This window comes from Bombyx mandarina, chromosome 22 (genome assembly GCF_030267445.1).
Source record: "Bombyx mandarina strain Sakado chromosome 22, ASM3026744v2".
NCBI classification, from domain to species: domain Eukaryota; kingdom Metazoa; phylum Arthropoda; class Insecta; order Lepidoptera; family Bombycidae; genus Bombyx; species Bombyx mandarina.
The window spans coordinates 8007971-8065469 of record NC_143228.1 but is presented as its reverse complement, the minus strand read 5'-3'; the positions used below and the strand labels follow the sequence as shown (position 1 = coordinate 8065469).

Genomic DNA, 57499 nt, shown 5'->3' with positions numbered 1-57499 from the left:
ATTTTTATCAGAATTCATGTTACATTTTATAAGTGAGGGTACACCATAAAAAATAATTAATTTATAATAACTAAGAAAAAATTATATTAAAGGAATATAAAACTACTTACCAACACCGAGACACATAAACTAAACTAAATAAATAAATGTTAAACACTCACAAATAAGGAAATATTTACAAATAACATGCAAAAATGATATTTAATAGACCGCGATGACAAACACGTGATATTCGCACTAGAACTGCACACGCAAGCTCAAAAACAGCATTTATAGTTTAAGATAATGAATTTTAAAATGGAATAGGTAGTTCTTAATGCACCCGTTTAAAATATAACATTTATTTAAATAATAGTTCATCGAAATGTTGATCAAAGGAGACCTCAAGAAAAAGATAAAAAGGTGCACACGAATCACATACATACTTATATTTGCAACTAGTAGGTTAATCTATATTATTCTGTGAACGAGATATTGATTTTAACGATAGATGTAAAATCGATGATTGACAAAATACATTTGTTATCTACATTGTATCTCATTTCTGCAGTTTGAAACGTTGTAAGAACGGTTAGAACCTTGACTGCAATATGTTGTCACGGGTCACAACTCACAAGTGGCCTCACAATGTTATGAAGTTACGGTATGCAGCCACAACGTACGACGACAGTGACAAAGTATCATTTTATCCATAGACATTAACAACTATTTATATTTCCTTTCAAATTACCTAAGTCGCGTTTATTTTTTACTTAATACATTATTATTAATTTATATATATGTATGTACGTATTTATAAACATTATTTCAGTCATTTGCATAAATATGTTGCAAAAAATATAGGTAAAAAAACATACAAAGCTTTAATAGCGAGTCAAACTAAAACTTTTTATCCATGTCATCCCAGGTTCCCAAGAAAAAGTAATAAAGTTAAATATTATATGGTCTTCGTCTTTGATACGTGTACAAATGTTCAAATTATTCGGATGATCTAAAGTTTCTAAAGCAAATTACGTTGACAGATTTCGTTACAAAAAGTAGGTATAGCAGCATTGATTTGTTTTGAAAATTACTAATATCCCAATTAACAGAATATCGTCAGAGCTTCGTCAGCACTATGTAGTTCTTAAATTATTCAATGTTTTACTTAGTTTACTAGGTTGCTCACCGGCATTTCAAAACACTGACTGGGCCTTGCTGATATCGATGAGCAAAGACGACCACTCAGCCTAAGGTGAGCCGCGTCTGCCCTCTAAAATCACAAAAAACACTTTTCGTCGGCGCCACGACCACCAGCCCTCTCGGCAGGCTATCCGGAGCCCGCCTAGATGGCGCCGGTTAGAATGGATTATCCTACGGAATACCCCGCTGGGTTACAACCAGCGTGAGTCGAAGATAGCCGGCCTTCCATCACCAGGACGCTCTTGCGTAAAACGCGTGCAAAGCAACTTGCACGTCGTTTTATTAGGTCGCCGGTCCCCAGACCGACACGTGAGGGGGACCCGAAACAATTAGAGGACCAGGGCTTGGGCGATATCCGCCTCCCTGGCCCCCGCTCGACGGCGGCGGGCTTGTGCGTCTCCGCCTACTTCTGCGAGATGGTGCACTCGCAGAAGTCGAGCATCGCCTTCCACGACTCGTCGTCGCCGAGTATCGATGCCACAACCCTCGGCAACAACAAGTCGTTTCCCATTTTTGCGACGAGGATACGGCGCCACCCCTCCCATGCGGGGCAGGCGACGAGCGTATGCTCTGCCGTGTCCAAGTCGTAACATAATGGTGGCACTCTACCATCGGCTCGGCTCTGATCCGGTGCAGGAACTCACCGAAGCAACCATGCCCAGTGAGCACCTGCGTGAGCCGGAAAGTGAGACGTCGTCTGTCGATTCACACCATTCACACGATCCACAAGGACCGGGCGAATCGCCTCGACGGTCCTACGACCAGCCGAAGGATCGGACAGCCGTATGGACCGTGACTCCAGCACGGACCGCCGAGATTGGGCCCTCCGCGCTCTGACCACACTGGGGCTGGGACGCGCTACGCCCCGGGCACGAAGGTCAGCCCGCCACTGATAGTCAGCGGCGAACGCATCCGCTTCCAGAACCCAAGGTGGCGTCCCAGCCAGTACACACGCCGCCTCGAAGGAGATGGTGCGATAGCCACGGATGACCCTGACCGCGATGGTGCGTTGCGGCCGTTACAGCAGCATCACTAAGGTGTTAGCTTTTTTTTTTAAATTAACTAAATCGTCGAGATACATAAATCATATAATCTTAGAATAGGCAAATTATTTTTATTAGACATTTTAGTTTCGTTCGGGAGTGTGAAATTCGTCGAGAGTCGTTGCGATTTGGATGGGCGAAGGATTTGTTGTGAAAGTATACAAGATGTTTGTGATAGATAAATAATATTCATGTTCCAGCAGAGGGACTAAAACGTTTGCATTGAGGTTGGATGTTTTTTGTTGGTGTGGAGGTATTGCTGTTGGCCCTATGCCTGGCATCTATATTCCTCATATGCCATACCTCAGTACTTAAGAAATCAGGTGTTGGATTGTTTTTGCAGCCTGTGTAGATATGAACCGTGTCAGCGAACACCGTACATACGAATGCTAGTTTTGTAAAATGCCACATCACTGCGAAGGGACAGTTTACTTCGTTTGTAGAACATAAAGCCCTGCGTATCGTGATCACGGACAGGATTTACATGAAGCGGGAAGACACTGGTTATTCAGGATTATTTGACCTTCCTGGCTGCGAGTGTTAGAGATTGAGATGCGTGGAAGGCAATTATTTCGACGTTTATAAACCATTGGCATAAAACATTGAGAACTTATTAAATGTTCCCATGTTATAAGTCACTAGAAGATGACCGAGCTTTGCTCGGCATTTTCTTTTTTGATAAATTCTGTTTTTTAGAAATTATATTTAAATGCGAATTACATATTGATAAAATGATGAAATATTGTGTCTTTAAAGTAGTTAGTTGCTCTCAATTAAGAAAAATAGTATTATTATTTGCCAATAGATGTCGACAAGAGTCATAAAGTTGATTATCGATAGAGTTCATTATTGAAAACACGAATAAAACAACATTTTCTGAAAATAAATCGTACCTAGATCGATTTAACGCCCCCGAAATCCCCTGTATACAAAATTTTATGAAAATCGTTGGAGCCGTTTTCGAGATTCAGATTATATAAGTATATACAATAATTGCTCGTTTAAAGGTATAAGATATTAGTAGGAGAGCTGGCACCAATTTTTGTGTAGGTATTTGAGGCAAGCTGAAAACTTGTCACATACCTCTCCTATTATATTCCAACACGGAATTGCAGACCTGGCTGGTGAGTAGCAGGGCTAAATCAACCCCTACATTTTTTAAAATATTAATTTTTTTTCCTCAAAAATATATTTGAGGCAATACGCAATTTATATATGTTGCAGTGTAATACTTAATAAATACGAAAAAAAATAAGCCAGACAATTTAATCGGGGGTGTAACATGAACAGACGCGTGCTAAAAATGTTAGCAAAAAATTTAAAAAATTTGCCAATTTTAACAATTTTTGTCCCAAAAATGTTTGTACAGAATTCATACTGTTGCCCCTACATTCAAAACTAAAAATTGTTTTTTTTTCTCTGACAGTATTCCAAGTCAAAATTTATACGGAAATTTAAAACTTTTTCATCTTAAAATTAATAAGGGTTACGTATTAAAAAAAACCAATGATTAAAATATAAAATCGCAAAACTAGATTTATAAAAATATAATATTTCTTCATTGGTACAATTATTTTAAGTATAAAAAAATTAGAAATAAATAAAAGTCGTTTCACGTCAGATATAAATTATCATTCTTCGTCTGTGGATTCTTCATCAGAACTACTACAGCTTGTCTATAGCAGTACAGGCCCGTACCCATCCATTATTTGTTTGATCACCTGGCAGGTAGAAAGCCCTACCGAAATTATCTGTCTTTTTGGGAATCTTATTTTTTAGCTATAAATAACACTCCATTAAAATTTCAAGCTGCCTCAAAAACATTTTTTATAATTTTTTGCAAACATTTGCAACTGCAATTCCGTGTTGGAATATAATAGGAGGGGTATGTGACAAGTTTTCAGCTTGCCTCAAATACCTACCCAAAAATTGGTACCAGCTCTCGGACTATAAGTGTAAAACCGTCTTCTAAAAAGGGCTTGCAGCTGTCAAAAGTGCTTATAATGATTAGCATAAACATGGAATGATGTTTGGAATACTTTCATATAACAATAATTATAATATAGTAATACTTCATACACAGACGGTGATAAGATTATAAAGATTACCTTACATAGCTGTGTATGTAATGTGGAAATGTATTCACCCATAGTATGAATGTATCCTTATAACGGATAAATCGGACACAACGAAACTTGTACCTACTGTGTAATTGTAAGAAATTATTTGGTATTTTATTTTTCTTATCGCTACATGGTCATTGTTACCTCAGCCTTGCTAGATATGTTCTTTCTTACCCTTCCCCAATTTCTACATTGTCAATACAGCGAATTCTCATAAATAAAATAAATATCGTCAAAGGTGAAGAGCGCATTTTTATTAATCAACGCCTATAATGTTTTGGAAGAAGCATGTTTATATATATTTACTTACAGTAGTTCCAGGGATTTCGTCACTACAAAAGGCTTGGTTTTGTCTAGTTGGCTATCAACGCGATCAACGTAGGTCGTAGTAGTACCTAACTATAATCACCTGCAATTTGATTAAAAATACAGTGAGACTAAAAAGAATAGCCCTCATTTTCAATGTAGGAAATAATACAATTTACATAAACAATGGTGGCTTATGTGGGAATCACAAACTCATTAGTAGTCTCTTGATAACAATTATGTTACCTTACTAAAATTGTGCGTCATACATTTAAAGAAGGACGCTGACTAAAAACGAACATATTACCTCCCCAATGACCATTGTCAATTATAAGACAAAAACTCCCACGGTTTATAAGGTCTTTGCGTATGTTCTCGCTCGCAGAGCGCATCTCCGCTCAAGACATACTACATGTGTCTGTGATAAACCATTATCTTCAATTTTCAAAACTGCAACATAAATGTGAGTAAAAGTATTTTTAAGCGAAAATAATAATAATAACGGGAACCAAATTGCTGTGCTATCCTACTGGCCTAGTTTTAATAAAAAAATTGAGAAAACATTTTTTGCTGGTTTACTAGGTTTGAACTAGGAGATTATTATAAATAATTTTAGTCTTTTTTTTTTGGTTTGCTGACAATATTTAAATGTTGTATTGTTTAACAAGTATTATAAATCCAGTATAACGGATTAGAATTTTTTTTTTTTTATTGCGTTGATGAGTGGACGAGCTCACAGCCCACCTGTTGTTAAGTGGTTACTGGAGCCCATAGACATCTACAACGTAAATGCGCCACCCACCTTGAGATATAAGTTCTAAGGTCTCAATTATAGTTACAACGACTGCCCCACCTTCAAACCGAAACGCATTACTGCTTCACGGCAGAAATAGGCAGGGTGGTGGTACCTACCCGTGCGGACTCACAAGAGGTCATACCACCAGTAAAAATCTTGAAACAATGTCAATCTAACACCCATTATGAAACTTAGTACCTAATCTTTCATTCTTTTGCGATTAGTGCTTTACACTGAAGAAGTTTTGAACTTAACAAAGTTCAAAGTTCAAACCAAAGTTCAAAAATAAGTTCAAAACTTGACGGTACTGGCATGTTTTCAGTTTTCTCTTATTCATAATATGTATGTCATATAATATCCGTTTTTTTTGTTCCTAAGATGGACGGACGGCTTTTGAACTCACGGCTCACCTGATGGTTGGTGGTTACCGGAGTCTATAGACATCAACAAGGTACCGCCACCTACCTTGAAACATGAGTTCTAAGTCTCAGTTTTATAGTAAAATGGCTGCCCCGCCCTGTAAACAAAACAGCACTACTGCTTTACGATAGTAATATGCGGGGTGGTGGTACCTGCTCGTACGGGCGCACACGACGCCCTACCATCAGTATAAATAACTAAAACCACTAAAACCTCCGAAGCACTATACTTGCTAGGATTAGTGTTAGAAAATACGCCAGGCTGAGCCCCGCGAGCTGGCCTACTCAAACAAAGACCACTATTAAATGAAAATGATGGCTTTTGAGGTACTTTATTACCTATAAGTTTTTTCGTGTGGACAAAATATAGTACTACTATAAAGTGTTACTACTACAAATATTTTTTTCTAATTAACATCAATTAGATTTAAGCGAGTCATAATTTGGGCAAATATGCAGAGTATTTTAAATGTTAAGAGATTTAAAAAATAAACAACACCGTAAAACTTTATTAACACTCTTTATTCGAATACTAGCGACCCGCCCTCGCTTCGCTTCGGAAACATTAAAACACACATGAAACCAAAAAAAATAATAAAAAAAAAAAAAAAAAAAGTAGCCTATGTTCATCAGGGACAATGTCGGCTTCTAATGGAAAAAGAATTTTTTCAAATCGGTCCAGTAGTTTCGGAGCCTATTCGAAACAAACAAACAAATCTTTCCTCTTTATAATATTTATTCGATTATTCGAATATAAATATCATCAGTGCAAATTATAATTATTTATTAAAACAATAATATCCGGTGTACATTTATAACGTCAATCATTAACATCAAAGAAAGGTAATTAGTAAATAATAGACACGTACGTTGCGTTCACCGTTTATTGACACACTGAAGTGAATACTTACTTACAAACATAACACCTCCACCCTTATTTACTACACATTATAAGCACAATTAATATATATATATATCTTAACTAAGCGTACATAACAAACTAAAGTAAAAAAAACAAAGAGAGGTTATAACTATAAACTTAATCTATTTCCTCGAATCCATATCTAACTGGTGGCTTGCGTATTCTTACAGGACGTTCACGTTTGGGTGTCACATTTTCATTGATACTCTTACCACCAGTACTACATGCTGCCTTGTCTATCGGCACAGCGGGTCTCATAGGGCTGCCACGAATAGGCGATACAGCATCCTGTGCCGGTGTGCTATTTTTTGGTGGTGAACTACTCTTCCCCGAATCGTTGACCACCGCCACTGGTTCCTCGCCACTTGTCATGGGAAATGATAGCGACTTACGTGATTGTGTTCTTAAGTCTAAATTTTGCGCGATCAGTTCGGGACTTATATTTTTACGAATCGACGCAAAGGTATCAACTTTATCTATATTTTTTGTAACCCTTAATTTTAGCTGATCGACGTGCCTATGATTCTCGGTTCCAAAACTAGATCGTACACAGTAATCACGACTACCTAATTGCTTGAGGATCGTCCCAGGTACCCATTTATCCAGACCTCGATAATCCCGATACCACACCTTAGTGCCCGGCTCGAGTTGTCGCTGCACACCCCCTGCGTTTTGCTCGCTCCGCTCTTGTTGCGCGATAACTCGAGATTGCCTTTCTGGTTTTAAATTATCTAATCTCATACGGAGACTTCGACCCTGTAATATATTGGCTGGACTATCGCCGGTAGTTGCATGTTCTGTATTTCTGTAGGCTAATAAAAATCTACACAGAGCTGTATCTACGTTTAAATTCTGTTTTAATGCCTTTTTAATCGCACGTTTACAAATTTTAACTGCATTTTCAGCGGCCCCATTAGAGGCGGGATGATAGGGAGCTGAATAAATATGTTTTATGCCATTATGAATCAGAAACTTCTGAAAATCAGAGCTCGAGAAAGGCGGTCCATTGTCACTGACCGTTTGCTTTGGCAGGCCGAATTTTGACCACAAGTCCCGCAGTACCGATATAACCGCTTGTGCCGTTGTCCTCTGCATTTTAATTGCCTCTATCCATTTGGAGCATGAATCCACTACAACTAGATAAGTGACTCCACCTATGGGGCCTAAGAAGTCTAAGTGTAACCTGGACCAGGGGCGTGAGGGCCAGGGCCACGAGCGGAGCGCGTGTGTAGAAGGTGCGTCTGCGACGGCAGCACACACGGTGCAAGCGCGACATTCCGTCTCGAGCGCTTCGTCGATTCCCGGCCACCAAACGTAACTACGTGCTAGCGATTTTGTTTTCACTATGCCCATATGCGGATCATGAAGCTCCGTTATTATTTTGTTTCTGCATGAAGAGGGTATAACCACACGATGACCCCACATTATACATCCTAATTCAATATAAAGTTCGTTTTTCCTATTATAATATGGTTTTAATTCATTAATTTCTATGTCTAAGGGCCATCCGTCCCTTATATAACTTAACACGCGACTTAAGATTGGATCACTACTAGTTTGTTTTTTAAGAACATTATAATCTATTAACAGAGCTTCTGTTGAGAAGTGTAAGTAGGTTTGCTCGGGTAAGTCTGTTTCCTCGGAAGCTACGTCATTTTTTTGAGACTCGATTAACCGTGAAAGTGCATCGGCTACATTTTTATCTGTCCTAACGTACTCGATTTCAAAGTCATATGCTGATAGTTTGATAGCCCAGCGCTGCAAGCGGCTAGCTGCCGCGCTCGGGATACCTATGTTAGGCCCGAAAATGCTCACCAGAGGTTTGTGGTCGGTCCGTAGTATGAACTTTCTCCCATATAAGTATTGATGGAATTTTTCCACCGCGAAAACAATCGCCAATGCTTCCTTATGAATCTGACTGTAATGTAATTCATGAGTGGTGAGTGCGCGTGAAGCGTATGCAACGACGCGCTCCTGACATCCTGGCCCGCGCTGCGCCAACACGGCACCCAGACCACGCGCGCTCGCATCCACAGTCAACACCGACTCCAAAGACATATCAAAATGTGCGAGTGCTTTTGTACTACACAAAAACTTTTTAACATTCAGGAAAGCAGCATTCTGTTCATTTCCCCACATCCAGTGCTTACCTTTTTTTAAAAGGGCATATAAAGGTGATAAATGTGCACTCAAATCTTGTATGAACTTCGAATAGAAGTTTACCATACCGATGAAAGATTTTAATTCTGTCACGTTATTTGGGTGTGGCATTGTTGCTATTGATTTGACTTTCTCTGGGTCTACACGAACCCCATTTTGATCTATTATGAACCCTAAATACCTCACTTCTGTTACCATGAACTCGCACTTACTCCTTTTAATTTTTAAGCCATACCTTTCTAATATATCTACTACTTTTTTTATAGACTTTAAATGACTGTCTAGGTCCTGATTTCTAATCAATATGTCATCATAGAAAACTACTACATTTGGGACATTTTTAAACATATTTACCATTAGTTTTTGAAAAATGCCTGGGCTCGAAGCTAACCCGTAGACGAGGCGGGAATATTTAAATAATCCTCTATGTGTATTGATAACCGTGTACTCGCTAGAATGTTCTGATAAGACTATTTGATTATAAGCTTGAGATAAATCAAGCTTAGTAAAAAATTTATTTCCGCTGAGATTACTGAATAAGTCCTCCATTTTTGGAACCGGAAATCTGTCGATTGCTAATACTTTGTTAAGGGTTACCTTATAGTCCGCACATATTCTCAGACCGCCGTCCGCTTTGCGTACTACGACAAGTGGCGTGGCCCAGTCGGAGTGGTCCACCGGTTTGATGACGCCGGCGGCCAGCATCGCGTCGAGCTCGGCATCGACGCGCTCGCGCAGCGCATACGGCAGCGGTCGCGCGCGGCAGTAGATAGGCACCGCATCCGGCCGCACGATTAACTCTGCTGTGCCCCCCGTATATTTACCCAATGTGCCGTCGAACAAGGATTTATGTCTAGAAACAATTTCATTAATTAATTTATTATAGTCTCGTGCGTGTTCGGTTACAAAGTTACTGTGTTGTATTTTAAAACTCGTAGGTTTTGATATTTTTATAGGAATATTCAATTCAGCTAACCATTGTCGGCCCAATAGATTAGTCGTTCCTTTGTCTATGACATACAAGTCTAACATTTTTGAAACACCTTGGTACTTCACTATAGTGTTTATAAACCCTAAAGGCCGAATGATTGAGCCATCGTAAAATTTTAAATTTAATAAGCATGCCTGTAACTTCTCCTTAGAAAAATATTTATCATAAACATTCTTGCTAATACAAGATAACGCCGATCCAGTATCGACCTCCATCTTGAGCAAGCAATTTTGGACTTTAACTTTAATACACACCGGTTTATAATTACTCAATGTCATTTGGTACATAGGCTCATTTTCTTCTCCACACCCGTCCTGTTCATTATTGAAGTTGTTGTATGTGTCATCGTTGTTTTGATCGTATAATAAGTGCAAAGGAGCCCGCTCTCGGCCTCCTCGTCCCGCACCGCGCTGCCCGCGCCACGATCGCCTGTTGCCGCCTGCACCCCGGTTCCCCCGGCGCCCGGTGCATGGTGAACCCCCGGCTGCCTCCGCCTGGTTCTTAAGTCCTTTTTTGGGGCACATTCTTCGTAGATGGCCGGTTTCATGACATGAACTGCACACGTAGTCTTTGTATATGCAATCCTTTGCTTGGTGTCTCCTGTCTCCACATCTTGAACATTCATTGAAGTTAATTTTGTTAACCTCCTCAATTGGCGTACGTTCCACTGCAATCGCATCCCTCTCCGCAGCTTCTAAAGACAAAGCTAACGTAACTGCACGCTTATATTCTAATTTCTCCTCGGCAAATAACCTTTGCCGTATGATTTCGCTCTTTAATCCACAAACCATTTGATCACGCAGATTTTCATCCAGCGACGAGCCGAACTCACAATTTTTTGATAATTTTTTTAATTCTGTGACGTAGTCAGCTATTGACTCATTCAGCTGCCGACGTTGTCGAAACTTGTATCTTTCCGCCAAGATTGAGGGCTTCGGTTGCAGGTGAGCTGCCAACATCGCCACGGCATTAGCATAAGTTAACTGTGACGGCTTCGAAGGGCTGGCTAATGTCGATAATAAATCGTACGCTTTCTCACCCATAACGGAAATTAATGTGGGTAATTTTAAATCGTCAGTCACTTTATTCACCAAAAAGTACATTTCTAATCTCTCAACATATGAGGACCAATTTCCACTGTTTACCGCGAATTCTTTCAACTGCCCGACCGACATTATGTTCATATAATTTTAATTAGTTCAAACAAGAAACAAACAAGCCACAAATTGATTTTTTTTCCGCGTTCGCCACTAGTAAATAATAGACACGTACGTTGCGTTCACCGTTTATTGACACACTGAAGTGAATACTTACTTACAAACATAACAGTAATAAACATAGAAATTGGGAAACCTGAAATATATAATATAATAACCCGCACATCTCCGGAACTACTTTGTTTCATTAAAATAAGACGTTGTAATTAAGCTATAGTCAAAGAAAATTTGAATTTACTTTTATGCTGTTAAAAGTTACAAGTTACCTACCAAAGTCGTCGAAGTCGTCGTGACCTAAAGGTTAAGACCTCCGGTGCATTTATATGTAGCGATGCATCGGTGCTAGAATCCCGCAGGCGGGTACCAATTTTTCTAATGAAATACGTACTTAATAAACGTTCACGATTGACTTCCACGGTGAAGGAACGATGTTATCGTGTAATAAAAATCAAAACCCGCAAAAATTATAATTTGCGTAATTACTGGTGGTAGGGCCTCTTGTGAGTCCGCACGGGTAAGTACCACCGCCCTGCCTATTTCTGCCGTGAAGCAGTAATGCGTTTCGGTTTGAAAGGTGGGGCAGCCGTTGTAACTTTACTTTTTTATGATTGAATGATTACTGTTGGCCCAGAGGCCTTTCCAGTTTCACCAGGATAGGTGGGCGAGCAAAGGCTCAGCCAGATGTAACTACTGACCTGATACTGAGACCTTAGAACTTATATCACAAGGTGGGAGGCGCATTTACGTTATAGATGTCTATGGGCTCCAGTAACCACTTAACACCAGGTGGGCTGTGAGCTCGTCCACCCATCTAAGCAATAAAAAAGGTAGCACTGTCTCTCTGTTACATTTTAATACTCACACCATTGTATCAATATTATCTAAACTTAGTACAGATCTGTATAATTTGAACTCTGGAGAAGAATATAAGCAAACTTTCATCCTACGGCTGATCTCCGAGATATAAAGTCGAGTACACACGGTTGAAAGTAGGAGCGGAAAGCTAGTATATTAAATATAATATATTTTTGGATCTATCGACGACTATCGAAGGAAAAGAAAATTCTGCATATTTAAATTTATCTCAACCAAAATACTATTATTCTGTACTAGGTACAAACTTACCATTCAAACAAAATTCTTGTCTTGAAGAATTTAAATTGTTCTTGAAATACGATAATCAATCACTCATTAACCACCGACCAAACCGTGCGAAAAATACATACAAGCCGTTACTGTTTGAGGTTTTGATGGCCGAATAGAAAATTACCTACCTATAATAAAATATATACGCAGCCATATTTTCTATTTTTGGTAAACTTCATAAATCAGCTTTCCTACGATTCCGTAAATGAGTGAATGTGCTAAAACTATACGTCTCAAATTGAAAATATGCTTCATACTTTATTAGTCTCTTAATAGGCATGATTGTTCCAGATGAATTTAAAAATTCCAATTATATTCCTTTTCGGATGTACCTTCGCCGCACTTAAAACAGAAGCAGCGCTGCATGAAAACCTTCTCGCAGACGAAACAAATACATTTGAAGAAACGGACGATCTCAAAACTGCAGCCAATGCGTGGTGTAAGTACTTATACCGACATTATCTTCCATAACATTCTCGAACGAACTGCTTCAAAGAGGTTTTATTTTAGTTTCATTTTAATCCTCTCAACGTATCGAAAGGCCTTAGTTTATTATTTTTTTACTAAAATTTACTCAGCATTTTTATGATTCCCAATAGAACAAGCAAACAGAAAATCTGAAATTAAGTTAAATGTACAAAAACATGCATATTTACTACCATATAATGGTAGATATAATTTATTGTTAAAAAAATTCTAATTTCAGACATTTACTCTAACTTTGATAGAAACTACCCTGACGGTTCTAGCAGCGTATACAGACAAGGATTCGTAACTGGGTTCGAAAATTATCCAAGTGGAAATAACTACGGCAGATATTCAGGTTACAGCAGTAACGTCGGTAACGGAGGCTACGGAGGATACAGCGGCAATGGTGGTCTCGCATCTTACTACGGTTACAAAAACCCCTATTATGAAGCAGCTAATCATTTAGGCTACGGATACTACAAGAAACCTGGTTACGGAAACATTTATAACAATGGCATCACCCCTAGTTTGGTAACAGGATACAGAGGATATTCATAGTGATCAAAATACACCTTCAATTTGTAAAATAATTATTACCAAAGTTTTCCCAAAAAACCGTTGTACCGAATAATTTAATTTATTTATTATTTTCAATATTGAATTTACATTTAAGGAATGTCCAAACTTCATGAAAAACCTACCGACAGAAGAGTTAATGTTACCGTTTGGTAAATCCGTTGAAGCATACAAGTAAATAATTTACTTTATTACCATTGAATTAAAAATAGCATAATCCTACTTAATAGTGAACAATCACCATCACCGGGCAACAGCAATGTCAGAAGCACAGCCAAGTTACCAACATTGTTCACTCGTTTGAAAGGCACGTCATAGAACTCAAGAAGCCGAAGTGTCCGTGAAGAGAACGCTCTCGTAAATACTGTAATAACGCTCACGATACAGTCCGGTGGCGGAAGATGCAACTATATAAAATATGAAATCTTCTTAAATGTTCAATTCCTTAGAGCAGAGCTCACGACCATGCGGCCGATGACTTTAATGTAAGGCGTTGTAATATGAGCATTAGCAAACTATGTTTTGGAAATTATATTTATTAAATTAAATATAGAGGAATTTTGTATATTTCATTTTTATTAATATTTTATATTCATTTATCTATATCACGCTATTGTCATATATGAGATTTTAAATTATGTAATTTGATTGAATTAGGATGTTATTATCGCATCATTACAATTGAAAATTACCTATTTTAAATTCATAATTCCGAAGCGAACCTAGGTCATTCATTACCTACCTGAGGAACTTTATAGGCCAAATAAGCCGGGCCTTCCATCAGCCATTTACTCTGTAAACGGAAGAGAAGAGAAAAATGTATGCAGTCAAGATTGGAAAGAATCGTGACTCGATAGAAACGGGTTGATGCGCAAAAGAACCCTCTGTCAGGCCCCTCCATCTACTTCTGCAAGATTGTAACCTAGCGAGATAGGAGCAATATTTACGGTTTCTATTTTTTTACAAATCTTAATAAATGGCTAGTATTTGATCCTGATGGACTGATAAATCAAGGAATACAAGGACAAGGGACTACATGGCTACAAAGTTTAGAGAGTTTTATAGCAATAAGAATTCGGTGACGGTACAAACACAACACACCAATTAGATAGTATTTTAGTCTTTATCCCCCAATCATGTTACCAAGGTCAAAAGAGATATGAATATAAATTACCGCAAGTGGCTTGCAAAGGTTAGGTGCAAGGGATAGTTAATTTGGGATTAAAAATTAGATGCTCTAATGTATTTACATATATTATATTAAATAAATAAAACGAATTCGTATTATTTTATTTATTATTACTAACAATATGAAATATATGTTAATTAAAATCGTTTCAGCAAATTCATTAAAATATTTTAATAACATGCTGTACGTTCAATGAAATTTTACTTAGAAGTCAAATAGAAAAAAAACCGAACACTAATCGGATCCAGAAACACTAGTTTGTTTCTTCATCGACTTCAATGCTCTCTCTCTCAGTTTCTTCTCCAAATCTTCGTTATTAACTTTTCCTTCTTCCTCTTCTTCCTCGGCTTCATCGCTATCAGAAGAATCCTCTTTTTTCTTTGATGATTTCTTATGCTTCTTGTGTTTCTTATGCTTTTTAGAATGCTTCTTATGTTTCTTATTTTTCTTGGATTTCTTAGGTTCATCACTGTCTGAATCTGACTCTGAGTCTGTTACCTTCTTCCTTGCTTTCTTCTTTGACACCTGGTCACTTTCAGAAGAGGACTCTTCCTTTTCCCTCTTTTTAGGTTTTTTCTCGTTTTCGTCACGAGATTTAGGTTTAGCATCGTCTACTTTCACTTTTGCTGGTTTATCCTCTACTTTCTTTAATTTAGCAACTTCTGGTGATAAGGCTTTTTCCTTAATAGAGTCAGTTTTTTTACCGCGTTTTGGGTCTTTTTCTGAACTAGAAGTATCACGTTTAGTGTTTTTCTTCTTAGATTTTGCATCAGTATCCGAACTATCATCTTGGGAATCCTCAGAATCGACTTTTTTGGACTTGAGCTTGTTTTCAACTTTCTCAGACCTTGACCTTTCGCTACTCGCATCCTTGGCGCGTTTTTTAGACTTCTTATCAACATCAGATTCGTCGACGACATTTTTTTGTTTTGTCTTTGAAGCCTTGTGTTTAACTTCTTCTTCCGAACTGGAGTCGGAGCTCGACGAGCGAGCTCTTTTCTTTCTTGATTTCTTGGCCAACTTCTTTTTAGCATTCTTTTTGCTTTTCTTCTTCCTATCTTCTTCAGATTCACTAGAAGAAGATTCCTCAGAATCGCTATCGCTAGAAGAGCTCTCTTTTTTGAGTTTCTTATTTCTCTTAGATGTACCTTTCTCCTTACGCTTGATTTTGGACTTACTTTTGGATTTCGATAGCTCCTCGCTACTCGCACTTTCAGAATCAGATTGATGGGCTTTACGTTTAGCTCTTTTGGATTCCTTGGTTTTTATTTCGTCCTCATTCTGCTCTTTTCCCGAAACTTCATCAGATTTCTTGTTTTTGTCAATTTCATGTCTTCGCAAGAACGGTGATGGAGTGCGTGAAAGACTTTTTGAGTATTCACGCAGGTTTGGAATATTTACAATATCTTCTTTCTCTTCGTCGTCAGTGTGGTCTGACTGGGTTTTTCCGTCATTAAAAGGTTCTGGTGGGGGTTTTTCAACAGCTACTGATGATTCTCGGCTTGTGCTAGATATAATGCGCTCTTTAGATTGCTCACGCGGAATAGGCAGGTGCTCAGGCTTTTTGGGTAATTTGTCATTATTTTCTATAAAAAAATGAATTAAATTAATATATTATGAACATTTCTTATTTTAAGTAATAAATGTTATTTGGGTTTATCGCTATATCTAAAATAACATATATATTACCTTTTCTCGGAATCGAGACAGATTTCTCTAAACGCTCCTTGATAATATCGCTAGACCTTCTATCGCGAGATTTCCTGTCCCTGGATCTCCTGGAGCGATCGCGCGATTTTCGCTCTCTGTAGAAAAAGCAAATAAAATTAGTTCAACCTTTTTTGATACTTTACAGGAAGTTCATTCAAGTAATTTGTTAGAATTTAAAATGAAGGTATTGCGACTAAAATTAGGAATAGTTTACCTGGACTTATCTCGTGAGCGGCGGTCTTTGGAGCGGCGATCACGTGAGCGTCGGTCGCGTGACCTGCGTCCTGAGCGACGCCTCGACCGCGACCTGCGACGTGAACGGGAGCGGCGACGGTCTCGAGACCTGTAATAGTTCCGTACTCGCATTCAATCATACGGAATCGTTAAGCACGATGCCTTACAAATTTAAAACAGATTATCTACATATAAATACGGTTTCTAATCAAAATACATTCATTGGTTCGTATGCTACAAAAAAAACTGTTTTTCAATTCATTTGTAACATAAGCACTTCAATAAAAGGTTAAATTTCATAAATTTAAATATTCATCAATGTCGTCGATTTATATTATTTAAGTGGTTAAAAATTATTTTCCGAAACTGAGACCCCACTTGCAATTATAAGAAAACTTTACTGTCAGTTCTAGTGAAGAAGTATCTTTGTATTTTATTACAACATAGGACGTGTAGCCTAGTCATACATACGCCACTCCCAAATAAACTATTTCTTTATTTGTATTTTTTTTTTTTTTTGTGTCTTAATTTTTATCATTTGGTTGCCTTATAAACACAATAAATTGTTTAACCGTTTCTTACCCGATTTTCAGTTTTAATATCTATGTAATGAATACCTTTTATGATACGATTACTTTGCTTACTTACCTATACCAGTACAGCATTCGTTTAAGAAATAGTAAAACAGTGCACGTTTTTTTTTACAAATTATTGCTTCTTTAATATGTTTTCTTCTTTCATAATCTAAATATAACCTTAATATTAACAGTTTATGAAAAACATAACAAATTTTAATACCTTATTTAAATTTTGAGGCCTCAGTGACTATGGTCAAGTTTCAATCCTTGGGCAAACATTAGTAATAATCAAAATCGTGTGAACATAAATTTTAATGCTGATCATAAGGAATTGCGTGTTACATTGATGGATATTTCATTTAGACTCATCCTTTTTTATTGTTATTTATAAATAGAAACTTAAAATGTTATTAGTAGCATTGTGTAAGGTTATTGTAAAATCAATTTTAAAGCGAATGCTTGTGATGAAAACATATTCAAAGTAAATTATACCTGTCTCTTGAACGTCGTCGAGAGCGTGAACGCGACCGTCTGCGTCTTTCAAGCGATCGTCGACGTTCTCTCGACCTACATTAATTTAGAAATCATTATATAAATACCCTTTAGGTGCAATTTTATCACAAACATAAAAAATGCAATGTATTATGAATGAATCTTTTATTGTAAAAAACTATTGAATTTTTAAATATAGGTATAAAACAGCTGCATTTATAACTAAAACTATCTAATTTATTCTGCCCTAATCAATAAGCAATTACTAACTACCTATACAGAAAATATTTCAAATGAAAATTCATCATTTAATCAAAGCAATTGTATCCTCACAGATATATTACTTAAAATTTGTTTACATATCCTGAATTTTCAGCAAAACATATTCTGTATTTGCAACATTGTTGCATTTAATCAGTATAAAGACTTTTTGGCGGATATGCGAGGAGTTAAGTTTTGTGATTTGTTCTATTTTGTCTATTTAGTGTTTCTTCAGGTTTAAATGTGTAATAACGGTGGTTTATTAAATATCTTTGAAAGTGCACAAATGTGGGAAAATGAAACAAAGCCGCTGGACGTAACTTCTCGGGATCCTCCCAAAAAGTCTACTGAAAAAATCTCAATAAATGACCACAATTTTACTGAGATTATATTTCATCCCATATCATCTCATTTTATTTCATCTCAGCTGATTAATGTCTCAAATTAATCATATTCATTTCATTACAATCCATATTATAATTTTTCATAAAAATAACAATATATATTAAAATAAGACATAAAAGTCTTAGATACCAGTTCATAAAATCCCTTAAAAAACAGAATAAAAAATACCCTATTATTTTGTTTGGTGATGGGTGGTTTGGTAGTTGAGTGATTTTGTTGTTCTCTTTTATATTAATTTCTTATGTTAATTGTAAAATGCCTAATATAAACGAACTTAGACTAGAACTAAGTGTGCAGTTGCAGCTTCAGCATGTGCGAGTTACCAGTAGAAATCTCTAGTTTCGTGAAATTTTCACAATCTGAGTAAAAACGCAACAAAATGTGTGGACCGTTGATTACTAGTAGGGTCGTTAAATTTGACCAACAACTTCTTCACAGCCCACTGCCTAGTTTTCACTAGAAATTTGGAGACTAATATGGGCTTGTATCATTCGTAAAACATTTCATGAAGTTGGGTATGTGAACTATGTAAATCTAAGTAGTCATGATATAAAGGTTCTGTGTGGATAGGTGCTGAAATATCCATGTTCCCTTAAAGAGATTGACTATAGTAGAATTATTTTGTCCGTGCAGTTTGGGTCATAAAAAGTCGGAGCGGTAAAGCGAGTATTTCGCTCTCTCTTCCACTCACGAGCCTTATGGACGGGCATAGTGATGCGCATTATTGTTGTCAATAAGCGTTATCGATAGTGTATTTAGTTTAACACTTACACCACATATCCGAGCAGCAAGTCAACGAAAACGGCAGAAATTAACACTTTGTAACTTTTCGGGATCTATTCTTATTTCAATGAAAATTGTTAACACATTGTTGCACGTGCAAATATTAATTTGAATAAATTCTGCCGTTTTGATACACAATAAAGGAGTAGCCATTATATCACTAAAGAAATTCAGAGAACCAATGCATAAAAACACATTTCTCTTCGACATAATGTACTATAATTTGCAGGTAAGTACAAATGACTCTTAACATAACAATGTCTCACCCCCTTTCGTGTACCGCCCCGCCACCGTGTATCTGCCTTCGATACCTCATTTGTTTTTATCGATAATGGCGTTGCGCCCGCGCAACATGCCTACCGCCCTAGCCGGGCTATGTTTTATGACCCAAACTGCACGGACAAAATAATTCTACTATAGTCAATTATCAATCATGTGATCATCAGACAATTCAATTTCTAGTCTCATTATTTCGCTGTTTTAGGTTAGCCAAATAGAAGAAGAATAGAGTGCAAATGTGTGAAAAAACCGAAGATCACACAGCAGACAGCACCAAAATCTGGGATTGCATGACCTGACTCTGGAGTTTACGAACTGTTCATATATTGTAGTTAAGTGTTCTTTGAAGTACAAAAGCCTCTCAAAGTATTCGTTCGTAGACTCAAAACGTCTCCAGAAGCTTACACATTGCCTGTGTCAATTATGTGATTTAAAATATTTTGAGCAGTTTTTGGGGATGCAAATAAGGATTACGTAAAATTCAAACTTTAACGATGCGCTTTGTCATAAATATGCCCCGCACTATGAGATATATGGTTTCTAGAAAACCCTAGGGAGCAATTATGGCATTAATCGAAATGTAGTATCATCGGGTATAAAATAAGGACCTAACAAGAAGATTGTTATCTTATTAATTAATAAATTTTATAGAAAAATACTAAATAAATAAATATAAACAAAATACAAATAATAATAATATTGAAATCTGTTTAAATTGTTTCATTTTATTTCAATATTAGAATATATTGACCGTCATATGGTATTTTTTTTTCTTAAGATATTTGTTATCAATAAGAAAATGGAAATACATAGTTTCTTGTTTTTCAAAAATTCAGTAACAAAAGTAAAATATATATACATACAAATATAATTCTTCTAAATCTAAATCTTCAGATGTTGTAATTATTGTGGATTTCAGATAATTAAATAAACACTAGTAATTATAAACAAATCTATACCTCTCACGCCGTTCTCGTTCACGGCGTCGTCGCTCTCTTTCACGTTCGCGTTCTCTTTCTCTCTCCCGTTCTCTTTCCCTCTCACGACGATCTAACGACCTACGTCGGCTGCTCCTACGGCGAGATTTACTCCTACAAAAAAAAATTTAATTTCAATACTTATGAATCGATTTTAAAGCCCAGGTACGAAATTTTCATAGATAGACAATCCATGTGTAAATAGAAAAAAAAATGTTTATTCAAATAGAATAATTTCATTCAAGACCATTCCTTAACATCAAAGTATTTTATATTAAATAATCAGGCTTAGTTTAATTTTAGTTTGGTGTAATGTATATAAGTTGTCTGTTGGGAAACTTTTGCACAAGTGGCTGCTATTGAATACATCGCATAAATACGGTGTTACATTTAGTTAGATTTTAATTAGATTTAGTTACATTAGTGAATAATGTTACCTTTCTCTTCGGGAGCTGCGCCTAGGGCTAACACTTGTAGAAGAATCACGATTCGAACGGTATTGTCGTTTTTTATGTGACGATCTTTTCTTCACACTGCCACCTAATAATCATAAAAGTGTACTCATTATTTTACTGTAAGCCAAATGGAATAATTAAAATTTTCTGAAATTTATTAATTCCCGCAAAAAAAATCGATCAAATTTGACCTTTTTAATTTCCGTTTAACAACATTAGGCGCAAATCACGATTGCGTTCGTTAAATTTGAAAAGAAAATCATTGACTTCATTGTTTTAAAATAAATTAATAATAACCTATCTTAAGCATTGAGTTTAACAAAAATACAATCCATTAAATTAAATTAATCCATCTTCAATTATAATTCAATTTTAAAAAAACCAGAAGGCTAAGTTAACGGCCATTGGAACCTGTACCCATCAGTGGTATGTTTAGTTCATTCGGTCGAGGCCTCACCTTCGGACAGAAAATAAGTTTATGACAACACAAGCGCTGCCCTACCACTAAATTTCCCAACCGCTTACATTCCGTTTTGCTTTGCAGCAGAAACACGACGTCACATAGCGTATCATTTTTTTTTTAAGTCGGGAATTATGAGAAGAGCGGTATTGATGCTATAATCATTATATTATCATCTAATAACCGCTTTATTTGTTATAAATAATCGCTTTAGTTGTTGGCTTTTACTTATTACACAGATTTAATGAAATAAAATTAGTTAATCTCTAAAAAACAAGTGTATAAGAAATGTATGTCATAGGAGATGTGGAAGCTACCATTGCAAGTAGAAGAGATAAAATATATTGAAATTTGAAATAGAATTCTGAACATCTGAAGTAATTTTGAATAATTCCTGAATTATTACGCTTACTAAGTAAAATACAATCAAAGAAATGTATAAACAAATAGGTTCAAATGAATGTACTTACGGGATGAAGCTGAAGACGAGCGTCTTTCGCTAGATGATCGGCGCGACTTATCAGCAGGTTTCTCATCATTGGTTTTCTCTTTCTCGTCCGTTGACCTTATATTAAAAAATAATTAGCTGCGCACACACATATACATATAGCGTAAAATATATGATAAGTAGTCGACAAGCAAACCGAAAAACTGAACACTGATGCTTTGCAAATATGTAGTAAAACGGATCTAGTATCTATGTAGCCTACGGTAGATACGTTTTTTGTAGCTTAGATTAACAAGCTCATTATCCACCTCAGATTATTTTTCCCAGGCCCTATCTTATTCTGGAATGAGCTCCCCTTCACAGAGTTTCCCGGATGCTTATGACATATACATCAAATTATGATCGAAAGAAGTTAAGAGGCAAAGATTTTTTATTTTACCCCTGGCATTGCTCATTTCCATGTACTATTAGGTGAGTAGCCATCAGAGTTAACAGTAAATGCATCAAGTCTAGTCAGCTAGCTAGTGCAACAAAAATAAGTATGTAATCTCAATTTCTTCATTATTGATGGCCACTCTATGCTTCTATCAAATAAGCGAGAATGTTTGCAGCATAAATAAGCAATAATAGTATGAACTGACACCATATTTGTGTTGAGTTTTGATATTAATGTATGATTATAGTATATGAAATTTTTGACAGGTAAACTTACTTAGCAGGTGACACAGATCTAGATTTCTGACCTTCAACTTCAGATTTCTCTTCAACGTTCTGTGTTATGGTTGGTTCCTTGTTTTCATCATTGACAGGTTCATTGACAGTTGGAGAATTATTCTGAACTGGTTCTTCTTTAACCTCTTCATCATTCTTTTCTGGTGACTTACCGTTCTCTGCTACACTTGGAGCTAAAATTATTATTATTTTAACATTAATTGAGTAGAATCGCACAACAGTTGCAAGGCTGAATGTAAATGGGGAATGTTTATTAACGAAAAAAATTTTTTCATGTCAGACATCATACCACTAGTTGTTGTATACATCCTATAGTAGAATTATTTTGTCCGTGCAGTTTGGGTCATAAAACATCGGAGCGGTGAAGCGAGTATTTCGCTCTTTCTTCCACTCACGAGCCTTATGGACGGGCATAGTAATGCGCAATATTGTTGTCGATAAGCGTTATCGATGGTGTATTTGGTTTTGACATTTTGTGGGTTAGTGATAAAAATGAAAGAGAAAATCACTAATGGAACACTTACACCACATATCCGAGCAGCAAGTTAACGAAAACGGCAGAAATTAACACTTTGTAACTTTTCGGGATCTATTCTTATTTCAGTGAAAATCTTTAACACATTGTTGATAACAACACGTTCAAATATTATTTTGAATAAATTCTGCCGTTTTGATACAAAACAAAGGAGTAGCCATTGTGTCATTCAAGAAATTCCTAGAACCAATGAATAAAAAACACATTTCTCTTCGACATAATGTACTATAATTTGCAGGTAAGTACAAATGACTCTTAACATAACAATATCTCACCACCCTTCGTATACCACCCCGCCGCCGTGTACCTGCCTTCGATGACTCATTTGTTTTTATCGATAATGGCGTTGCGCCGCGCTACATGCTCACCGCCCTAGCCGGGCTATGTTTTATAACCCAAACTGCACGGACAAAATAATTCGACTATAGTGTCTATTTCTTGCCATAATTAAAAGCTTAACATCGAAGTGAAAACTACTCGTAACAAGGAAGGGGTATACAGTAAAACTTTTTAGCGACCCACTGCAAGCAATATCATAAAATGATTGTCGCGAGTCACGTTTTCGTTTAATGAGATTTCACTATTTATTAACTGTATAAATGGGTTAATAAAACGTGTACCAGAGTTCGTAGACATCAGAACGTGAATGCCACCACTTACTCTGAGACATAAGGATAAGTCTCAATTTTGTTATAATATATGAACACAGTAAATATGAGTCGCCACGAGTAATTGCATTGTATAACATCAATCCAACCCTTCAAACTGAAACGCAGGACTAGTTTGCCGCACAAATACACCGAATGGTGGTATCTACCCGTGCGGGCTTACAATACGCGCCATAACCAGTTAACAAAAGATAATGTAGACATTTTACTTCGCAACGATAACAGAAGCAACATCTTACAATACAACCATCTTTAAGTGAAAACAACACACCAACAATTTTATTATAAAGTTAACATTATCACTATCATTGTATTTTTATTTACGTCTACATTAACAGTACCTTTGGTTTCCGGTTCAGTTTTCGCAGGGCTGACCTTGTCTCTGATCGGGCTGCTGCGCCGTCTCGATCGACGCGGACTTCCGCCGTTACGATGCCTAGAGTAATTTTAATGGTCATTATTTTATATCTAACTAGCTATCATCCTCAGCTACACGCTCCACATTTCGTACCTTTTTTTTCCTGTCTAAGCTGATGACCTTCAGAGACCAGCGTAACCTTAACAATTAGGTGAGCTCACGGGGTCTCAACCTAACCCTAATAAGAGCAGTGCTTCGCAGAAACTATCACCGGATCGGAAACGCGACCCGCTGAGAAGATTCGGCGAGAAACCCAGTGAGCTGTGTCTATGGGTTAATTTACTCGCCGAGCCCTTCGTCGCAAGCGACGGGTTAGACGATGACAGGTGCTTGAAGTACCTAAAAGCTCCGTAAGTAGAACGGGATGATCCGACATGACGTGTTTTGAGCGACGATTTTGTACCACGTTGGGGGTGGTGACTCATACTCAGCAATGAGATCAATGATAGCTCTTTAACCATTTCCCAGGTTAAAACTAAAATTTTGACTTTGACAGTTTTTTTTCTTATTAAATTATACATACGAATATATTTTGCTATTTAACAATTAACAGTACAAGAACACAATTTAAAAAATCTTTGTAATTATCGTAACTAATTAGCAACACACAATTTTAATAAAACAATATATACTACTACTACTCCTAATTAATCAGTTGACTGGCGATAAATAAATGTAATTCCGAATGTGCACAACCAACAGAAAATAGTCACATGGTGATTCTATTGCTCTTCAATAGTAACCCCTTTTATATTCTATTTTACTCGATGAATAGACTAACTCGAATTTTACTAATTTAATAATGTATGACAGACAACCTTTACATTCTCAAAAATATATTCCAAATGTTTACTCCTTATCACTATGTGGGCATAGTGATAAACGGCGACTGTTACTCTGTTAATGATTTTAAGCGTTTAATTTCAGAGGATCCGCTATTCAACTAAGCACACTATTGTTTTCTATACTAATATTATAAAGAGGAAAGATTTGTTTGTTTGTTTGTTTCGAATAGGCTCCGAAACTACTGGACCGATTTGAAAAATTCTTTTTCCATTAGAAGCCGACATTGTCCCTGATGAACATAGGCTACTTTTTTAACTTTTTTTTTTTTTTTTTTTCATGTATGTTTTAATGTTTCCGAAGCGAAGCGAGGGCGGGTCGCTAGTGTATAATTAAATTGGCAGCATAGTATTAAGTATCCATGTGCAATCCACCCCTACTACCACCAGCAATGGATGCTGCTACCTGGAAAATATGTCTACTACTAACTTTCTGTCACTGGAACGATCACGAGAACGAGTTCGCGAGCGCCGCCGGTCGCGAGAGCGGCGCCGGGAACGCGACCGGGACCTCGATCTCCGTCGCTCCTTGTCTTTGTCCTTGTTCTGCTGCTCCTCCTATTTCACGTAATGTGTTTTCATTTTACAACCAAAGTATTAATTTTCTTACTTATTCTCATAATGGTAAAGTGGTGGATGTTATACATTTTGATCATCCAAAAGTACATGACTGTCTGTATTGGATTATATGCTCAAATAAATATTTACTATATGGGACAATTAATAAAATTTATGAAAGGACAATGCCCAAAAGTGTGCCAACTTTATGTCAAAACTATTTGTACTTGAAAAACTATGCCTTATTTTTTCACGTTGTTTAGTTTATGTATCAACATTTCTTTCAACCTGGCATTGTTTTCCTAAAAAATAAATTACTTAATTGATAACATCCCAAAACTATCCATGCCAGTTTTTAAATTCGCCAATAGGCAAAGGGCTTAGCCCATACAGCCTTATAGCAAACCTGTATGCTGTCAAACGAAAGAGTTGTTTGTGACTTGAACAACAAATTAAAAAAAAATAGATAATGCTTATAATTCACAGGCTTCTTAGTTTATTTTTGTTCAATTCATTATTTATTGTAATAATAATTATTACTTAAAACCATGAATTATTTAATATTTTTAGAAATTAATGATTCCATTAGTAAAAATATTAATGGCCTACCATTACTCTATTCTTATTATATATGATCAGAGAGTTTTGGCAGCAACCCGAGTGAAGCGTCACTTGAATTTTTATTTTTATGTTTTTTTAATAGTTTATTGTGTAATTTGTATTATTTGTATTTGTGTACAATTGTGTATAAAAGGTCTGCGTAAGCTCATGCTCAGTCAATGTGGTATACGTCGAGTTGACGTCAAAACTCCCAAAAAGCAATAAAAAGAGATACACCGGCTTTTTATTGACAAAAAAAATATATAACTTCGACAGACTAGGCTGTATAGGCTACGCTCTTTGCCTGCTTATTGGTGAATTTAAAAACAACAACAACAATACCATTGCCGGCTTCCGGATTTTCATTTCATTTTATTATTATTATGAGGATATAATAATAATAAAATGTACGTAAGGGCTTATTTCTAGCAACATTAACCACAATTAACTTATTTAATACTGTAAATAATGATGAGAGCGATTATTGATTTCGAAGAAAACAATTAACAACTTAATTTTAGCTGCAGAAAAAAACAGATTTCTCTTAAACCTGGGTGAGAATATAAAAATCGTTTTCTGAATATGAAACGATATTTCTTTGTCTATCACATTAAGTTAAAACCATCATGACAGGACAACTTTTTTTAGGGGCCCAAACGCCCATACAAAATGGGCATTGTCCTTTGCTACTTCAATGTTAGTCAATATTGAAGTTAATGCATACCATTCTCTTCTTTATTTCTTCTTTCTTCTGCTGAGTAAATGATTCGGGTATACCGTTTTCACTGGCCTGCGCGCTCAGCAACAGCTCCCATAACTCTCCCATGAAAAGGCGTGCGTTCTTTCCATTTAGGAATCCAGTCAAGTTGATCTGCATTTTCTTTGGGCATGGGAACTAGGATCCAACATAGATGGGATCAGGAAAAGAAAAAATTCGTATTAAAATCGCAAACACCTAAACCCCGATGTACATAACGACGACGTCGATTACTGGGCAGGATTTGTACCATGTTGTACTCAGTATAATTCATCATCATTTTAATGTTCAAGATTCTTTCACTTCATGATGTGTTTAAAACGATTTTTTTTAATGGGTATATCTGGAATAAGATACTAAAGCCATTAAGAGTTTAAACTTATAAATATGCAAATAAGTGTAACAGATATGACTCAGGTAAGGAAGCAACATGAATATACATAATATGAAATGTTTCATGTTTTTTAGAAGTCTTCATAGCGTGTCGAGTGGCGACGATGCAGAGATGATGAGGGCGCAGCGAAGTTGTAGACCGATGTGATGCTCTGCATATGACGCCCCGCGCCAACACTCACCGGACACTCGCCCTCTTCAAAACTTGCATCTGTAAGGGTGTTGCGATAACAACCACATTATGCTGAACGCAAAGCCTAACGACAAAACTTCCTTGCACTGAGTCAAATCACCTCTTAATGGCTTTGGGGAACTAATACTCTAATTTTGTATTTTAGTTATTTTCCTTTTCTGAAAACTCTTCTTCATTTAATTATGAGTTATCTTGTAATTATTTAATTTTCCCCGTAAATACCGCAGATATGCTAAGGGCCTCCGAAAGAGCGTAGCTAGCAGGCAGCGTCGGGGAGCTGGCAGCACCTTGCGGGGATGACTTCGACGGCGCGCTAACCGATGGGGACCATAAAAATATCCATACGCAATCAATTACATATGACATTTATTTTTCAATTGCAGTTTCTTTTATTTGAAATTATTGAAGATGACTATGATATTTTCAAAGATGAATATATCTATATGCATTCCATAAAAAGAAACTGCAATGATTACATTTTCCTATTGACATGTATAAAACAGTAAACCAGAAGCACAATAGGTTACTCACCTTTTCTTCAAGCTGGTTTGTGACATATTCAATGACAACATCATCTTCCATGTTTAGAATTTCTGTTATCTTTTGAGTGATCCACGGCTTCAGCACGTCGAGCTTCACTTTTGACATGTCAACCTAAAAATGACTTCCTATATACTATATGAATGTCTCTTTTATTGCTATAGATAGGCAGTTAAACCAACCCTTATGTGTACACACAGTTTAACTGGTATCTCCTAAAATAACCATGCATGAAGTCTATTTTATTGCAATAATTACCTTTATGCACCTTCAATCTCAATGTAAGATTTATTTAAAACTATCTAGCTGCAAAATACTAGTGCATAGTGCTAAGTCGATACCAGAATTACTTATGTTAGATGAATCTTATAATAATAAAATGTAAAAATGTATATTTGGCATTCTAAAACCTAGAAAGGGCTATACAATTATTTTAGAAAGAAAATGTATTTTAAAAGGATGTAGTTAGGGTCATTAGGCATAAATAACTGTTACTCAGTTTTTTATAATATTGTATAAGAATGCTCAAGTTATCGAACCTGCTGAGTGAGGCAATCTCCAAACTTCATTTGCTTCATCAGCTTCTTCTCCTTGTCACTGAAGCGGGTGTCCTGCTCTGTACTAGTTCCCTGCACAAATGTTATTAGAATTTTTTTGTTTGTTTATTTGTTACAATTTTCAGCATATGTCTAGAAAACTACTACTGTAAAATACAAAAGAGACATTATACCAATGATAAAGTATAATGCCAGTTAAAGCTGCAAAATGTTTCGTTTCAAAGACAATTGAAAAGATTTAACAATTTTGAGCACATTGTATTTTTTACCGATATTTGGTAACTATCGATGTTTTCCGCAAACTTTACATATCCACATAGTTTGTTTTTCGGCAGAAAACTACATGGACTTAAAATAGTTTGTAGCTTTAAGGTTATAATTGAAACAAATTTCATTAAAGTAGGTAATTAATGTACCATTAGATATGTAGTCGCATAGATTCCATAAATGGCGGTCACGATTTTTCAAATGAAGTAGTTGAAAATTAAACCTATGTCATGTGCAATATCAGTAGATTTGCACAAACCCTTGAGCTGGTTGGTTAATTTCTTAACCGCTGATAACCAAAAATTACACGCTACTAACATATTAACTCATAATACGTCCCTATTCTATTGACCAATATACGAAGTACATACCTCCTAGAAGTTTGTTAACTTCTAATTTTAAACATATAAATTTGAAATCTAAATTGGTGATTACTATAATTTAACACTTTTACTTACCGTATACATCATCATCTTGCTAACGGAGAAATCAATACTTCTTCCGGTGTAAATTTGTGGGGTTATAAGGCCCCGTTGTTAGGCGTGAGGACGCCAATGATAAGTCAAATTGGTTACACACTAAAGAAAACAATATGCAATGATTAATTAAAAGTGTAATGTTAAAAGCATGTTTTAAAAATACAAAATACTCAAGTAATAGAATTACCAATATAAAATAAATCAGCTACGCAGTTAACGTACAACTATGCCGTCGCCATTGCTAATTCACATTTGTTCGCCATTACGTACAGCATTTTTCTTTAAATAATTTACGGTCCGGTAACGAGACCTTTAAGCCTTTTTTTCCTACCTGTGCTCGTAGCCTCGAGGCCAGCTTCACCCTGCGAGTAGGTGAGCTCACGGGGCTCTAATCGGATGAATTATTTAACACTAGCCCTACCAAGAGCAGTGCTCCGGACTTACAAGCGGAAAAATTATTGGGTAAAATAACAATCCTAGATGATGCTATAAAGGATCTCAATATCCAAATGGAGCCTTTACTGCCAGATGATGCCAAAGCGAACGAGGAATCGACTTCAAAAAAGAAAGTGGGTAGTATGAGAGCATTTTAATTATTATTAATAAATCCTTGTTCAAAGGTTTTTAAATGGTGTTTCAATAAAAAATGTTACTGAAGTTCGTTTTTTGATTCTTACAAATCCTTTTTTTTTTCCTTTGACTAGTAGGGCTAAAATAGCCTCTTAGTTTAAGGGGCTATTTCAGCTACGTCCAGACGGGTACGTGACCTCACGAGCAAAACCTGAAATAATTTGCTAACACTAGCCCTAGCAATAGCAGTACTTCGCAGAATCTACCAGTACATCGAATACGCGACCCACTGAGAAAATCCTACGAGTAACTCAGTGGGCTGTGTCTGGGTTAATTTTCTCGCAGAACCATTCGTCGAAACGGATTCGTCGAGAATGGTGACCGATGCTTTAGGTACGGTATCTAAAAGCACCGATAGTGGATTGCGAGAATCCGAAAAGACGTGTTTAGACTAGCTTAGAGTGACGGCAGTTGTATACGGTTATTTTTTTTATTTATTTAATTTACTTCAGATTTTACATCCATATTACACGTTTTCATTACATTGCATTAACATTTCATTTATACTAAAATTAAATAAAAATAATAACTAATCTCGGACTAAAACAAAAACAATAATAATAATAATAAAAACAAAAAAACAAATAATAATAATAATAATAAAACAAAAACTCTAAATTAACATGAAAACTACCTTAACCTAAAGGCTGGTTTGGATCCAGAGTGCTCAAAATGCACACGTGTCCAGTGTTGCATTATTGGGCAGTCCAGATCCATCCGTGAAGCGACCAGCCGTAGGTAGCGGTTGCGACTGACCCGCACACGGCGAATCAGGGAAGCAATTCGCTTGCGAATGATTGCTGCGAAGCTATCTATTCGCGCATCCGCAAACATCCCTGACGCACCGCAGTGACGCGGCAGCCACATCAGCGCTCTGAAAGCGTTATTATACTGGACACGCAGGGTGTTGTAGGATTTCTTAGGTTATGCTTAGTACGAGTTTTTAACCTTCAGATAACGTAAAAATTAACTCAAATTTAGCAGTTAGAACAACGCCCTTACGTCAGACATATATATATATATATATCTATATATCTATATATATAAAAATGAAACCCGTTTTCCGTTGTCACGACATAACATGAAAACGGCTTGACCGATTTGGCTAATTTTGGTCTTGAATTATTTGTGTAAGTCCAGAGAAGGTTTAAAAGGTATAAAAATATGAAATTTCTCGGAATTAAATAAAATTAACAATTTTGTTTTCCCTTTGACGTGTCCCCGTCGGACGGATTCCTTTTGTTTGTTTTAAGTTTATTCTATATAAAAGTTTAGGTCTTTTATTTATCGATTGAGGCACTACGAAGTCTGCCGGGTCAGCTAGTTATTATATAAAAATGAATCCCTATTTCCCTTGGTCACGACATCACGCGCGAACGGCTGGACCGATTGTGCTAATTATTTTTTGGTTGTGTTTGTGACTGCCAGGAGAAGGTTCTTAAGAAAGAAAAAAATAAGAAAATTGCGCTGAAATTAGAAAAGCCAAGAAAACTTAATCACCATATTTTTTCTAATGTAACCGTTTACATAGCATTGACAGAATGTGTGCTGCAAATATCGTCAAAGAGGATGAAAAAAAACTGAATATCGTTTATAACGAATGCTTCGATCGAAGTTAAATTGATAAAATGCAAGGATGTAAAAAAACTGAATTTCACAGTTCACGACAAACCGTTGCTATTAGACCTATCAACGTTGTGTGCCAATATTTCAAAGCATTTAAGTATAAAACTGAAGCTCCTCGATTGTGTTGTGCGAGCGGTCAAATCAAATTGACGCAATTGGTACGCAATATTGCGTACAAGGCATTTCAAGCTTTTTAAACTCGATACCTATTGGCAACAAATCGCAGGAAGCCACTGAAGTATGAAAGGTCTATTGCAAGAAGCCGGTCCGATTTCCATACTTTAAAAAAATGATGACGTTTAGATGTAGGTAACTTGTACCGTAAGACGGGGTGATTACGGATTAATAGGTGAATGGGGAAAAAACCAGAAAATCTTGCAGTAAAACCAGAATTAGAGTAGAATGTTGAAAGTTCACAAAGCAACCCTGATTAGGTATGACAATGGCTACTAACTTTTAAGCAATCGCATTTTAAATTAACATCTTGTGGTGGTAATTATTTTAGTGTTAGAAACTTTGCTCTCTTTTTTTTATTTGACAATAATAGAAGACGACTGTAATTTATATAGGTAATTTAGTGTTTGAGCCATCATATATATTAAAGGTAAATCTCAGTTGTTATTAGTTTTAATGTTTTTTGATAATATAGAAATACATGTAAAAATCTGCTGATTTTGGGAAAAATTGGGACGTCTCAGATATAAATAACAACGAAAGAGGAGTCAATTGGGATGAAAATAAGTTGAATAGGAACCACTTAAATACAAATAGGTACAGGTTTGTAGGGCTGTCTATGTAGTTAAACAGTATTTTTTAAATATTATGTTGGTAAGAATCTGGTTTATTCATGATTTTTTTGTCTAGAACTTTTATTTCATTATTAATGCAGTGTTAGTTTATTGTTTGGCAAATAATTATATTATCAGTTACGTATTGTTTTCTATTTTTAAATATGCCTCACGTGTACACATCAAAGAGTACAAAGCCTTATAAAAGATATGATCCCTTAATATTAAAAACAGCAATAGAAGCATATGAAATTGGGAATAAGTCTTTAGTTGAAATAGCTACTTAACTTAACTATTTAACTCTGCCGATGCCGGCCCCAAGCCCGGATAAGAAAAGAGGAGGGTTGGGTTGGAGTTCGACCTTTCCATCGTAAAACCGTCAACCCCGAATCTGGGGCGGCGGTTAAATAGCCTGACCCAAACAAGGCTTCAGCGGCCTCGAAGAATTAAATCTCTTCCAAAAGCACTGCCGTTGCACTGCTGTTGCACTACTGTTGGTCAGACCAGATACGCTCCACTCTTAATACTTCAGTCCACGTTGCTATCCACATGGCCGAGGATAGGCAGAAATGGCGCAGGATATTACAGAAGAAAGTTGTTAGAGGAGGCCACGACCCTCAGCATTGAGGATGATCGACGCAAGGAGGAGGAAATAGCTAATCAATTTAATATAATTAAGTCAGTTTTGCACAGACATGAAACAAGAGTACTGAAATCTCATGGTGGACAAAAATGTCTAAGGGAAGAAGCAGAAAAATACGTAATAAAATATATTAATATTTCTTCAGAGTGGAGGTATCCATTTGATTCTTATGACTTACGCGTAATAATAAAGGGATATTTAGATTGAATTGGCATAAAAAAATAATTTTTATTAGTTTCAATTTTATTCGGAATATCGGAAATTTAATATTAATTTCACAATTTATAGGTAATGCTCTCAATTTATAATTCTCTCGTACGCAGTACCTTAGAATATTGCTGCATTGTGTGGAATCCTTATTATGAGATATACAATAAGCAATTGGAAAGTGTCCAGAAACGGTTTCTTTGGAACTTGTCTCACAACTACAATCTGGGTAGGAAGTTATTCAACTATGGAGATATACTTCGCCACTTTAATCTAGACATTCTAGACTCTCTTCTTAACCGGAGAAAACTATTGGGCGGTACATTTCTATACAAATTAATCCATGACATAACCGACACACCTAATCTCTTAACCCATATAAATATATATTTGTGAAATGATCACTTTGTTGGTGCAGCTTAATAAATAAATTAAAACCAAGTAGGGCCAGCCCTAGCAAATTTCTCTATTGTCACTAATTTCGTCCCCATTAACTCAATTTCCATGTGAATAGGGATAGATATCACAAATTTTTGCTTTTTCTGCTTAAATTGGAATACTAATTGCTTAGTTTTAAATTGGATAACAAAGATACACCCAAGACTCAATCATTTTGATCCTGATATAGCATTAACATCAACAAGTACCCTAGAATTCTTCATCAAATTGGGGTTTGTCCCTAATCACCCCATTTTTTCGGTACCATACGTTAGGTTAGTACCTGCGTATTGTAGTCAATCTGAAAGTTCGAAATAAACACAAGTGAAGGTTTTATAAAAATTCCATGGAGTTATTAAGATTCCAAATTGTTATGTATTGGAAGTATAATTATATTTTCAATTAACAAGAGGGTAAATCATTATTATTTCAATAAACATATAATTTTCCCGCATTAAATTGTTTTTCTGTGCTTTAACTAAAAAGATTTGGAATAATTCGTGTCCTGTATGGTGTGAAGTCGAATAATATATTTTTACATTAATACATTGCATCTTACTGTATGTTAGATAAATCTTTAAAGCCCTGAAATAGCACATGTTTATGAAAACTAATATTTGACTTTGTTTATTAATTAGCTCTGTGATATCTATGTACTTGGCCTGTGTTAACCCTGAGCAATATTGAAATAATTCATAATAGAGGCTCAGCAATCAATACTCATTAAGTACATATATATGTGGGACATATTAAAATCTAGAATAAGTCAATAAGAACATAACATTAATTATAAATGACTGTGATAACACTTGACTTGTGTTAACCTTTACCTTACTGAAATAATTTTAAATATTGAACTCTTACAAAAACACACTACAGAACATATTTGTACATTACATAAGCCAAATGTCTTTATTTGTTTCAGAAAATTGATACATATCTCTGGTGTAATTTGAACTTTGACACAATCATTATAATGGTAGAGTGATATGTTTGCATTTATAATATATTTGTAGTTAGTTGCTTACATATGTTCTGTCAGTAATATTTATGTTAAGGAATTAAAGATGTCTATCGTACGATTCTTTTCTACCGAAGCATTTAGTTTACATAAAACAAATGAAATTTTACAAAAACTGAAGTTTGTGGATAGTGATATAAAAGATTTGTCTACTGAGCTGTGTTACCATGTAGAGCTGGCTGAAGGCTGTGAATATCTCAATATAAATCAGATTAAAGTGTTAAAATGGCTGTTGAGTTCACCACTACAGCCTCAAGCTGTTAGAAATGAAACTATCTTCAAAAGTAATGATAACAGTCAGCTTTTAATAGAAATTGGTCCTAGGTGAGTTTTGAAAATAATTTGTATATATTGTCCAATGTATATTAAAAGCATTCCGTTAATGTTATAATACTAATATTTCTGTCTAAGTACAACCTTTAATAAATAATTACAGATGTCATGTCCTTAAGAACATTAACCTATGATTGAATAAGTCATTATTTGAAAATTGTAATGCTCTTATATTTATAACTATACATTTAAAAGCAAAAACAGCTCTGGAGTGATATCATCATTCTGAAGTGATATTTTCACTATTCACTTCCTATTTATAGCTTTATTTATTTGCAGTATAAATTTCTTTAGTCTTACTTTTTACCTGTATTTCTCATTTACTTATTTATGTAATTGTTAATTTATTGTACTTCTTCTAAGACTGATAGCAATTTTTAGGCCAACTGGTAGACATGCTATAAAGTAATTGGGACATTCTTCACAAATCAGTGACATTTAATTGCTTCTATTTTACAAAATGAGGCACCTTTCCAACTCCATCAGAAAGTTAACTAGCCACATCAGGCCGAACCCATTCACCTCCAATTGATTTTTAGTCAATGCATGTCCTTAGTTTAATAGCCTTACATCCACAACACAATAAATGGAGCTAGAGGAATTGCAGTCATGCATACTTAAGGCATGTGACCTTGATTTTACGATATCTGTTTCCATTGTCTCTCAACATCTTACCTACATGGGGTTCAGCTACATTGGATATTGTCTATATTCACTCTAACCTCAAGAAGGCGAGATAAGCTGTTTGAACAGATGTTGACAAGATGTCGAAGCTACCATGTTACTATAAATATCTGAGAAATCGACTATGCAAGTAGACAGCTATGTCTCTGCATGGCCAGAGGATCACAACGGAAATTGATGTTCTGCAGGCTTTAGAACTTTTTGCTATTTTTTATCATAGAATACAGAAAAATATGATAAATGTTCTATTGCACTGTTGCATTATGTTGTTATGCATTGTCTTGCTACCAACTAATCTCAGAAAAAATGTAGTTTAAAATACCACATTCAAATCGATAAGCCAACACAATACAGCAATCAAGAACAATATCTTATTAATGCATTAAATACTGGCCATTATTGTGAACCTTCTAGGGAGGCCTATATCCAGCAGTAGAAATTTGTGGGCTGATGCTGATGAATGTAGTAAAATATAATCATACGTATTTTTTACCTGAACTTACAGCTTTAGTTCTTGGGATAACAGCGACAATATCCGCATCGCAACTAGGTCGGCTATTCATTATTGAATTTGTTATTAATTACCTTACTTTTATCCAGTATCCCTGGCTAAGAATCAAGCATTCTCTTTATGTAAATAGATGCTCTCTATTTCTCCAGGACTCTTTAACAGGCCTAAGTGTAAAATCGAGACAGAAGTCACTGAGAAAATAACTGCTGACTGCCATTCTGTTGTTTTAAAATTTCTAAGCTACGTTTTAAATTCAGAAATCGAATCAAAATTAGCCAATGAATGTGGAGTTAAGGTGAAATAAAAACAAGAAAGCATGTACCCCCTATGCTGTTTTGGCAAGGGAACAAATAAAAATCTTAATGTAATTATCATTTTGTAGGTTTAATTTCTCCACAGCAGATTCCAGTAATTCTGTGCAGATTTGTGAAAGCGTGGGTTTACGCGATGTTGTTCGTCTTGAAGTATCTACAAGATACCTAATTACATTTGGAAAACAAAAAAATGTTACTGAAAAACATTTTGAGAATTTAGCTGCAGTGTTACATGATAGGATGACGCAATGTGTTTATACAAAGGATAATCTACCCCGTAAAAGTTTTAATGAATGCCTGCCAAAAGATTTAGAACCATGGTTTGTTGTTCCCTTGCAAGAGCAAGGCATTTCTGCTATGAGAAAGGTTAATGATAAATTGGGTAAGTAGTTTTACATGTAAAATAGACTTCCACTAATAATCTTATTGTCATAATAACCACTAGGAGCTAACTCATAAGTGAGTCCTATATCTTTAAAAGTATGTCCACAAATACTTTTACTGTAAAACTTGTATTTACGCAACTTATTAATACGTAAACTGGCACAAGTGACCAGGGCACTGAAACTGCGATACTTTAAGACAAATATTTTTTTTAATGGAAACTATCGACATCTTGTAGCGGATGCCTCTAAACTTATATGCTGTTAAAGTTAAGGCATTTAATTATTGTGCAACTAAACACAGAAAAATAATAATAATACAAGTCTTTATTTGTTATAGACAAATTAATTAAATTTTATATATTTGTGGGTTCTGAAAATTTACAAAGTCTTTCATTAAAAATAAAATATGGATAGGTACTTAAGTAATATGTTACTGCCATCTACAGGAGCAATGAGAAACTAATCGAAGCGAAGCCATCTAGTGGCCGACGCCCGTAAAATTTTTGGTTAATTGCTTGAATTGCTTATCTATAACTAATTTATGTGTATTATCTATGCAAGTGACCCCTTTATCTGCATGTACTGTTAAATATATAGGTTTAAAGGTTACTTGCATTCATATAGTGGAGAGTAGGTATACGAAAACAACATTTTCGCTACTGTTTACCACAACCCATACATCACTTGATATCTGTTGCCTAACTCGAGACATGAGGTTGCAGTATCAATAATTGTATGGTAAAACTGATATGTTAGGATTGCACCACCTTATTTGGTATTCAGAACTTCAGTTGTAAGAAACTTACTTGTCATACTAAAAAATCGTTTTTCATAAATTTCTAAGATGTCCGTTGCTCTCACAGGTTTGGCATTTGATACATGGGACATGGAATTTTACATGGATTTATTTGTGAACAAATTAAAAAGGGATCCTACGAGTGTAGAACTATTTGACCTCGCCCAGAGCAACAGTGAACATTCACGTCATTGGTTTTTCAAGGTCTTTAAATAACAAGAGCTTATCAGCTTAAATACACATAAAAAATAGTTATTAATAAAAAAATGTTTTTCCCGTTTTAGGGTAAGTTAGTATTGGATGGTAAAGAGATAAATGAATCTTTAATTGATATGGTTGCTTCCACACAAAAAACTTCGAATAATAACAATGTTATTAAATTTGGTGATAACAGTAGGTATGATTGTCGAAAAAAAATATGTTAATAATTACATTTTGTTATTAAACCAAAACATCATTAACCAATTAAATAATATATTAAATTTATAGTGCAATCAAAGGCTTCCAACACACAATATTGCGTCCTACAAATGTTAGAGGACCATCGCAAGTTATCCAGAAGAAAACAGAATCTGATATAATATTCACGGCAGAAACTCACAATATGCCAACCGCAGTAGCACCTTTTAGCGGGGCTACAACTGGTACGGGGGGACGTATTAGGGACGTTCAAGGAGTTGGTCGTGGTGGACACACAGTTGCTGGCACAGCTGGGTATAGTGTGGGCAACTTACATATACCAGGTAAAACATAAATAAGATCATGAAATTTAGTTAACAAAACGTATATAATATACAAAATAATATGCCGATTTTAGATGTTTAACACACACTAAGCACTTCGTACATCTAGCTAGTGCGATGATATGACCCCGCATGTTGATAATGCGATGGAACCTTGTCACAATAACAGCTGCGTGACGTCATACACCGCAAAAAATACAGTTAACAAAAATATTTCTTAGTATCGAACGAAGTTGACCTATCTAGTAGGTAAATAAGATATTTATATATATATATACACAATTTTTATAAAAGTTCTCAGTATAAAGATATATAAGAAAATTTATAGGTATATTTATAGGTATTTAACAATTTCATTTCCTATAAAATTGCTTAGAATACGTACTAATATTACAAATGTGAAAGAAGTCTTGTCTATTTGATATATATTTTCATTTATAAACCTCTCAACCAATTTTAATGGCAAATAATAAATAAAACCAAGTTTTAAAAAAAAAATTATTAATTAATTAATTAATTATTAATTAATTAATTATTAATTAATTAATAATTAATTAATTAATTAATTAATCGAATTTATATTTACCAACGTTGCGAACGGTACTAACAGTTCGAGTACGTCACCAAGATGGCCGCCAATCGCAATATCAACGTGCGTGGCTTCTACATTACATGCATTTAAAAGACGAGCGAAAGTTTAATGAGCCAAATAATGACAATGAGTTTAAATTTTGCCACATACTACACACAGCACAACATTCCCAACGTGGATGACTCAACTAACGTTAATCTTAGTTCAAATTAAGACAACAATTTACGACACACAACCTTGTTATAAAATCTATTTTTATCTTTTAATATATTTTTTTAAAGCATATTTATAGTAATCATATGTATATGTATGGAAATGGCAGTGCAAGGTAAAGGGAGAAGAAGTCGACCGAAGAAGACATGGATGGAGTGTGTAAATGACGATATGAGAGAAAGAGGAGCGAGTGTTGAAATGACGGCTGATATAGGTGTACGAAATAGAATAATTCGCTGTACCGACCCCCTGTGGGATAACCTTATCTTCTTCTTTATCACCACCTGGAGATAAAGAAGATTTATAGTAATCATAAAATCTTATGCAGTGATATACATGCAAGACACATACCTACGAGAGTTGATCTGACCATAATCTTACCCTTAAAAACTTACTTGATGAAGTTAGAAAAAATCGTTCTAGTAATGATTGTGTGTATCGAGCTCTATTAGCCGGTACTGAGTCTTGCCCAAAAGTCTAATTTTGGTTCGAGCTAAGGGTATTGTTAAGACGCTTATCCATTTTCTGAAGGATTCTTGATGCGCCTGAACCGGTGTTTTGATAACTTTTTCATATATATAAATAGGACCTGTATATAAATGCGCTTATTAAGTTTTTCATAAAAACCTTTATGCTCGTCTTTGAGAAAGCGCACAATAGGCACACTGATTTATACTTCAAATTTTGCAGTGAAGTTAAACAATTTACAGTCTATTAAAATTGGCAATTAAAAAGATTGATGGCGTACAAATTGATACAATAAAATTAATCTAGAAATGTTTGATTGATCAATTGGTCATTAGTAATGGTATTTACTTAGGGTACGATCTACCGTGGGAGGAAAAAGGTTGGGAATATCCAAGTAATTTTGCAACACCTCTACAAATTATAATAGAAGCCAGCAATGGGGCTTCAGACTATGGAAACAAGTTTGGTGAACCAGTAATATCTGGTAAGAATTAAAACATTGTTTGTGTGAAAGCATGGAATTCAGTTATGTACAAAATTAAAGTATCTTTTTAGGATTTCCAAAAAAGTAACTGGCTGACGCCCCCGAGTCCCTTTGAGTTGTGTTAATTATGTTATATTCAGTCATTGGCATAGTCTAAAAAACGTGTTTCCTTTTTGTCTACTATTTTTTATTTATTATAAATCATCAGAACTGTTATTTATTTATTTCAGTCTTCTTACAAACTAACTGTTGAACCAAAACATTTGTAAAATATTAATGGTAGCTTAAGTAGATTTTTGTAACAGCTAGAAATCGCTACGAACCATCATGGATTATATTCGTTTCCGGAGCATAGGCTAGTGAGCCATTAAGCTCGCTATGCTCGAGAGGAGTTACACCCGGCGTATTCCTTCGAAATTTAAAGATAATTAATGTGATTAAAAATTTACAGACGACATTTATGATAAAAGAGAAATACAATAAAGTCAAACCCGCAAAGTTTCCATAGATAATTATAGTTATGATCAGTACGACTTTGTACCAGTAGTAAAGCTTAAATGAGGACCGTAGACTCGCCTGCTCATCCAGTTAAAAATTTAACAAATCAATTGCATTTTTCAGGATTTGTTCAATCGTATGGATTGAAAAATGCGGACAATACAAGAGAGGAATTTGTGAAACCGATAATGTTTAGTGGTGGTATCGGCTACATGCCACACTCAATGATTAAAAAAAACAAACCCGACAAAGGTCAGTACGTAATCAAAACTCTTATCTGAAATTAACTGTTGAAATAGAACTAATTTATTTAGTATAGAATATAATTTGTTTTGTTATGGATACTGTACTGTACTGTTAATGGATACTGTAATAAATTCCAGTTTAGCAACATACCCCAATTAATTTGGAACTTATAAATAAAATTGCGACTTTATTCTTCTTTGATGACCGAAATAAATAATGAAAAACAGTCACCTGGCCCCAAACTAGAGTCTCCGGAACTGTAGGAACCTGTAAATGATAATATATATGCTTATGCATCTATGAAACGGCCAGATACAAATAAACAAGACAAAACAACAAGCAAAATAACTTGGTCTTCACATGAATATTTGTTCGAAGTGGGAACCGAACCCGTGCCTCCTAGGCACGTCCAGATGTCAGGGGCGCTAACCACTGCGCCATCTGGTCAGTCGAAATGGACAGGTTGCGAACACAACTTACACATTTACCAAGGCGCCGTAAAAATTGTACACGACATAAGTTCAAGGACGTATATAAACACTTTTCTTTACTTGTAACTGAAAATGAATGTACCATTTATGGCAAAAATTAAAAAGAACGAACTATAGGGAGATGGTTTCGCTGATGCAACGTAGTATGGATAAATGACATCCTGCAGAAATATGCTGGTAACGGGAGCGTATTGTAATCCTGTGTGAATACACGGTGATGTCTAATTAGGTTTAGCAAATGACAGTTTAAAAAAAACTCTACCTCTTTACTAGTAACCTAAGTGGCTATTTCGGCTACCCGCGGACAGGTTTAAAAATTAGCCTCGATTTCCTTGCTATATTGGGTTCAATTTGTCAAGTGGGCGGCCTTTTTTACGGTTTTATATCAATATACTCAGTTATGAAGTTGGACGTGTGACGTACGGTTGCCTGACTCCAGATCAGAAGGTTGCGTGTTCAAATCACGTCGGGGTCACCACTGTACGGTTGCTCATGCCAGAGTAAAGGGTGTAAACTGCCCTTTATTAATAAAACAAGTTGGTTCCTATTTAACTCCATACATTCACAAGTGTCTGACGTGTCGGGTGGGCTATGTACGACTGACCAATGCAAGCGATGTACAAAACCGCATACGCTATTATGCTGTGTCCCTACAGATGTCATCAATATTTTTTTGTAAAATTTTAGGTATGCTGCTAGTGAAGATCGGTGGTCCCGTATACCGTATCGGCGTCGGTGGTGGGGCCGCGTCCTCCGTAGCCGTGCAGGGCGGCGACGCTAGAGACCACGCCCTTGACTTTGGAGCTGTGCAGAGAGGTCGGTACAACAATGGGAAGGTAATCCTTGTAAAGGTAGTTGGCGATAGGACGTATTGTCATCCCTTTCGGCGGGGTTGGGGGGGGGAGGGGGTCACCATTATCCTTATTTCTGCGGTGAACCAGTGTTGCTCAAACTGGAACGTATACTGTTCATTTTTAGTATGACAAGTTTTCCCTTTCCCTATCCCATCGGTAGGTTCTCTGTGAAAATTTTAACTAATATATAAAATAAATTCTCTCGTATGTATGTATTTATTTTAATTCCACTAAATTTCAAACTAGACTAAGGTTTTCAATATTATTATAATCTATAATCTGTAGATATAATCACCAAGTATTGCATAAAAGACATAGTACAATTGTGCACCAAGCGTGTTTGCCACCCTCGAGATATCCTCCTTTTTTCCCGCGGTGCACATACTATTTTTTCTCCTACCAGGCTGAAAGTTTGTGGAGTACCGAGCCGGGGTCCAGGGGCGAAGCCCTGGCCGGGGTTAGTTAGTTCAAAAAAAAACAATTTAACTGTTTTTTAATTTTTAAATAAACTACTACTAATTGAATAAGAACTGTCTGGTGAACTCATCTTTGTTTAATACTTCACTATTAAATTTTATTGCCTTTTGTTTATTTCACTTTTATACTAAACAATATTGCAAAATACCCGAGCACAACAATGACGGAGAATTTTAGGTGCATGAGAGCAGACGTACACTAACGCGCATGCGCACTTGTACCCAGGGAGGAAAAGTTACACTTTCTTCCCTGTACAGCGGGAGGAAAACCGAACTTTCGGCGTAGGTAGGAGAAAAAAAAATAGTATCACTTGATCATATTATCATAATGTAATTAAATAAAAATTCAGGTGATGCGGAAATGGGTAATCGTCTGAACCGCGTGGTTCGTGGATGTCTGGAATCCGATGTTAATCCAGTTGAATGTGAGTATTTTTTCAATCATGTTAATTTTTGATGGCATTTTTCATGATCCATGTGTTCTTAACCCTCCGCTCGGGTCATTGTAATTCAGCTTACGATTTTACACTTAGTCGATTGACATCGACCCACTTCGGCAATAATGAGAATTCATGATAAATCATTGTTAGAAATTAGCGAGTTAATAAATGAAGCGAAGCCTCGTTTTTGATCAAAGCGAAGAAGTTTTTATTCAAATAGCCAAATAGATACGCAATGCAAGTTTTTCATAAATTTTGCAGTCGAATTAAATCTATACATTAACACGTGAGGCATAAAACTTTGTACCCCTTTTTACGAAAATTGTGCGGACTGAGGAGGATGAAATTTCCTACACTTATACAGAATATAGAGAAGGAGTGCAGAATCTTAATTTTTTTTTCAAATTATGCATAAATGTATTTGACACAACACATACATATAAATATGTATACCCTTTGTTTATTGTCAATTGTCAAATTTTTGGTATTGTTTAAAGTCTGTGGTCAAATTGAGAATAGATTAATATTGTTGTTATGTATTATTATTGTTTCTCTTTAATATTATTTATCTATAGTGTAGTTTTGGCGAAATCTGTGATTATATTATAGAAGTATAATAATCTTTAACTATAGAACTATAATAATGTTTAAACTTATAATTTCAGTTAATTATAGTCGAATTTCGACTACTGCGGGACCACTAGTATTATTTAAATGATTATAATTGTATGAATCGTAAAATATTATTGATAGCGATCCACGACCAAGGCGCCGGCGGTAACGGTAACGTGTTGAAGGAGCTGGTAGAGCCTGAAGGGGCTGTTGTTTTCACTAAAGAGTTCCAACTGGGCGACCCTACGATCACCACACTAGAACTTTGGGGCGCTGAGTATCAAGAGAACGACGCTTTGTTATGTTCCAAGGCGAATAGACATATCCTAGAAGGTAAATATGTATACCAATAAAGCTATTTAATTATAAATTGTGTTACTATTCTACTGTTGGTAGGACGTCTTTTGAGTAGTAGGGTAGGTACCACCACCCTACGTATTTCTGTCGTGAAACAGTAATGCGTTTCGCTTTGAAGGGTGGGGCAGCCGTTGTACTTGGGACCTTAGAACTCATATCTCAGGGTAGGTGGCGACAATTACGTTGTAGATGTCTATGGGCTCGGCCGTGAGCTTGTCCACCATCCTAAGCAATATAAAAAATACAGAATTTTCCTTAATATAAGGAAAATATTGAAACTGACATAGTCAAGGTTTATTCTGCTAGGCGCTTTTACCAATACTTTAGATAGCAATTAATATAGTGAGTTAATTTAACGAATTAATTCTATTTAACAGAAATATGTCGTCGTGAACGCTGCCCGGTTTCGTTTGTCGGAGAAGTGACTGGTGACGGTTATATGAGCCTCATTGAGGACTCGTATACCGAGAAATTCTTAGATAGATCTGAAAGAATGAAGCTTGAATCAAAGTCTAAACTGCCCTATGATTTACACCTGGAAGCGGTTTTAGGTAATACTTTTGAAAATATTCAACTTAAATTTTTTTAAGTCGATCGAAAAAACAAAAGTTGAGGTTTAAAAAATCGGCGTATTTATAATATGTTATTGATTGTATTTGTGCAATGTGCTTTCGTAAAATTAATTACATTTGTTTGTTAGGATTTTGCGTTGTTTTATTCTCATAGATAAAACGTTACTGTTTTAAGGAAATATGCCACGAAAAACCTTTGATTTACAAACTGAAAAAAGGACCAAGTTACCTTTGTCATTTCCTAAAGACATAACGGTGAAGAGTGCACTCGATCGCGTTCTGAGGCTTGTCAATGTTGCCAGCAAAAGATACCTAACCAACAAGGTAAGGTATTGTTATTATAAAAACATTTGACAATAAAAAGGTCATTTTCTTATTCTTTTTTTTTTGTGCCTATTTTAAAATGGTTTCTAATTTAATAATTAATTAATTTATTTTATGAATTCATTCCTGAGTTCCGTATGAATTATCGGATTATTTGTGAATATATTTTTCTCGTACTTCACTTATATTATGGATGAATATGAAATGAAATACTCATTTGTTGAAATAATTATTTAAAGTATTTTATTGACACTTGGAGTCTAGTAAGGGTTTATGGGAGGGCAGACGCGAGATTAATGTCATTACCCAGTGGTAGTGCAGGCTTACAAAACCACCACCAGTGATGACAGGCTGATAATTATGTGCGACTGACAAAGGCGTATTTAGTCCATGTAGCGCTCGAGTGCAATAATTACCTCCCTCTAGTAAGGGCGCGGAAATGGAATAGGTATAAATATAACAGGTTCATTGAAAGTGCTAAGGCCGATGCCCCTGACACATCTGCACCCACACCCTGCACCATAGATAAAGCCGTCTCTAGCGACTGACTTCGTTTCACTATGGTTTTTGGCCATGTTCATGATGTTTAACATACATAAATTATTATTTAGAATAAGATTATTGTACCGGCAAGCATTACATTGCATACGGATGCATTTTATATCAAAGTCATTAATTTTCCAGTCAGTTCGTGTACCGCCATCTGCAAGGCGTCGCGTACTTGCATAATATCATTTTTATCATATAAACAGCCATCAATCAGTATAAGCATATCAATAAACAATTACTCAATATTGAATTTGTTATCATTATCATAACATAGGTCTGTGTCGACAAACCGTACAACTATGTTGACGGCGGTAAGGAACTTACTAAAGTGTCTACAAATTATCAAGTATACTGGTGGTAGAACCTCTTGTGAGTCCGCACGTGTAGGTACCACCACCCCGCCTATTTCTGCCGTGAAGCAGTAATGTGTTTCGGTTTGAAGGGTGGGGCTGCCGTTGTAACTATACTTGAGAGCTTTGAACTTATATCTCAAGGTGGGTGGCGCATTTACGTTGTAGATTTCTATGGGCTCCAGTAACCACTTAACACCAGGTGGGCTGTGAGCTCGTCCACCCTTCTAAGCAATAAAAAAAAAACCTAAGCACATTCGTGAAGAACAAACGATCAGACTCTATGTTTATTTGCATTTAATACTTTCTTTGAATTTTTAGGTCGACCGCTGTGTCACTGGTCTCGTAGCCCAACAGCAATGTGTGGGCCCACTTCACACTCCGCTGGCGGATTGCGCTATTATAGCACTTTCTTACTACGATCTCGTCGGCTCGGCCACTTCTATCGGTACACAGAACATCAAGGGACTACTGGACCCGGCAGCCGGAGCGAGATTGTCATTAGGGGAGGCTCTAACTAATTTGGTAATTATTCTACAGTAATCTATACTAATATTATAAAGCTAAAGAGTTTGTTTGCTTGAACGCGCTAATCTCAGGAACTACTGGTCCGATTTGAAAAATTATTTCAGTGTTAGATAGCCCATTTATTGAGGAAGGCTATATATAGGCTATAACATAACGGTAAGACCGGACACGGTAAGTGGAGCACCAATAAAGAATGTTTCAAAATAGGTGTTTAAATAGTTCTTTAACATTCTATAATTAAAAAATATTTTCACTTCCTATGTAAATGAAGTGGGGGTAAAATTTAGCGTTATGTCAAAGTAACTATTCCACCCGGATGGAGTCGCGGGCAAAAGCTAGTTTACTTCATAAATAGCTAAACCTGTTGACATACTTTTATTGAACCAAATATTTGTTTTACAATTTTGTACTGTACGGGATCGTATTCTATTTCCGGTTCAAAATAGTAGTATATTTGTTAAAGTTATTTGCCTTCTTTGTGGTCTTGGTGTACTTGTATTTATGTACGTTTGCCGCACATAGTCTATGAATTACTTAAAAGCAATACCGCTTTGTCGATATTTTTATGATGCCAATAAATTAATAGATTATTTCATACCCAAACAATGCTATTGAGATATTGAATACAACTTTTACGGATAGCAACTTTAACGGTAGGCAGCGGCTTGGCTCTGCCCTCGGCATTGCTGAAGTCCATGGGCGACGGTAACCACTCACCATCAAGTGGGCGGTATGCTCCTCTGCCTACAAGGGCAATAAAAAATATATATAAGGTTTTTGTGTTGGATTCCTCATTTGTATCTCGTCTGTAAAAGATCATGTCTGAGTCGCTAGTTAATCAGTGTTCTAGATGTTTCGAAAGAAATTCCACTTTTATTCACCGTTCATTAATACGCTATAGTTAATTTGAATGTAAACATGTATCGATCAGGTGTTCGCCGGCATATCGGAGCTGGAGGACGTGAAGTGTTCAGGGAACTGGATGTGGGGCGGCAAGACCGGCGTGGAGGGCGGCGCGCTGACCGCGGCGTGCGGCGCGCTGTGCGGCGCCATGCGCGCGCTCGGCGTCGCCGTCGACGGCGGGAAGGACTCGCTCTCCATGTGCGCACACGTCGCCGGCGAGAAAGGTATAACTAAAGCCTATCTTCACACACATAGTGGATATCCTGCAATGATCTCAAAAATGAAACCCGCAAAATTATAATTTGCCTAATTACTGGTGATAGGACCTCTTTTGAGTCCGCGCGGGCGGGCACCGTCACCCTGCCTATTTCTGCCGTGAAGCAGTAATGCGTTTCGGTTTGAAGGGTGGGGCAGCCGTTGTAACTATACTTGAGACCTTAGAAATTATATCTCAAGGTGGGTTGCGCATTTACGTTGTTGATGTCTATGGACTCCAGTAACCACTTAACACCAGGTGAGCTGTGAGCTCGTCCACCCATCTAAGGAATAAAAATAAATAAATAAATCTCATTACTGATAGTCGTAAGTCTGCACAGGTACCATCTGCTAATGCTTATTTCTGCCGTGAAGCAATAATGCGTTTCAGTTTGAAGGGCGGGACAGCCGTTATACTGTTACAGGGATCTCTTTTAAAAAAACGAAACTGTCACTGAGTTTATTTTATAAAAGAAATAGTACAAACGATATGTGTTTCCGCTACTCAAGCCAACTGTTCTACTACTCTGTTCTGCCGCGTTTTAACATAAATCGTCTTTATATAAAGACCGACCTATATATATAATGTATATAAAGACGATGCATTCAAAATCCCCCTTGTCTGCAATATTATTTCTATTGTGTTATTATTGAGGGGCATATGTAACAGTACTGTACTGAGACCTTAGATCTCATATCTTAAGTTGCGTGGGTAGCATTTACCTTGTATATGTCTATGGGCTTCGGTAACCACTTATCATCTGGTGGACCGTAAGCTCGTAGAGCTAAGAAAAACAAGAAAAAAATAGTAACAGCTGACACGCCGGTTCAACGGTCGTGCGACGCTAGGGGCGTCCGTCTTCGTTCATAGCGTTCCTATCAATATTATTTTTTGTTTCGGCTTTCAAACTCTTTTGTTCTGTTCCCTTTTTAATAAACCTTTCCGACATTATTCGAAAAGCTAAAATTTATTATACGTTATATTCTGTTTGATTTGTAGTTAAGTCTCCTGGAACTTTGGTGGTATCGACATACGCCCCTTGTCCAGATATAACCGTTAAAATTGAACCAGCACTCAAAGAAGAAAACTCCGCTCTGGTTCACGTACCGGTTTCACCAGGAAAATACAGGTAAAGCAAAAAAAGTAAACTTAAATGTTATTTACACTATTTTTACGGTTTAATATCGCCGTTTTTTTTCAAACAAAACTACCCATTTGCAAACGTTTCATGTCATTTCACTTTAGTGAAAATGATCTACACAGCAGTAAAATTATTTATAAAATAAATCGTTTTTCCTTGTAGACTTGGTGGTTCAGCATTGGCTCAATGTTACAAGCAACTAGGCGATAATCCTCCCGATTTAGACGATCCCCTCATATTGAAAAGTCTATTCAAGATTACACAGAAGTTACTAAAAGGTAAAAGAGGAATATCGGGAATGACATCATAGTATAATCATAATAGTAGAACAGATTATTAATTTGTTGTGTTTCTTTACTCCAGAAAAAAAATTGATATCCGGTCATGATATCAGCGAAGGAGGCTTCATAACAACGGTACTTGAGATGGGTATCGGCGGTGTTCGCGGTTTGAATCTACACGTCAACGTTGCCGCCAATGTCTCGCCCATCGAAGCGCTGTTCAATGAGGAACTTGGTATAGTTCTGGAAGTTTCCAAAAAAGACTTGCCTTATGTTCTAAGCGAATACAACAACAATAGTGTCTGTGCACAGCACATTGGTTACACTGGGAAATACGGCATGGATTCTCAGGTTAGCTTATTTAAAATTATTTTACGGTAGGCAGCGGCTTGGCTCTGCCCCTGGAATTTCTGAAGTCCATGGGCGACGGTAACCACTCAGCATCAGGTGGGCCGTATGCTCGTCTGCATACAAGGGCAATAAAAATATATTTAAGATTCAATTTTTATTGGAATATAGAATATAAGTTGAATTAACGATATACAATTTTAGGTTGTGATAAATGTGAATGGCGTTAATGTTTTGGATACTGTTCTCATTGATGTGTTCAGAATGTGGGAGGAAACTAGTTATCGTTTGGAATGCTTGCAAGCTAACTCTGATTGTGTCCTCCAAGAATGGAAAGGTAAAGGAATAATGTTGATCGGATTGATCGACATTTTGAATAATTGTTCAATTTTAATTTTTGTATAATATTGTTTTTCAATTAAAATTTTAGTTCTTGAGAAACGTAAAGGTGCCACATACAACGTTACGTTTGATCCTACGGCTGCCGTTATTAAAACGAAATCCATCAAGGTTGCAGTACTTCGTGAAGAAGGTACCATTATATGTAGTATTAAATAATACCAGTAGTATAATAGTAGTTAATTTTACTACTAACATTTGACATTCAGTTTTTTTTTATGTTTATAAAAATATATGTATTATGAGGCATATACAGAATGCCAAATATTTTTATCAAAGTTGGTGACTGAGGAAGAAATTTAGCAGTTCAGGTCAACGTCTTAATCTTCCAAAATCAATCTTACAAAATTAATGACATGTTGAATTTAAAGAATAATAATTATAAACAATTAATTTTTCAAAGGTATCAATGGAGACAGGGAAATGATCGCATCACTAATGCTAGCCAACTTTGATGTGTTTGATGTTACAATGAGTGACTTACAAAACAAGAAGATTACTCTGGATGCGTTCCAAGGTGTTGTTTTCCCGGGAGGTTTCAGTTACGCAGGTGAGAAAAGTTATTGATCTTTTTCTCGTGTTAAATAATAGTATGAGTTGCTAAAAATTGCCATATTTTATGTTTTAATTGGTGTGCTCATGGTGTTAATTTATTTCAGATACTCTGGGTTCTGCCAAAGGCTGGGCTGCTGGAATATTATTCTCAGAATCTCTAAGCTCGCAATTTGCTCACTTTAAAGATAGAAAAGACACTTTCTCTTTGGGAGTTTGTAATGGGTGTCAGTTAATGGCTATGCTAGGATGGGTGGACCCGGATAGCAATTCCAAAGGTTCAAACAAGGCCCAGATATTCCTAGACCATAATAGCTCTGAAAGGTAATTAATACAATTGGTGTGGATGTTAAGGGAGTCTTGTTTTATTTTCAGTATTTAATTGATTTACTTATAATTTATTTGTTAGAAGTGTTTATTGGTGTTGATTAGTTTTATGTACAAGATATAAATGTAGTATAGTAGTTACTAGACTGAAGATATGATCGAACTAGTCTTTATATACTTTTTCGCAAGCTACGCGTAATCAGTCAACATTTCAAATATATCTCTAATGGTCGTCATAGGTATTCAGTTGTGAAATTACCGGGATGGTCATTTTTTTTGTCTTCATATACAGACGAGCACATGACCCATCTGATGGTGAGTGGCCACTATGCATAAAACAATGCTAAATAAAGGACAGTGTGGACATTTGAGATGAGTGACAAATGGAGTCTTAGTATATACTAGCGACCCGCCCTCGCTTCGCTTCGGAAACATTAAATTTTATTATTGATAGCTGAGTCCTGCGATGTAACCCGCGGCTATTGTCGTACCGCGGGTGACGCTGCTAGGCGAAGCTAGTCTAAAAAAGTAGCCTAAGTTACTCCTGTTACTCCTTATATCATCAGCTACCTATCAGTGAAAGTCCCGTCAAAATCGGTCCAGCTATTCCAGAGATTAGCCGGAACAAACAGACAGACAGACAAAAATTGTAAAAAATGTTATTTTGGTGTATGTACCGTATTATATTCATATGCATGTAGTAAAAAGCGGTTATTTGAATATTACAAACAGACACTCCAATTTTATTTATACGTATAGATTATGATCTTTGAAGCACTCCAAGTTTATTTATATGTATAGGTTATGATCTTTGAAGCAGCTAGTAAATGGTTTTAAGTAATTGATCCTGAATTTTTCAAAATGTTTAAAATTCAGCATTCAATGCATTGACAGTTTGTACAAATTATTTTTATAGCCTCTCAATATGGATCGCTCGTAAGGATTTCAAAAGTTCCACGAAACTTATAATTCTGGAATCTATTGAAAACAAAAACTTTTGTAAAAAATTAAAAATTTTCAATGTTAGCATCATATTTGCCCTCTATTGTCCCGTTTGAAATCCATTTGATGCTTTTTTTTTCTTTCAATTAATAACTGTAATTTTGTTAAGATTTGAATGCCGATGGAGTGCCGTGAAGATACACGAGAACGAGAACAAAGAAGACGTGTGGTTCCGCGGGATGGGCGGCAGCGTGCTCGGCGTGTGGGTCGCGCACGGCGAAGGACGATTCACGGTCGCCGACGGTTCCCTACTCGACAAACTGTACAAGAACGGACAAGTCGCTGTACAGTATGTCGACGACGACGGAAAGCCCACCGAGGTGTACCCGATGAATCCTAATGGAAGTCCAGGTATACCTGAACCGACACATTTATTTGATGTAAGGACTTGCTTGACTCACTTTAAGATGCAAGATCGATTTTTTTCTTACCTGTGCTGATAGTCTTGAGAGGCTATTTAAGCTTTTCCTTGACGTGTAGGTGAGCTCACGGGGCTCAAACCGGGTGTGTTGCTAACACTGACCCTAGCAAGAACAGTGCTTTGCAGAATCTACTACCGGATTGGAAACGCGATCCACTGAGAAGATCCGGCGAGAAATTTCGTGGGCTGTGTCTTATGGGTTAATTCACTCGTCGAGCCCTTCCGTCGACGGGTTCGACGAGGACGGTCACCGGTGGTGATCGATGTCTTAGTTGCAAAACACATGATTTCTCGGGAGCAGAGGTATACAGAACTCTCCCGATTTCGTGGCCTCAATACACGCCCAGACAGTAAATTTTTCTACATGTTCAGTACTCACTCAGTACAGTACATTTTCAGTACATTTCATACTATAAAAAAATTCTGTGACTTAATAATATTATATTTGATTTTATGGTATGATATTAAATATTCACTTGAAACTTAGCTAAAAGTACTCTGTGGGTCCAGACATTAATCTCACACGTCCATTAGATCCAATAACTCTTGCATCAGACGCCTTCAGCTCTAACGCTAGGAGACTTTGGGACCCCGGTAACCTTAGTTGTCGAACTCGGCAAAGAGTTCGACGTGCAACCTAACCCATACATCAGCTCTCTGAGTTTCTCGCCGGATTCTCTCAGCGGGTCGCGATTCCGATCCCGTAGTTGTTAAGTCTAGGCTCGGGCAGCTGTTAGCTAATCCCACCCCTCCTAGCTAAGCCTTTTCTCGTCCGCCTGTCCTGGTGAAACTGGAAAGGCCTTCGGGCTACCAGTAACAATTAAATAAAAATAAAAAAACATTAATTTAGTTGTTTGTTTGTTTATAGATGGGCTGGCTGGTGTCCGTTCACGTGACGGCCGTCACATAGCTATGATGCCACATCCAGAGCGTTGTGTTTTACGTTGGCAATGTCCGGCTCCTTGTCCCACGGTAACTAATCCGTCTGTACGCAACAGCCAAGCCTCGCCGTGGTTGCGGCTCTTCCAAAATGCCTACTCGTGGGCTATTAATCATTAATACAAAAAGTATCATTCAAGGATCTTTGGGTGTACGCCAAGATTTTATAAAAAAAAACAGTCTTCCATAAAAAATATGCTGTTTAATTATGTTTAAAAAAATTCTGTCTAGATTTTTCTGACGAAGTTTTGAAATAGTCTTATAATCAGTTCGTTATCTGAGCATTATTATATAAAAAGCTCATTAACAGTCCAACATTTTAGAAAAAGTCATGTTTTTCTATGGTATGGCATTATTATGTAGTACCAGCATTTTGGTTCGATTCGGTCTTTATCAAACAATTATGAATAAATAAGTAATGAAGGTTTTACGCCTTTAATAAACGTTTTGTTATGAATAAAACGATGAATCTATATCATTCCATGTGTGTGCGTTTAAACTATTTTTAAAAGGAAACATATCGAATTGTGAAATGAATTGTCTTATTTTTGTAATAAATATTAAGGCGTTTTGAATATTGTTAAGTAAATCAATAAATTTTATTTCATTTTACGATTGAATACTTTTTATTTGACAAATGAAAACATTTAATGTCAATGGTACATAATATATATATATCCCGATATATTTTTATTTTTCATCAAGCATAGATTTTTTTACTTTAATACGCCCTAGCTGTATACATGAGAAAAATACAATCCCAACGCAGATGAGACATCACTTGAGAATCATCGTAATAGTTATCTTGCTCGGTGTTATTGTACCACAAGTAATATTTGTGACGATATTCATAAATTTACCAGAATAATTCCTAATGATGTGATGTGATTTGTACCGGTAAGGCGTCTTACTAGCTCACCCTAGAATCTAGGGCCTAGATACCTAATGTAGTTGACACTCCCTTACAGCCGTAATCAAGTATACTGATTGGAATAAAAAAACCTCTCATGGTGTGTGGCAGAACTCACATGTATGATTGTATTAAATCTCGTCATATTTTAAATGAAGTGAAGTTGTGAGTACGCACGGGTAGGCACCACCATTGTGCCTATTTCTGCCGTGAAGCAGTAATGTGTTTCGATTTGAAGGGTGAGGCAGCTGTTGTAACTATACTGAGACCTTTAAACTCATATGTCAAGGTGGGTGGCGGCATTTACGTTATATATTATGTTTATGGGCTACAGTAACCACTTAACACCAAGGTGAGCAGTGAGCTCGTCCATGCAATAAAAAAACTGGACTATTCAAATTGTGGAATAGGATATTATTTTGAATATATAAATAAGTTGTTCGATTTGTTTGTTTGCTTATAACAGACATAATAAATACATTGAGTGTCTTGGTTTCTCAATGGGGGTTAAGACATTTAGGTTGAAATGTATATGGGCACTGGTAATAACTATGATAGACTAAAACTACGATTGGATATTCTCGACGTATCATTATTTTAAAATACGATTGTCTGTGGTAAAGACAAACCTTTTCTTACACCATATGAAAAAGAATAATGAAAAGAAAGGTAGGTAGAAAATATTCCTTTTATTATAGTATTTACTATAATGCATAACAAAGGTACTGCATTAAACATGATTTAAAGCAAATTATTAAGATAACATCCGAACAATAGTATGACGAGTAGTAGCAAGGATAGTAGTTTCCTTGTTATTGACAGTGTGTTTCATACACAGAAACGTTAATAGGTCTCTTCAAACTTCAATATAATATTATGTATAAATTGTATATTTAAATAATTTTGCTTATAATAAATTTACTACTTTATATGTTGTACATACCTACCCCTTAATAAAAATTGAAAAAAAAATTCGTGCAATTGTTGCCTATAAGGTGATCCTTCAAGGGGTGGAAATCGCTACTATATATACTAAGAAGGTATTTAAATAACCGTTGTAAAAATGTGACATACACAATAAAATGATTTGAAATAGATAAATATATCTATGGTTAACAAAAGAACGATAATAGATAAAGCAATGTAAAAGCCATCTAAAATAAATTAATAATAAAATAGTATTGATTCACGATTGCCTTTTTGAAGAATTGTAATAATGGAGTGTGGCTAACCTCCACATCATAAAGTCGCATCCGATAATGGCAGCTCATGTTCAGCTCATGGCTCAGTCCTTATTTTTAAACCTATAATTCTCTCAATTATTCCTTAATTTCCTATATGATACATACACTTACATCTAATGATGGGTCATGATTTCATTTATCAATTTTTAACCAACTCAAAAAGGTAGTAAGGTTCTCAATTCGATTTCTGTATTTTTTCTGCTGTTATTGATATCAATCCTCACTGAAGCATTTGGATTTTTTTCGATATGAAGGGATTACTTGATTTAATAACTTCTTCAAGTGAAATTGTGTAAACATTCCTAATAAGCTGAAATATTGCTTGAAGTGATTTGATGGTACTTCTTTTCAAATATTCATTACTATAATATTTCTTAATGAATCTGCTATATCGCGCCTGTATGATTCCTCTAAAGCATCACAAAGAACAAAAAACCACCTTTGTGGATCTGCTCGTTGCTCATATATCTCCAGTATTTTTTTTACTTTATCTGCTAGTGTAGTTTCTTCAGCATCAATCTTTATAATTACACATTCTCGAATTTTTAATTTTCTAGCTAAAGCCCGCCAGTTTGTACCTGTTTCTTCTATTATAGTTTCAAATAGCCTTGCTTTTTTTCTTGGACTTAAATTGCCACCAAATGGATTCAACTTTATAACACTTTCAATTTTTTCATCATGCGTTGCAGTAAATGATGATACTAAAAAAAAAAATAGGTTGAAATATTTCTATGTACAATAACTACTTTTTTTTAAAAGTTGACTATAAAACTTGAAATTATGCAATAAAACATTATAAATCATAGATATTTTTTTTGAGATGATAAAAGCACAGATAAAATGATTCAATCAATTTAGAGCAAATATAAAAGCCTATTATTTATACACCACTTTATATTTAAAATGAAAGTTTTTTACTTTAACTACGAATGATCTGAATGTCTGAAACTTGTAAATTCAAATCTGTACGGCAACCCTAAGGATCTATTTTTGGAGGGCCAAGGTGCTAATTGGCATTGAATTTAAAGTAATGGTCTCTAGAGACCGCATTAACATTTGTTTCAGAATTTAACTTATATTTTCTCTTTTTTTCTATTAGTTTACTTATGATTGCAATAATCAAAGTAGATGTAAATAAAGGTTTAAACATTTAGAAAAAATAAAGAATGCAAAAGAAATATTGAATTGTGTAAAGTTTTTAAAATTACAGTACTAATAATTACCCTTCGGTGTAAATTATTTTACCAAAACATCAGTGCCAATTTTTATAGCATTAAATATTTTTAAATGTCTAAATTTATTTACATTATAAATACTAAATAACAGGTTCTTATTTCAGTGAGATCATAATATTTTGGAGCTGTGGTAAACTACATGAGCATGACTACTTTAAGCCTAGTAGGATGTTGGGAGCAGACAAATCTGTTTCCCCTTTTCTGCTCAATCTTGGGATGTTACCACTTCAACACTAAGACTCAGCCTAACAATATAGACTTAGTGTACAGAACCTATTAAATTATGGTATTTATATTATTTAGTTTGCCATACATTATCATTGAAGTTACTCGTACACTGAAGTTATACTTTACATTGAGAACTTGTTAATTGACTAAGATGATATGAAGTTTAGGAAATTATTAATAATAATAATATGATTTGGCTCTACATCTCATTAGTCAACATCTACATCAACATTAATTTTGTACAGTTTTTATCACAAATAAATTGATCAAACATTACCTGTGTTATTTAGGTCCTTCTTTGATACAGAAATTAACTCATAATCTGTAATTTTACGCAGTAATTCATTATTATCTTGTAGTCTTCGTGCGACTTCTTTCAGTGGCTCAATGCTATTTTCAGACAATACATCTCGTATTTCCAACACTTTCAACAGCTGCGCAATCGTTTCAATTTGTTCATATCTTCTTTTAGAGTTAATACTTTGTTTATATATTTCTTTTACAGACCTCAAAATCTCACCGTGTCTTGGAGTTCCACTTGCACGTAAAATTATCTCATCTTTTAGTAGTGAATATTCTGACTTAGTCATTTTGATGAAAAATTTATTTATTTGTATTTTTAACGAGGAACTAATTTAAATAAATAAGTAATCTACATAATATGTGTACGTTTTTTTTGTTTACATTTCATTAGTGTTTTTGATATTTTGGGAGTTAATTGAAACTCGATTTTTTAAAGTTTACAACTGCGCACCATAGACATTAATACACTTGAATTAAATAATAATATTGTCTCGTTGATTAATAATATACAATATTTATGTTAAATACCTAGGTGCCTACATAATAATTTATCATTTAAAATACTCTGTGATCTGAAGAACATCTGTTAGTCTATGACGGGGGAAGAATCGGAACAAGAAAACAACTATTTTGCAGTGAGGGCCATAGACAATACACTTAAAATTTATGAGGAGGAT

General features: G+C 35.7%; 4 protein-coding genes across 10 annotated transcripts; 2 read left to right on the top strand and 2 right to left on the bottom strand.

The window, feature by feature from the left end:
* The first annotated feature begins 4991 nt into the window (after positions 1-4991).
* Positions 4992-13478, top strand: LOC114251345 (uncharacterized). The gene is made up of 3 exons (XM_028185569.2): positions 4992-5117; positions 12597-12744; positions 13012-13478. Exons 2-3 carry the CDS (start codon positions 12597-12599, stop codon positions 13329-13331), a joined length of 468 nt encoding a protein of 155 aa, XP_028041370.2. The 5' UTR covers positions 4992-5117; the 3' UTR covers positions 13332-13478.
* A 1149-nt stretch (positions 13479-14627) lies between these two features.
* On the bottom strand, positions 14628-29485 carry Srrm1 (Serine-arginine repetitive matrix 1). 7 transcript variants are annotated; one of them, XM_089736754.1, is made up of 16 exons: positions 29347-29432; positions 29139-29258; positions 28396-28485; positions 27848-27970; positions 27539-27629; positions 26698-26868; positions 25246-25373; positions 23897-23991; positions 22333-22525; positions 21643-21737; positions 20695-20797; positions 20240-20371; positions 17553-17627; positions 16463-16591; positions 16228-16343; positions 14628-16124 (listed from the first exon to the last, which is right to left on the bottom strand). In XM_089736754.1, exons 4-16 carry the CDS (start codon positions 27889-27891, stop codon positions 14773-14775), a joined length of 2724 nt encoding a protein of 907 aa, XP_089592880.1. In that variant the 5' UTR covers positions 27892-27970; positions 28396-28485; positions 29139-29258; positions 29347-29432; the 3' UTR covers positions 14628-14772. The 7 variants fall into 7 exon arrangements, with proteins under 7 accessions (XP_089592880.1, XP_028041366.2, XP_089592882.1 ...); XM_028185565.2 differs by lacking the exon at positions 27539-27629 and having other exon boundaries at positions 29347-29485; XM_089736756.1 differs by lacking the exon at positions 17553-17627.
* Positions 29486-33611: 4126 nt separating this feature from the next.
* On the top strand, positions 33612-53514 carry Pfas (phosphoribosylformylglycinamidine synthase). Its single transcript, XM_028185550.2, has 24 exons — positions 33612-33904; positions 34417-34836; positions 36423-36736; positions 37604-37740; positions 37821-37933; positions 38026-38279; positions 39905-40036; positions 40658-40786; positions 41959-42087; positions 42952-43026; positions 43795-43986; positions 44388-44561; positions 44758-44906; positions 46127-46330; positions 47265-47460; positions 48492-48621; positions 48796-48911; positions 48997-49265; positions 49467-49599; positions 49693-49794; positions 50065-50211; positions 50321-50537; positions 51652-51893; positions 52832-53514. The coding sequence occupies exons 2-24, from the start codon at positions 34559-34561 to the stop codon at positions 53020-53022; spliced, it is 4023 nt and encodes a 1340-aa protein (XP_028041351.2). The 5' UTR covers positions 33612-33904; positions 34417-34558; the 3' UTR covers positions 53023-53514.
* A 968-nt stretch (positions 53515-54482) lies between these two features.
* LOC114251337 (fas-associated death domain protein) lies at positions 54483-57272 on the bottom strand. Its single transcript, XM_028185559.2, has 2 exons — positions 56797-57272; positions 54483-55757 (listed from the first exon to the last, which is right to left on the bottom strand). The coding sequence occupies exons 1-2, from the start codon at positions 57107-57109 to the stop codon at positions 55405-55407; spliced, it is 666 nt and encodes a 221-aa protein (XP_028041360.2). The 5' UTR covers positions 57110-57272; the 3' UTR covers positions 54483-55404.
* Between the last annotated feature and the right edge of the window lie 227 nt (positions 57273-57499).

Coding starts and splice junctions, on each gene's coding strand:
- LOC114251345 (XM_028185569.2), top strand. CDS start 12,597: ATGAATTTAAAAATTCCAATTATATTCCTTTTCGGATGTACCTTCGCC. Junction 12,745..13,011: donor AACTGCAGCCAATGCGTGGT/GTAAGTACTTAT, acceptor TTCTAATTTCAG/ACATTTACTCTAACTTTGAT.
- Srrm1 (XM_028185565.2), bottom strand. Junction 21,738..22,332: donor AGATCTGTGTCACCTGCTAA/GTAAGTTTACCT, acceptor TTTTAATATAAG/GTCAACGGACGAGAAAGAGA. Junction 20,372..20,694: donor CGCAGCTCCCGAAGAGAAAG/GTAACATTATTC, acceptor TTTTTTTTGTAG/GAGTAAATCTCGCCGTAGGA.
- Pfas (XM_028185550.2), top strand. CDS start 34,559: ATGTCTATCGTACGATTCTTTTCTACCGAAGCATTTAGTTTACATAAA. Junction 46,331..47,264: donor GGGAGGCTCTAACTAATTTG/GTAATTATTCTA, acceptor TGTATCGATCAG/GTGTTCGCCGGCATATCGGA. Junction 49,266..49,466: donor AATACGGCATGGATTCTCAG/GTTAGCTTATTT, acceptor ATACAATTTTAG/GTTGTGATAAATGTGAATGG.
- LOC114251337 (XM_028185559.2), bottom strand. CDS start 57,109: ATGACTAAGTCAGAATATTCACTACTAAAAGATGAGATAATTTTACGT. Junction 55,758..56,796: donor GAAGGACCTAAATAACACAG/GTAATGTTTGAT, acceptor TTTTTTTTTTAG/TATCATCATTTACTGCAACG.